General features: G+C 49.2%; 1 protein-coding gene and 1 pseudogene across 1 annotated transcript; one reads left to right on the forward strand and one right to left on the reverse strand.

Moving 5' to 3' along the window:
* The first annotated feature begins 37,409 nt into the window (after positions 1-37,409).
* LOC149347136 (uncharacterized) lies at positions 37,410-46,625 on the forward strand. The gene is made up of 2 exons (XM_089541499.1): positions 37,410-38,328; positions 46,516-46,625. The coding sequence occupies exons 1-2, from the start codon at positions 37,410-37,412 to the stop codon at positions 46,623-46,625; spliced, it is 1,029 nt and encodes a 342-aa protein (XP_089397625.1).
* A 5,873-nt stretch (positions 46,626-52,498) lies between these two features.
* LOC149347137 (uncharacterized) lies at positions 52,499-57,162 on the reverse strand (annotated as a pseudogene).
* Positions 57,163-60,414: the final 3,252 nt, after the last annotated feature.

Genomic DNA, 60,414 nt, shown 5'->3' on the forward strand with positions numbered 1-60,414 from the left:
CCGGACCGTGGTATTGAGAGGGGGCGCACTTTGCTGGCCCACCCGTTTTTTTTTTAACCTCGCATGAACCGAGCATTCTCGTTCAACTCAAGAAAGGGCTTTGTTCACTCGAACTTTGCGTTGCACAGCCGCCCGACACATTTTGCTAGCGAGTTGAGCATTGAGCCACCAGGCCCTTGTGTACACCGTTTCCCCTCCCGTGACCTACGTTAAAGGCATGCGGAGTGTGTTTCGGAAATTTTACAGAACTGGAGCCACTGCAGCTTGCTGCCCTGTGCACATCGTCTCGCTGCCGCCTGCTGCGACGGAGCGGCCTGTATCCTGTTCGCCGCATCCATCCGGGGCAGCCGTGGCGAGACCAGACAGCAGCCACGTCTGGCTGCTGTTGCCCTGGCGACTACTGCGGAATCTTGGCCTGGAGTGGTCAACCGGCCCTCCTCTTCGCGGGCCTGCGGGCACATAGCCCGCGGGCCATGCGAGTCGTCCCAGCGGAGACCTTCACGCCGCCTTCGGAATACCGCGGAAGACTGCGTGCACCCTGTCGGCGTGACCTCCGCTGCACGACCTGCCTCAAGTGCATGAAGACCAGGAGACTCCTCCATAGCATGTAACTTGCAGGCGCGTGGGTCTATTTAAGGTTGGGGGGATGTGGGGACGCCTTCGTCCCCTGCGTTCACTTTCCCGCATTGCACACCCCACTGTTGTTAGCTGGCCCCGAAAAGCACTCCCTTTAGTTTGGTTACTCTAGCTAACAGGGGAGGGCGCTCGCGTCGCAGCGACAGCAGCGCCACGGATGGCGTGTTTGGCCGCTCGCGCGCGGGGGAAGGCTAGGTCTCTTCTTCCTGGGACAGGGAAGCACGCGGTCTTTTCCGCGCGCCGGTCCGCTCTTCGCCGCGGGCGTCTTGTGGTTGGAACTTGCTCCCGCCACCCCGTCCCGTCGGGCCTCGGATTTTCCCTTTGCCCTACCGTGGGCGGACGTTCGCTCGTAGCCGTGCTGGTGAGTCGGACATCCTAGATTCCTCAGTGTATTTTGTTGCTAGCTGGCGTTATTGTTGCTATAGCAATAAATGCCTTGTTTGTGTCAGCCAGTGTGTCGTTCCTTTGTTCCCGCAGAGCAAGGCCCGCCGTGGTCGGCGTGCGCTCAGTAGCGTACGCGACCACGAGGTGGGGTCCGCGCGGTTTTGAACTGGCTCAGCCGCGCTTAAACGGGGAGAACGGATTTATATCTCCCCAGTTTTAAACCCCATAAGTGAGACCAGCACAAAAAACACAACAATCGCGAAAATCAACCCGAAACACAATCACACATTATCCCTTCGCGTGCAACGTGATGCAACCGTCAATTACACTTACAAAAAACCTGCGCACAAACAAAATCACCACAACCTTAACGGTCATGCTGATATCACGCCAAAGACAAATATCGCCTGCTCGCCTTAAGAAAACTGGCCAAAAAGGTTATCTCCCTGTCAAGCAAGGCCACAGATGGTGATGCCACACAGGAATCCGAGTCTTTCTTGATTAGGTAAGCCTCCACCATCTCCCGGCATACCTGATCGCTATATTTGAACAAGACGCTGGTCCTGTTAAAATGAGGGTAGCACTTTTCGCAACCCTTGCAATGCATGGCGAGATTGGAGGAAGCCGCTCCCTTCAACGACCTACGATGCTCCTCCATCCGCTCGTTTACACAACGACCCGTCTGGCCGATGTACTTTTTTCCGCACGAGAGCGGCACTTCGTAGACAACTCCAGTGTTACACTCTGTGAACCTAGTTTCCTTCCTGTGCGCTACAAAACAACCAGTTCCAGCACGACTGCCCTCAGACTCTAGCTTTTTACGCACAGCACTACAAATTCTTCTTGATCTTCTTGATTTCTTGACCATTTTGAAGTCAAACTCTCCCAGGGCGGTTCCGGACGTCGTAAAAATGTTCAAGGATGCTGGTGGTGGCCTGAGATTCACTTTCGAGTTGCCCAGCTCGGATACCCTCCAGTTTCTAGACCTCAGTATCGAGTACCTGGATAATGGTGTGTGTTGGGAATATCACCCTAGAACGAAGAAGCCACTGTTGAACTTTAGCTCGGGGCATTCCAAAATAGTCAAGACTGGTATAGCCACGTCCTGCTTAAAAGCGTCCCTTGCAAATTCCTGTAACCACAAAGTTGAGGCTAGCTTCCTGGCACAGGTGGAGAGGCTGAAGGAAGCCGGGTTTCCGGAGCAGTTGTTGGCTCAGATCTCCGAAAGGATCCTGGCCAAGAAGGGGAGTAGTGGTTCCAGTAACAAGCAGGACGAGGGACGGAGACGTGTGGTGGGAATTCCGTACGTCCATGGAATTTCACACCGGCTCAAGAAAGTGGGGGCGAGGTACGGAGTGGACGTGATTTTCACGGCCAAAAATAAGCTTGCGCGGATTTGTAGTGCTGTGCGCAAAAAGCTAGAGTCTGAGGGCAGTCGTGCTGGAACTGGTTGTTTGGTAGCGCACAGGAAGGAAACTAGGTTCACAGAGTGTAACACTGGAGTTGTCTACGAAGTGCCGCTCTCGTGCGGAAAAAAGTACATCGGCCAGACGGGTCGTTGTGTAAACGAGCGGATGGCGGAGCATCGTAGGTCGTTGAAGGGAGCGGCTTCTTCCAATCTCGCCATGCATTGCAAGGGTTGCGAAAAGTGCTACCCTCATTTGAACAGGACCAGCGTCTTGTTCAAACATAGCGATCAGGTATGCAGGGAGATGGTGGAGGCTTACCTAATCAAGAAAGACTCGGATTCCTGTGTGGCATCACCATCTGTGGCCTTGCTTGACAGGGAGATAACCTTTTTGGCCAGTTTTCTTAAGGCGAGCAGGCGATATGGGTCTTTGGCGTGATATCAGCATGACCGTTAAGGTTGTGGTGATTTTGTTTGTGCGCAGTTTTTTTGTAAGTGTAATTGACGGTTGCATCACGGTGCACGCGAAGGGATAATGTGTGATTGTGTTTCGGGTTGATTTTCGCGATTGTTGTGTTTTTTGTGCTTGTCTTACTGTGGGTAGAAGATACGTATATAGGCCTCTTCATGCGAATAAAAATTCAGTTGATAGTCTGCGCCCGTGTCGTGCCTTCTCGTTCTGTGTCTTCGTTTTTTGCGCAGTTTTCAGTACGAATTAAGAAATTTATTGCAGAAAATGATGTAGCATTCCAGTGACTCGTTCTGCTTGACTCTTCCCTGTTGAAAAACAAAATAATTTATTTCCTGTTGATACAACACCTGTTTTGCAGCATTTTTGGTTATGAACACGTAATAACAAATTTCTTCTTCATTGTGCTGTCGCTTATCCCAGCCACCGAAGTACAAAAACATACCACTGCAGGTCAGAAAAATACAACACTAGTATGGTAAACTCTTCAAAAATTGCAGGCCAAAAAGATTACTGTGGTTGGAATACAAGGTATTTACTAAGGTAATCACAAATTTAGCCAGCACAACGGGACACTTCAGTCAACCAAACGGTCAGGCAGGCTTTTATGAAGGATACTGGACAGTAGACCTAATTCACACTATTAATCAGGTGATAGAGAAATGAGCCGAAGACATAGAAACGCTTAGATAGCTTTCGTGGATCGCGAGAAAGCATTTGACTAAGTAGAAATCTCAGCAGTCATGCGGGCATTAAAGAATAAAATTGTAGGTGAATCTTGCATATAAATGTTTGAAGATATCCATACGGCAGCACAACAACCATAGTCTCCTATGAAGTTAGGAATAAAATTCCACTAAGTAAAGGTGTCAGGCAGGCAGACACCTTCTAGCCAATGCTATTCGCTACCTATTTGCAGGAGGTGTTCAGAGGGATGGATTGGGAGCAGCTGGGGATAAGATTCAATGCAGAATGCCTTAATAAACTGATTCGCTGATACCAAAGCTTTGCTCAGTAACTGTTGGGATGAACTGAAAAGGAAAATCAATTACAGACAGGCAGAGCAGAGCGTCAGGTCTAAAATAAATATGCAGAAAACCAAAGTTTTTTTCATGCCTCGCGACGGAGCAACAGTTCGCAATTGGTTGCGACGCGAGAAGTGGTAATGGAATAGGTCTACTTAGGGAACTTCGTGACCGCAGATTTGGATCGCCATAGTAAAATAACTGGAATAATACGAATAAATGGAGCGCAGTTGGCAGGTTGTCACAGATCATGAAAGACAGTCTACCAATATCCCCCAAGAGAAAAATATGTAACGGTTGCATCTACCGGTGCTAATATACGGGGAATTGAAGGTTAACAGAAAGCTTCATCTTAAATTAAGGCCAACGCAGCCAACTGTGGAAAGGAAAATGAAAAGTCTTACTTTGAGAACCAGGAAGTGGGCAGAGTGGTTTAGGCAATTTTAGTGAAAGTGAAGAAGAAATGTACTTGGTCCGGGCATGTCATGCGAAGGCAACATACCCGTTGGTCGTTCAGGTTAATAGACCAAATATTGATAGAAGTTAAGGGCAGCCGGGGGTGTCAGAATGTTAAGTGGGCGATTAAGATTCAGAAGTCTGCGGCAATAGGGTGGCCGCCAGTGCCATATGACATGGTTAATTGGGGACACATGGGAGAGGCGGACCATGGTCTTCATCAGCTTTCCCACACACGAAGTGAGGGAGATAGGCTAGAGGTTGTCGGTGTTAATGGCTTTACCTGGCTTGGGAATGAAAGTTACTAGATTCGTTTTCCAATCTATGGGGAGTGGTGTGCCTCCAGTCCAGATAGTGTTGAAGTAATCGAGGCGAGTTTCGTAGGCGGGATCTGGGAGGTTGATAATAAGCTTTACCATCACCTTGTCCCGGCCCGCTGCTGTACCTCACTTCATTTTAGCCAGGGCCACTTTTAGGTCATGGAGCTGGAACGGTTGATCCAAATCCGCATTCTCGGAACCTGCCTAAGAGTACGCCTGACCTCGGGAATCTTGGTGTATGCTCAAATTTTTGTCGCGGAGCGCATCAGCCAGTTTGGCCGTGTCTCCAGTGAAGTTATGTGCAGTCCTTTGAAGGTGTATTTGTGTCACAGTACACGATTGTGCCGGATCAATAAGGGCGCGGAAGAGGCGCCACGTACTCCGACTCGACATTTGCTGAGCTGCACGTCACGAGCGCAAAAATCCATGTCGTGCTAGTCATTGCGTAATTGATAGGGCTGTTTCGAGCAGCGGCAGCACCCCCCAACAGAGCCCTATGCAGAGGGGCGTACAGTGTTGAATTCCAATTTTTTAGACCTGAAAGTCCGCTCACTTTCACCAACAACTTGCTCCGAACGACAAGCGAGTTTTTAAGTTTGTATACTGAATTCGGCACATATGACGTTGTCCTAGCGAGAGGATTTCCTGCGGAATCGAATGATATCCTGTGTGTCGTGAGAGCAGAGGCCATGTTATATTTGAACCCTTTTTTTTTCAATGCTCGAGTTTTCACTCTTGACCATATAATGTTATAAACTGCCATGACCATAGTATTCATGTGGCACTTAAAAATTTTGCACCACTTATTGTACAGTATTCATGAAGAATGTACTAAAATACTGTACATCACTCCACGGTTGTGCATCATTATGGAGAATGTACTGAAATACTGCACATTACTCTGTGGTTGTGCATCATTAGACAATCTGAAAAGCTCGCGGTGCTTAAGGCAGGTCCTGCTTAAAGCTTATAAAAGCCCCTGAACAAACGCTCAAAAAAGCGCCTATATTAAAGACCCGAATTTTTTTTAAAAATGTGTGCGAATCAGTTTATTAAAGACCATAAGACCGCTATGTATGCTACGCTACTTTGGTAGCTTCCGCCACTTCTGAATATAGCACCTCATTTAGAAAAAAATTTGAAAAGACTATAATTCGTTGTAGCGTTATTTACAAGATGTGAGGAGAGCCGACCACATGAAGTGATGCAATATTGCATTTGAGCAAATCAAAGGCGCTGTATACTTTCATTCTCAATAAACTCCTGAACCGTGTAGAGGCAGAAGAAAAAAATTCGCCGTGGCTTAGCTTGGTTAAGCCCGGTAATTGAGAAAGCAATATCCATACCTACGCCATGGTTCAGCTGGCAGTGTAGCTGGTGGTGGTGCTTGTGGTTAGACGTGGCGATGCATCTGTTATACAATCCAAACCAATCCAATCTAATACAATCCAATCCAATCCAAAGTAATCTAATCTAATCTAATCTATTCTAATCCAATCCAGTCCAGTACAATCCAGTCGAGTCAGGCCGCCGTTCATGCGCCCCGCCGTCGCACACGGACGGCGCGAGATCGCGAAGCAATGTTAAGCCGCTGGTGGTTGGCATAGCTACTGCTTTGTACCGACGTGAGTCGAGCCTAATCTCTTCAGCGTAACGCCACAATCGCGCTCCTAGCGGAGAGCGCAGGAGTTAGGCGCCGGTGGTGGAACCGCCGCGGCTTGCGACGGCGCGAGTCGGTCGCCCTTCTCTTCGGCGTGATGACACACATGACGTCACACAGATTTCAACTAAAGGTCAATGGTGGCACCGCCGCGCCACGGCAAAGGCTGAAAGTCCAAGTAGTAAAGCTTTCGCTTTAAAAGTTGGAGGACGGTTAAGCTTCGCCTTTAAGAGTGGAACGCAATAATGCGTCTCAGCCTGAGAGGGAGTCCACGAAACGCCATTGCCCGTTCGGCACGACGCCTAGCACGTTAGACAAATCACTCGGAGTCTCTAGGAGACCTAACAAACCCGACACCGCGAAAGCCAGCGTAGCTTCCGCGCCGAGGAAGTAGCGATAGCGCTTGCTGCCGCCCACGCCAATTCGAGAATCATCATTACGGACTCCCGAAAAGCATGTGATCATTACTTGGCAGGGGAGATCTCCCCCTTAGCTGCTTGTATTCTAAGATGGACTGCCACTGATACAAAACCCAAAAGAATCATTTGGGCTCCTGGCCACCAGGGCTTACGAGGTAATGAGGCCGCTGACGCGGCTGCCCGAGCGCTTACTCACCGGGCTCCTGATCCCAGCTCTTCTGGCTCGGAGACTAACCAGCCGCTGCTGCGATTCAGGGAAATTATAACGCATTATAGCGACATCCACCGCCTTTTCCCGGCCCCTGCAAAGGGGCTGAGTAAGACGCAGGAGCGAACTTTAAGGCGCGTGCAGACAGGTACTCTGTCCTGCAATCTTAAAGCATTACGATCCTAAAACGGATGGGCGATGCCCGCACTGTGGGGAGACCTGTGATATCTTCCACATGGTGTGGGCATGTACTCAAAATCCCCACCTCCCCCCTTTCCCTACCCCTTCCAGAGAGGCATGGGAGACTGCCCTCCTCAACTGCTCCTCGCTTGAGTCCCAAAGGGCTCTGGTGAAACGGGCGAGAGACGGGGCATTGTCATGCGGTGTCCCGGACTAGGGACCCCGACCATGTAGCGGGGCCACTCTGGCTCCCAAACTCTATTTCAATAATTAAAAGTTTTCACCACCACCGCGCCGAACGAACGGGCAGCAAGCCCGTTTCTTTCGTGGCGAACGCGCCTTGCATGTGCGCTGCGTTGTTCGCCGCTCAACGCGTGATTCCTGCGTCCCCGCGCGGCCCCACCGTGCCCGAACGAGACGAGCGGGAGGCGCTGCCGTCGCGCGCTATCTGTTGGCGTACTGGCGGAGTACATTCTGAGGAAGAGGTGTTAGTGGGCGTCGTCTGATGACGCTACGGCGCGCCAAGCGAAGAGGAAAGGATTTTGAAGCGAAAAGCTAAGCTTCACTAGGCTCGTCAACATCGCGCTTCGCGTGAGCCACCCCTCGGCGCCGCCGCGGCGCGCGCTACGTCGCAACTTCTCTTCGCCACCGGTTTACCCCTCGCCGCTGCCGCGCGGTCGCCGCCAAGAGGAGAAGAAGGAGAAGGTTCTTTCGCAAGGCGTTGCGAGAACGCGTGAGCGGCGGCGGCGGCCGTAGAAGAGGCGCAGACATTCGCCATGGAAGGAGGAAAAGAGACCCAGAAGTGGTAGTGAGGGAGTTGGCTACTGCGCGCTCGCCTCCTCGCCACCGTTTGCCCTTTCGTTGGAGCCGCGTGTTTACCACCGTTACTACGCTTGCTGAAGGAGGGCTATATAACGCGCTTGCCTACACCGTTATCGTGGTGCTCCCTGTGCACTGTGCGCGAACTGCGACAGCCATGACGTCAAACAAAGCGTAACTGCAGCTTTTCGCTTGTACATCCAGGCTTAACCAGAGCTAAGCCACTGACAATTTTTTTTTCGCTCACGGCCAACGCCGCCGACGACACTGGCTTTTCTCCGACACGGGCCAATTAACGCTGGCGCGTTAAAAGAGGCAGAGGAAATAAGAGAGGAAACACGGCGACACTGCATTTGTAAATCGAGCCTTGATGTATGTCAATGCGCAGGTGGCGGTGAAAGCGCGCGTTTCCCTAATTTTCATGTCAATTGAAAGTAAAACATAGCTATGGGTTGTAAACGTTTTTACGTGCCTGGGGAACACCTGCGTTACTTGACAATTTATTCATCCTGGTGATTTGCACAATGCCCAACCAAACACCAACCCACGTCCAAAGTGTTTCCTCTCTGTATATCTTTGTTAGAGCTGCTTTCATAATCAATGTCCATCTCTTGCTTTCCGCCGTTTAGAGAAACGAATATATGAGTATTAACTCTAACTTTGTTGATCGGGGATGTTTTACCAAATTACTTCGTACAGCACACAGCAAGATGCACATCAAAGTAGGGCCCGATGGTATGGTAGGTATTGCGAGGAGCTTGTCCAATATTCCTGGTGTCGTTCCCACTAGTGACGATAGAGGCAAATGGATCCTCCAAAGGATTTTCCTCCAAGACGCCTCCTTTTTTATTTTATATTGCTCTATATTTGTTATGATAAAAAACACTAGAAAAGAGGTGTGTCCTTATATGAGTCACTTTCTCTGTTTGCTTTCTTCTCTGTCAACGATGTCTACTTTCCGTCTTGTCGTGAGTGTTATAATCACGCAGTGTGTAATTTTGGCAGAGATTCTGGTGCTCACTGAAATGCACCTCTAGTGGTGAAAACTTTTTGCACATGAGACTAATAATGCCAATTGCTGCTTCAGGGGGGGCTGCAGGTGTGAAACTGTAATATTTTGTCTCATCCCTGCGTCCATCACTGTGATAGTGGTGGACATGCCATAATAAATGTAATACATACTTCTAGCTCTTATTCTCTACATATCCAGTCGAACATCTTCCCGATATCACAGCGATGTTGACGTCAAAGCTTTCTCGAATTTCATCTTGAGAGGTATTGGTATACGAGAAAACTTTACTAAGTACCCGGCTGTCACTGTGTCGGAAGCATTATAGTCTTCTTATCCATGTCTTTAGACTACTTCAGCGCAGCTGCATTGTTAAAGCAGGTATGAATCTCCATAGACAACACTTACTGGTTGCTCATGGGTCAGACTATTAATTGATAGCACTTATGTAGCTGCGCCACTCGTTGTAGTTCAGTTACAAGAAAGTGCTTGGCGGTGCTTCAGAGCGTTGGTAGCGGCTCAGTCAAAAAAGTAGTGGTGATGCGCACACACACATACGAAGTGGAAAGCCATTTATTAGCACCCGGGCTCATCGCTTCAGGCCTTCCTGGTCCTGACTCAACCCCGACCCTTCCCCTCCACAGTGCCGACGCATCCACGACTACAGGGTATGCGGATGTTGATCTTCCATTCTTCCTTCCTGAGGACTGCTTGTCTTGTCTCGCACAAGTCGAGTCTCCTTTCTTCCCAACGTTGGCGAGAAATTTCGCGCATTGACCAGAGCCGGAGCGAACGGCATCTGGGAAGGTATTTGCAAATATGCTAAGTGACCTCTACAAAGCAGTGTTAACAGTGGTTAGACCACCCTTGCCATTCCTTCATGTATCAGTAGACCCCTACTCTTCCCTTCCTTAACAACGCAATTCCTCTACAAACGGCCTTGAGCTTCCCTTTCTAAATAAATAGCTCATACATTCATTCACAGCATGTCCCCCACGAGTGAACTCTACGGTTTCTTAAAGGCGACCCTGCAATATGTCTGCCTGGACCGGCTTCACGGCTGAGCAACAGGCATCCGTGCGATCGTACGATGGTCCGTACGGTCATCTGCGAGAGAGGCGACCCTCCATTCATGCGATATACAGCCTTCCAAAGCCCCCGTCTAGTCATTTGCGGCTTATGTCTCATCAACTCGGGAAGGTAGAATTTCTTCGACTGCACCCCAACAATCCGTTTATTGCCCAGCTCTGGCACTTTGCTCCGTGCGTCCCCCTTTGTATGCCCCCTTTGTCTGCTCTCCAGAGCGATTTGTTTGGTTTATAGGGTTGAACGTCCCAAAGACTCAGGCTATGAGATACGCCGCAGTGAAGGGCTCCGGAAATTTCGACCACCCGGGGTTTTTTATTAACGTGCAGTGACATCGCATGGATTATCGTGCCGGAACGCGTGCCCCCCCCCCAAAAAAAAAAAAAAAAAAATTCCAGATCACTTCTAGTCCAGAAACTTCTGTTGCCAGCGGTAAGACTTCCAGTTCTAACTCCGATCGTAACACCCTCCTTGCGAACAGTTTACTGTTCGCCAGTGTCTTCTGTCTCACATGGATGGCAGTATCATTACGTTAGCAGCACACACTGTCCCCGAAAGGCTCGTCGGCACATATGCCTTGTCTAAGCTACTCGACGATAACCCGCGATGCCAAGTACAGACAAAGACGTTGCCATAGATGAGCTCATCCGCGTCCCTGAGCATAAACTGGTTGCAAGATGGTGCAACTCGCGCGCATTCCAGCCTGGCGTACCACTACCGGGGCCCTGCACATCAGTGACCGTATCGAGCACGAAGTTGAATAGCCCAACATCACCACATTACGCCCTCCAAGAAAATACCCATCTAAACCTTTAAATAATGCATTTACCAAATTAGAGTGTGCAGGTGCACTAATGCAAAGAATTCTCAGATGAAGTGAGTTAAACGTGCAGTCGAACGCCAGCGTGCGTCCAAGCGTATCGTAGATAACAAGATGGTCTCACAAGAGTAAGCGGCTCAAAACAAGAACGCCAAAGCCGCTAGAACGCGTGTTGGCCTACAATAAGAAGGCATCGACGCCGAACGTACGCTTGATTTTCAACACGCCACTGAGGCAAAAAAAAAAATTGGTTTCTTGCAAGCAGACGATATCGCAACCCGAGGAACGAGCGAATGTGACCACGTCTGCCTGCTTCAAAACATTGCGGAACTTCTGCACGTTGTTCGAGCGCGGGTCCTCAGTAATCGTTGGGAGGCGGGTCCAGGAGCAATAACGAGGAGACGGGGACTTTAAGGGAAAACATGAAGAATATATATATATATATATATATATATATATATATATATATATATATATATATATATATATATATATAACATTTAACATTTAACATTTAACATTTATATATTAACATTTGTAACATGGACGCTACATACCAAGAGGCATCACATTGGGGAATGTCATGAACAGAGTTGTTGGGTAATCTCTGATGTCATCAAACGGATGAGGGGTGTCCGCTGCAGCCACGGGCATACGGCCGAGGTGCGACCACGCTCGACGAGGTGAAGTGGCTGGCGTAGTGAATTATCGCTTCAAAAAAAAAAAAATTGCTGACGATTACGCTACTTCCTAATGCGCAAATTGAGCGCAGCTCATCAGCTCTTTCAGCTTTTCGATAGATTGAGGCAAATAATTCGCGCAAGGCATTCATGTACAATTACAGAAAACATTTTTTACACATATTCCTTCTTCAAGAAACATTCCACTAACAGTTCTTGATTGTCATGAAGGAAGATTTGCGGTCGGAGAAATATTTGGGTATATGCTCGACTTGCTTCACGAATGCCTGGTTCTCAAAGACTAGGTCTATGCAAGTATTTCGCCAGGTTGTCACAACCGTGGGAGGCGTTACGAGCGAGAGGAACGGGATGTTCTCTCTTATAAGTAGTAAGAAATTCCTTTTTATATCAAAGGACCCCACCGACCGTGCCATTCTGGCAGGTGGCAGTTAATAGTTGATCGCAAGAGTTCACTTACCGCTGTCAGCCCTAACGCATGCAGCCCACATTTCTCTACCACCCCACGTACCTATAAGCGCGATGCAGGCGTCTGCTGACCCAGGCGCCTGGCACTAGCGGAAGCGCTAGCCCGACATTATGACAACAAGCAGGTGTATACTACGTGGGCGCCTCCGGCCCTCACCACGGGAGATGGTACACGGCTGCGGTAGTTCACAACAGCAGCACAGTTTACGGCCTCACATTCAGATCCCGTAGTGCAACACAAGTAGAAGAGGTCGCAATTGCTCTCGCGGCCTCACATTCTGATTCAAAATACATAATCACCGACTCGCGAGGGGCCTGTCGAAACGTCGAACAAGGCTGCACTCCCTTCTTAGACTTTCGGAACTATCAAAATTGGATACGGGATACGGACCCCGCACAACGTTTCCTTATATGGGCCCCTGCTCATCAGGGGTTGGCAGGAAACGAGGAAGCAGACGCAGCCGCCTGCGCGCTCTCTCACCGGGCTGTTTTCTCCCCCCCCACCCGATCAGGAACCCGATCCTAATCCGATCTATACCTTCAAAGATATTACAACCTATTATCAAGACAGTCATCGCTTTTACCCTCGCCTATGTAAAAGCCTGAAGAAGGCGGATGAGCGGCTCCTTCTATGCCTTCTCACCAATACGTTTCTGTGCCCGGCACCACTAAAACATTTTGACCCTTTCTTTAATGGCAGTTGCCCGCACTGTAGTGCGGTGTCTTCGGACACCTATCACATGGTGTGGGCCTGCCCCTCCAACCCGGCCGTTCCCCCATCCCCAACCCAACCCAGGAGGACTGGGAGGCGATCCTGCTCGGCTGCCACGACTTACAGGCCCAACAAACCTTAGTCGGGCGCGCCCGGGCGGCGGCCACCGCCACTGGGGTCCCATACTAGGGACCTCCACCTAGTGTTTGTAAGAATAAGTCCCCTTAAGGGCTGATCCAAACATCCTCGTGTCCCCTTTTAATAAATGTTTTCACCACCACCTGACCCAGGAAGCCAGTTATGCGCACTTCCTTTCCTTAAAATTATCGGAGTGTAAAACGTTGTCAACGTCATCGCCAATAAACACAATGAACGCCGACGGCGCATGGCTTCAGCGCAGTGTTTCTGGCACACGTTGTCGAAGCCTGCAGCCCCCGTCTCTCTCTCTCTTATCACCCCACGTACCTATAAGCGCGATTCAGGCGTCCGCTGACCCAGGGAGCAAGTTATGCGCACTTCCTTTCCTTAAAATGGCCCAGTGTTGACAATGCCAACGTATGCAGCGCACGTCTGTCACTACCGCGACATGGCTTAAAGCACCATTGAGGTGTCCGCTGTTCCTACAGGGCAGCTTGTGCTTTTCCTTTGCTTTGCAAGCTCCCGCTTCATTAGTTTCATTGGTTTCCACTGCTGGTTACAACGGACAATGGCGACGGCCAAGGCAACGGCGACAGCGACGCCGCGAAAAGCAGAAACGGGCGCAAAAGATCTGCGCTCTAAAAGAACAGTCCTGGGTGACCTGCGGGCTCAAAGGAATGATGGCAGTGTGTTTCTTGCCGATGATAAGGTTGGACGGTTCACTTTTCACGGTGACTTGGTAACTGCGTCCACCGACGTGCTGTACGCAGTAAACTTGATCCAATCCAAGTCGTATCGACGACATCCTCCGCACTAGCCCCCTCAGGGACGACGTCATCGGCAAGCGCCTTTGTAGGTGGCTGGCTCACCATATTGAGGCTCCAAAGGCCGAACACAGGCCACCGACGCAAGCTGGCGGCCAGAACACACTTACACGCCCGACCTTCCCATATCCTCCATCCCCAACCACGGCGGAGGCATACTGGGAGACTCTCCTGGCCAGCTCTGCCACTGCTGACTAGCGCCGGATAATTACCGACACCTTGAAGCGGATAGACATCCAAGGGCAGCCTCCTAAGGGTTGCCTCGTGCCACGTAAGGGGGTGGGGCGGGTTTGCCCTCTCTGCTTTACATGACGATAATATTTCCACCTCCACCAGCCACCAGAACACACTCCACCAACGAGCTCCTAGGAGCCGACTCACGTAACCCGCCATGCAACCGTTAATGACATCGCTGCTTGTTTTTGTCCGCACATAAGAGAGAAGTTTATTTGACTCTCGATCAAAAAGGGACACCCGTCTCTGTCCGCCATGAAGAGAAGTTTATTGGACTGAGTATTCATACAAAGGGACCATAGTCCCTCACAAAGACAAAAACAACAAGGCAGCGACTAGTGTCGCTCGGTACAAACAAGCTATGAAACAAGAACACGACGGCGACTGCTGTCGCCGTTCACACAAAATCATTCACAGCACAGAATGTTCAAAGGCTCCATAATGTCCAGGCATCGCGGGGAGAAGCACGCTCACTAAATACGATGAACGCGCACCGACACCGCGCACCACACACTCAATACGGCAGGAGCCGCACCGTCACGCGGCCCCCGCTGGCGGCGATGAAGCGGGTGCTCCACCGCCGCAGGAACTCGTCTTCTGGGAGGGTCACATGATCTAAACACGCGTGTTGAAACAGGCGCGCCCGAACCCTCTGCAGCACGGGGAACATGGCGCGTTGAGGCCGGCCCTGCAAGGAAGCGACGCCTCTCTGGCGCCACAAAACAAAGGCCCCGACACACAGCAAGAGTCGCACAAATGCGTCGCGCGGCCTGGTGTGCGAGTCGAGGCTAACAAAAAACATGCGCGACATCAGCCTCCAAAAAGTGTGCGCTACGACGCACTCAAAAAGCGCGTGTTCGAGGGTCTCTGTCGCACCGCACTGGGGACACCGAGAAGAAGGAGCGATGCCCCACGCGGCGATGCGGACCCCCGTTGGGAGGACTCTCCAGCCTCGCAGCCAGCCGAAGTCGCGGACGTCTGGTGGTATCGAGTGCGACGTCAAGTCTCGCCACCGTACCCGCCTGCTCCGCTCTAGCTGTTCAGGTGTAGCCTCCTGGATGGCAAGGAGCTCGCAAACGCGGGAGGCCTGCGTCTGAGACACGTCGACCTCGGGCAGGGTGGCGGTACAACACATCCCAAAATAATAGCGAAATTACAACGGAGTTATAAACGGCTGTGTGCCTGCATGTTATGGTTTAAAACTACTAAGTATGCACTGGTTAACACAGAACTTCTGCATGGGCATTTTGTGCAATATGTTTCCTCCAACGTGGCTACGTTCTGTTGTGTTTTAGTTTCTGAAATCGGGACATTCTGTTATCTTGAAATAAGAATTGCTTTTATGAAAAAATAAATTTAAATGCAGATCTGTTGATAAAAAATTACGAGGAATTTTAGCGGCTAAAGTGGTGAAAGGCGAAATCCTGAGTGCTGCATTCTGCTACGCGATTGTTCACTTCAAATTCTGTTGGTGCATTAATTACCTGCCAGTTACTGACGCTTATTCTTTGCCTTTAGGAGTGGAACGCGACCGCGTGTGCCCTTTGAACGCATAGCTTTTTGAGGAAAGGAAATTGCGCTGTAATTCTCTGTCATCTCGGTGGACATCTGAACCGCACCGTACAGGAAGGGAGGAAGTGTAGTGAAAGAAGAAAGATGGCTTGGTTTGGTTTATTGGGGTTTAACGTCCCAAAGCGACTGAGGCTATGAGAGACGCCGTAGTGAAGGGCTCCGGAAATTTCGACCACCTCGGGTTCTTTAACGTGCACTGACATCGCACAGCACACGGGCCTCTAGAATTTCGCCTTCAAGAAATTCAGCCGCCGCGGCCGGGATCGAACCCGCGTCTTTCGGGCCAGCAGCCGAGCGCCGTAACCACTGAGCCACCGCGCCGGGTGAAAGAAGAAAGAGAAAGAGGGGCCGTAATTAAGAAAATGAAAATTGTATTTGAGGAAAGCAGTAACTGTCTGAAGTATCTCGGTGGACACCACTCGAAAATTGTATTTCAGGAAAGGAAATTGCGCATTAACTGTTTCACATATTTCGGTGGACACCCGTCAAAATTCGCGCGCAGTGACGTCACGACCATTTCCACCAATCCGAAACGCGGACAAATTTGCTAGCACAAGGTGGCGGGCCCAAGCGGGCCCGACATGGGCAATGAGCGCTGGTGGCTGCCTGCATTAAACCTACATGCGTCACGCGTGGTCTCAGTGCTGCCAAATACACTTGGGCTGTCCGTTTTACGCCTGAGCGGCCCCTCTTCGGCTATGTCTGTTCTTAAACAGACCGGACCGTGCACCTGGGTTCCACCGAAGATACACACAGGCAAAGATGCAGGATTTGACAGCCAACTTGATGTTTCAGCTATCTTGCCAACTCATTGCTCATCAAGCCGTACCAACCATCCCAAAGCAGTCTACCCTCCCCCAGCACAGACTACAGCTCATCTTCGCTCATTCTTCGTGCAAAGTGCTCGAGACTGGAACAGCCTGCCAATCGACTCCGTGCACCACTCCGATCCACTGCACTTGAAGGCTGCCATCCAATCTCTCATTAGTGGAACATGCAGCCCATCCCTCTTGTAATACCCCATTCCTAGGGCATTTGAGGTATTGACAATAAATAAATAAATAAATTTATTATTAACCCGCCGCTGTGGCTCAGTGGTTACGGGGCTCGGCTGCTGACCCGAAAGACGCGGGTTCGATCCCGGCCGCGGCGGCTGAATTTCTTGAAGGCGAAATTCTAGAGGCCTGTGTGCTGTGCGATGTCAGTGCACGTTAAAGAACCCCAGGTGGTCGAAATTTCCGGAGCCCTTCACTACGGCGTCCCTCATAGCCTCAGTCACTTTGGGACGTTAAACCCCACTAAACCAAACTAAATAAATTTATTATGATAAAGTGCGGGTAACTCCGAAAGCGGCTGCGCGTACAGCGCTGTGACGGGGCCACGGTGGTTATGTGTTTGCAAATAGATAGTATTCCCGCCTTCAGCCGGCATGTGTCCTGCGTAGAAAATACAGGGATTAAACTTTGGGCTTCTCAGTGACGAAGCGCTAAGGCATGCAGTTTGGGCTGCCTGAGCAACACCTGCGACGGTCCCGCATGGGCTGGGCATTGGTAGATTTGCCATTCGACTTCTTCCCTGCCGGTACCTTAAATCGAGTATGAGAGAAATAAGCATGGGCTGCATGCAGTTAGTGTGCATGAAGGCGGGTGGTACATGAAGATAAAGTGCAGGGACCTTCAGTAGGGGCACCCCGTGCAGCACTCTGACGGAGCCAAGGAAGGTGTGTGCGGGCCAACATCTAGTATTCGCGCCTGTAGCCTACTTAGGTCCGGCGTAGAGCATACATCGGATGGGCATGGACACATCTGCCATTCTCACATCTTCCCTGCCTGTATCCTGCACATCGGATATCAAAGGCCTAAGCATGGGCTGCGCAGTGGCGAAACATGCAGTGTTTGTAGGAAAGACGCGGGCGTCATTACGGTGAATTGCGGACAACTGCAATACGGGCTTCCCTTGCAGCATCCTGACAAAGCCAAGGTGGCTGTGTGTGGGCAAACTGCTAGTGTATTTCCGCCGGCAGGCTTCGTAAGCCCTGCGTAGGTTGCTCTCGGCTTCACAGTGCAGAAACGTCATTCGCTATTAGCGAGTTGATGGGCGACACACATCGGCCCTCCCACGTACATCGGCCCATATGGCGTACATATGGTACGCCAAGCACATTCTAAACATTAGAAATGCGGAACGCGACAGAATCGAAGCCATAACTAATAAATGCGTAAAGCGAGCACTTGGACTGCCCATATCGACCTCAGCAAAGAAAATGGAATCAATGGGGTCCAGCACAACAGATGGCAGGAACAATGCGAAGCGTTCAGAACCGCGCAACTAGATAGACTGAGCCAAACGAGGACGGGAAGAACAATTCTAGGATGGATAGGCCTCCGACCATACTAAGGCGCCCGCTCGAAAAAACCGACGTCCCTCCCACACGTGAGAAGAAATCTACTTATCACACCTCTACCCAGAAACATGCACCCAACACACAAAAAGAAGACAGGGCCAAGAGAGACGAGAATGTAGCCTATGTGGACGCAACAAGCGGAGAGCATGGGGCGGCACTTTTGGCAGTGGTAGATGGAGAAGGCACATCCAAATTCACGGCCTCGTCGCATACCCGAGACGTAACGACTGCCGAAGAGGTTGCAATAGCACTCGCTTGCGTCGGTACCCGAGCGCACATATTTATTAGCGACAGAAAAACATCCGTGCGAAGCTTTGCATAAGGTAGAATTTCACAGGATGCAAAGCACATCCTGAAAACGAACCCAATAAATAGAAGAATATCCATAATATGGACACCCGCACACGAATCTGTCCCCGGCAACGAGCCTGCGCACGAGCTCGCTCGAGATCTCTACTACCGAGCGGCCGTAGAGCAACCCGAATGCAGATGATTAAAAGATAGCATAACGACATATAACGAGTTTACTGAACTCTATAAATCACAAAGAAGGACATTTCCACCCCCGGATTGGTCTGTCTCCAACAATGAGGCGCGTATCTGGAGGAGGTTACAAGCTGGAAATTACATCTGCTCAGTCTGGGTAACTTGACACAGACCGGGAATGAAAGCGACGGGGAATGTAAGAATTGCGGAAAAAGGGGCCCTCTTGATCACATAATTTTGAATGCGCCGATTCCCCCAGCGCCGGCATAAACATTAACAGTAGAGAAGGCTGCGAAGTTTTGTTGCAGAGTATGGACCCCCCCCCCCCCCCCCATCTAGCAGCAAGTCACCCGCCAGATGGCTGAGGCCGTGAAGCAACAATGTTACTTCACTCGTCCTTAGTCGAGGAGCATTCCTACTCACGTCCCAGGTCTGCTTGCTGGACCGGGGATCGGGGGCTCCTTCTCGGCGGATCAATAAAAGGTTTCTTCATTCATTCATTGGCTTTCCACGAGAACAGTTGACATTCTCACACTTAGCCTGCCCGCATATCCTACATCGGATGTAAAAGGGCTAAACGAACCAAAATAGCAAGCCCAAATAGCAAGACGTTGCATGTTTCAATCTTACGAATAGCTGCTGTTTGAATGTCATAATAAGAAAAAAATTGATTGGGGTTTAGCTAAAGTTAAGCCTCGATATCTCGAAGCGAAAAGCTGCGGTGGTCCATGATAACACGCGCTTGCGGCGAACGTCAAACGATGACGCATAGCGCGCGGCAGCGTGCGCCTGTTCTATGAGCAAGCGCGCCGTATGTACCCCTCCTTTCAAATGCGCACTGCGCACGGCTGCGGCGAAAGGTCAAACGTTGGCGAGAAGGAGAAGCGGCGGCGCACATGCGCAGTAGCCTACGCCGTGCGTGACGTCACCCATGCTCCGACATGGGTGACGCGAAGCGCGAAGCGCGGTGTTGACTAGCATAGTGAAGCTTTTCGCTTCAAAACTCGCTCTATACCTGACATTTCTTCGTGGTTCTTTTGCCTATATCCCATCGCATTTTTTCTGGTGTGCTACGGCCGCCGCGCAGAAAGCTAGCCACATTAATTTTTTTGCTTCTTTGAATTCACTTCACTTACAATAGCACTACAAACGCTTGCGTCGTCTTCATGCGGCCCTGCCGCAGTGGCTCAGTGGTGATGATGCTTGGATGCTGACACAAAAGACGCGGGTTCGATGCCGACCGCGGCGGTCGAATTCTAGGGGTCGAAATCAAATTTCTGTAGGCCATTGTACTACGCGATGTCAGTGCACGTTAAAGAACCCCAGGAGCTCGTATTATCTGGAGCCCTTCACCACGGCGTCCCTCGTAGCCTGAATCGCTTTTAGACGTTAAACCCCCATAAACCATAAAACCACCATCATCATGCGATGACTTGGCACATAGCCTTCAAGGCAGCTTGATGAACATAGCGAGCATCTGGCGATTGCGCCAGAGGCTGCAGAAGCTTTGTTAGTGTGGTCATTCATTCGATCTCTTTGTTTTTTGCGCTCCCCTTTATCCCTTCCCTTACGGCGCGGTTAAGGACTCCGCCGAGATACGAAGCGCAGTTACTGCGTCATTTCCTTTCCTAAAAAACGGATTTTCATTTTGTCGTTCATTGCAGCCGTTTTATCAGCTAGCCGCCGCCTGTAGCGACGCGTTGAAGAAGAAGCAGCAAATTCTTGGCTTTCATAGAGCCATTCTACCCCTCCTTCGACAAGTGCTCGCCCATTGATAACATAACTTGTCCAAATGCAGACAACATGAACCATCGGAAACGACACCTCCCTTCACTCTAAAAGGACCATAGACTAATCAAAAATCCCTTAGAACCTTTCTACCGACGAACGATAACATGCTGACTTAACAGAGAGAGACAGCTGTATATATAATCCAGTTTGGTAATTTAAATAAAAAATGCTGATATTACATTACTTCCTATAGCGAAATTTGAGCGCAGCTCATCAGCTGTTTCAGCTTTTCGATAGATTGAGGCAAAGAATTCGACGGCGGCGAAGGTAAGCTTCTGCTTATACTCCGTTTCATACATAGCAGTCAACGCAGCCAAGGCTACGGCGCCTGTTCGCGCTCCTCGTCCGCATCGTAATGTTGTGCGTCAAAAGTAAAAATCGCAATGAACTCAAAATTAAAGCAAATGTTGGTTGATATTGCAGTATAATGATAACGGTGTTTTATTTTGCAAAAAGATTGCTTTTTCTTTTATGTTCTACAAAACAGAGTGCCTTAGTTTTGTGTTTGTTTTTTCCGGTCCCTCCTGTATCAGGTTTTCGAAGCTAGGCCGGCCGCGCAGGCCGGCCGGTCATGTCGTCTGCTTGAGTGGTTCACCTGAAGCATTTCCTTCCTCCGAGACCTGGTGCGCTGTTCTCTTTTCTGTAAAAATCACCGACCGTACAACCGCTGTAGGCCACTCATATGATACGCGTAGCAAATGTTATATATACCATTCCATAACCTACAGCACCAGTTTCTACACTCTTGTGAGTTGTGGCAGTAGTGAAAAACAACGATAGTAGAGTACGATCGAGCAAATGGACAACTTTAGTTACAAATATTATAAATATTAGAGCGGATCTCAACAATTAAATGCCAGCCACAACGTTCACTCACGCTGCGCTTACATCTAATTGGTGTGTAAGAAGCCCGAATTTTCGCTCGTTTATATTGTTACCGCGAGAGGACGATGAGGAGCTACTGTGTGGAGAACGAACAGCGAGCTTCGTCAACCTCTTTGTGCGCCCTATTCAGGAACCACGGAACCTCGTCGTCGGCTTCTCACAATAACAATGTCAACTGCAGCGGCAAGTGCGCTAATATACGACACCATGTGTTGCGTTCGATGTCCTGCGCAGCGGCATCTCTGCTCACGGCCCAAATACACAGCTTTCAACAATCCCCATCTCACCGCACTAGCTCACACCCATAACACACCGAATCCGACATTAACACAAAACATTACTACGAACGGAAGCCCTTCAAAGAATTTTCCTTGTGACAACAGCTCAAAAGTGGAGACTTCACGAATCAGACGCCGCTCACTTTAAAGCCGCTGAGTACGCCGATCAATGCCGGGTTGCCGCGAGCCGATGCTGCTCGGAATTATCGACGCCGCACTGAATTCTATCACCACACAATTAATGATTCATTGTGTGCCGCATGCAAAGGAGTCACTGAACGCCTGAGAACAGCACTTCGCAATCACGTTCGTCGCCAATACACTACACTGCTTTTTCCCTTCGAAACAAGTAAGCAGCGCAAGTAAATAGCGCAGTGTTTTTCAAAGTAGGCATTAGAGTTTGACAGTTTTGACTTTCTACCTAATGATAAATATAAGAAAAATAAAAAGAAATAAAAAAACAGCCAAGCCGGGAGTTGAACCTAGGCCCTTTGTAAAATGAACACACAGACGCGCGCTTCGTACCACTCAGCCACGACGCGAGGCGAACTGATACATTCTGCTTGTTTTTTGCAGCGGACTACTTTCGTACCTTTGGCAGCGTTGACAGCTATGTATGAAACGGAGTATAGGCGGCACGCACCTCTGGATTCTGGCGGCGACGGCTCTGGGACTCTGCTCCGGCATCTAGTTTAGCAGCAGCGGCAGACGAAGGACTTCCACCGGTTGCCTCGCTCATGGCTAAGAAAGAACTGGCAGAGAATAAATGATTTATATAGGCAGGCGGTTCGTAGTGGCGAACGACGGCGGCTATGCGTTTCGGCTCGGGCGGTGCTCATGTCGAGATCCGCTGCCACCGAACCGGCGCTCTGATGGCCGCCGCGCAGGGGTGGCTTTGGAGAAGGAGCGGAGAGCAATTATGTTATTGGCAGATGGCGAGATATGGCGTCAGGAGCACACGGCAACCAGAGCAGCGCGCTGCCCTGGCTGTGGAGCAGGTTACAACGGGAAACGGTGACGGCGACGCCACGAAACGTAGGAGTCGGCGCCAAAGAGCTGCGCTCTAAAATCGACTGGCGAATGCAGTTGTTCAACAAGCTAAGTGGTATTACCTATGCTGCGTCAGGCTGCAGGGCGGGGAGCTTGAAGCTTCCTCATCAAAATTCTCACAAACACTACTGTGCCCAGCGGTGCTTAAGCACTTCAACACATCTTTTGAGGGCATGTGCCAGTTCAGTGGGGAGGTGGCTCACTCCTTCAACTTGGAGCTGAGATGTGAAGAAACGTTTGTAGGCCTTGTCGTTTGGAGATGCAGAAACAATCATCTAGATATAAGAGGAGGAACTTTGGGGGCACATAACCTATCCTACGAGTGAATTGGAATAGCATTAGAGACCCACATTTTTGCTAGTTTAGTGTTTTTCTGACCTTTTTTATGCGCGTCAGGTTTGCTGCTGAGATAGAGAGAGAGAGCATGCGCTCCGTTAGTCACCGAGGATGAGTACGAACGAAGGTTGCCACCCGTGTGCTTTTGTCGCTGGGGGGGGCTATAGATTTTGAGGCTCTTGAACGGGGATTGTGAGCGGGTGTTCGGTATGACCTGCAGGAAAGTATGCGGAACGTCGAGGTAATTTAGGTCTATTTGATTGGCTGTTAAATTTGGTGGTCTACGATGGCGGTGTTTGCCCGCTGGTCCGGTGCCGTTTCTTGGTTATAGGCGGCGTAGCTGGTGAGTTCAGTGTCCATGTATGTTTCCTGAAGTCGGAAGATGTGAGGGTTTGCTGAAAGGCTCGCCGCTTCGCGTGGAAGACCCTGCAGTTTCTTCGCCAAACCATGAAGGTGGAGCTAGCCATCGCGTTCCCCTTAGGGTTCGGGGCGCTGTCAGAGCGCTACGGGTGATTTAAGAATGCTGCCTTGACGTGAGTGTGCAGTCGCACTGTGACGTGGCGACAATAATGGATGATGAGCAGCTAGGGGGGTTAGAAGGGGTTGTCGATTTTAGGGGAGTGGCGGATTTCGGGAGACTCGTGAGGGTATCGAGCCTGGCAGTAAGGGTTTGGATGTTAGCTGCCGTTGTGGGGCAGCTTTCTGCGAAACGGTCAATGAAGGGTGTGAGTCGGAGGAGGGCGTCTTCCAATTTGGACATTCGCGCAACAGATGCCTCGAATTTCCCATCGATGTCTGCTAGTTAGGAGGAGGGAGGCGCGTTACGCTTTGTGCGTTTATGTTGATCACTGTTCATGCTGGGATCATTAATGGGGTTGGATGTAGAAGCGTGAGCCACCTGCTGCGGTTGCAATTCGGGGTTTGCCTGTGCTGACTCTAGGCTATTCATTTTGGCCGTTTCTTTGGCTAGTTGGAGTTGGAGTTCCTTGACCATGTCTGCCAGCTCCCTTACCTGTGGATGGGGTGGAGTGTAGGAGTTGTGTAGGAGTCTTCCAACAAACTTGTTTGGTTGCTTTTGTCTCCGGCTTGGCTTGGGAGCTGATCCGAGTGCGTTGTGAAGCGGGCTTGGAACGGCTGCGAGTGCGGCAGGAGGGGCTCTAGCTGCCGAGCGGAGGAAGGAGTTGTCCCGGAATACCTTGTGGTCGCTACGGTTGCGGTTTCGGGACCGGGACTGGTGTCCCGGGCTTGTCAAGTTAAAGTCGGGATTGGTGTCGGTGACCGATGGCGCACCCTTGGGCCGGGTGGAGGATGTGAAACAGTATTTGCAGCTTCTCCTGCCGGTAAGGTGGCCGCATTTGCAGAAGATAAACGAAGCTTGGCACGCGCGCGATTGGCCAGCGGGGAGAAGCTCGTGTGCCGTGCCACAGCGTCCGCAATTTGGTTGTCGTGGGTGTGGGCACACACGCCCGGTGGCCTAGCTTCTGGCAGTTGAAGCATTTCTCCGGGCAGCTTTTGTAGAGGGAGACCTCAAAAGTGAAGGCGAGATACCTCTTGTAGCGGGGTAGCTAATGACCACAAAAAGTGTGTGCAGCCCACGGAGCGTGCGGCAGCTACGGGAGGTCAGGGTTGCGAGCTCGAAGCTGGGCGAGAATCCCGGTGTCGGTCCCGTGTCTGTAGGCTCTGCAGATGATTCCTCTCATAGAGGTATCAGAGGCTGGGGCGTACGTGGCTACCAGGATGGCGTTGGACTGTAGGGTGAAAGTTTCTATATTTGCATACAGGAGGGCCCGGTATTTATTTGGGGTCCTTATCGTGTCCATATTGTTACTTAAGTGGATGCGGGCTCGATCGGTGGTGATCGCGAGGCCGCCATCGATCTTGGCGGTGTTGTAGATGGTCATCACCAATTTGGCTGGACCTACTGCATTGAGGTCGACGGTACCCTGTAGTCGGAAGACATTCTTGTAGTCCTCCGTGGGCAGGCGAGAAAGTGGTCATGTGTTAGTGGGCGGAGGTGGAAGGCCACGGGGACGTCGGTCTGAAGGGACAGCGGTGGCTGCGGGCACTTGAGGGGTGGCCAAGGGAGAGGCTGGTGCTGGGGGGCATCGATAGCACCGTTGTATCTCGATCTCTAGCGCTTTATAAGTGCCATCGGCCAGCTCCGCTGTGGTGCATCCGTGCCGGTCGCCAAAGCAGGTAGAGCCATGACTACGGACAACTTCAGACCCATCTTACTCATATCGTGTGTGGGAAAGCTCATGGAGACGATGGTACGGGATCGCCTGTCTCTGTACATTGAGCGTAAGGGCCTCTTTGCAGAAACTATGTTCGTGTTCCGCCCGCACATGTCTGCACAAGATGTCATACTCCGACTACACAGGGACATATTACGATCAACAGCCATGCGACAAAACGAAAAGGCCATTCTCACCCTCGATCTTAAGGGGGCATTTGACAATGTTAACTATGGCATCATATTGTTTTCCTTGAACACCACTAATTGCGGGGCGAAGGTCTTCGCCTATGTGAGAGACTCTCTCTGCGTGTCAGGCACTCCTCGGGATCGAGGACGAGGAATACGGCCCGTACGCTATTTCTAAACGAGGCACACAAGAGTGGGTGGTGTTATCACCGCTCCTTTTCAACATTGCTTTGATGCACCTCCCCGGCCAACTTGCTCACGTGGAGAGCATAAAATACAGGCTCTACGCAGACGATATTACAATCTGGACCACCGAGGGGAGCCTTGAGGAGATGGAGGACCGCCTTCAGTAGGCCGCCTCCATAGGCGATGCATATGCTGCCGACTGTGGTCTCCAAAGTGCTCCCGTCAAATGAGAGCTTCTACATGTCAAATCACAGAGACAACACGTCTCTTCTCATATCCCTGTCGGGGGGTCCCATCAAAGAAGTGGCAGAGCTCCGGATTCGGGGTCTGTTCATGAATAACAGGTTTAGGCCGGATTCTTCTATAGCGAAAATCAAGCGCATAGGCGAACAGGTAGGGCGCATGATGCACCGCGTTTCAAACAAGCGAGGTGTTCTGCGCACAGGGACGCGCTACGATTCGCCCATGCTTCATGACCAGCCGGATCCTCTACGCCGTGCCGTACCTACGCACCACCAAACAAAAAGAAGAGCGCATTGACGCCATCTTCAGGAATTTATTTATTTATTTATTTCATAAATACTGCTGACTGCCCTTTGGCAGTCAAGGCAGGAGTGCACAAAGAAAAAAAATTACAAAGTGGTAACAGCAAAATAACAGCAACAAAGGGCGATTACAGTACGAGGACAAAATTGAATAAGACCAACAGGGAAGCAAAAAAAAGTACAGGCAAATCATCCGACGTCAGACAGACTAAGTGAACAGAATAAAAACAAGGAAACCGAAATACACTGTGTACTAGACACGCTACGGCGATACATGAGCCGAAACAGCAGACAAGAAACATTCTGGAGATACCAGGTTGGTGATATCGCTTGGCAGTCGGTTCCATTCGGAATGCAACAAAATGAGCACTGGACCTTCTTGTGGCTACCTCCAACGCCTGACTAAAGGTATGGGGGGTGGTAAACTTCTATCAGGAGTTGCGGGAGGCCTACATCGTGAACCAATATACGCGGCTTTCGCAGACGGCCCCTGGGCACCGCCTGCTAAACCGCTTACTCCACCAAACACAAGCATACCAGAAGGGACGGAGAACATCCTGGTGCTGTGGCTTCATACGGTCTGGGTCACTCCGCTCCCGCATAACATGGACACTACTTCACATCAAGTCAGACGACAAGCACGGGTTCGCATGCTTGAGAGGCAATATGGATCTAATCAGGGCGACTACTACGTGGACATTACAGGGCTGTCACCCACGGGATTGTACGCGGCTGCCGTAGACCATCGGAGAATGAATGTCGATGGGATATCGTTTCGGACCCCAAATTCAACCCGAGCGGAGAAATTTTCAATAGCTCCCGCTGCCGCCGATCCAAAATCAAGAACGGGTATCACAGACTCTCGCCGGGCCTGTGAACGCTATCTTGCATGGAAAATATCACGTCTTGCCTCCCAATTTCTAAGAAGGGCTCCCGCGGGTCCAACTCGCACAAACGTAATCTGGGTTTCTGACCACCAGGGTCTACGAGGCAATGAGGCCGCTGATGCGGCCGCCCGAGCGCTCACACACCGGGTTCCTCATCCTAGCTCTCCTGGCTCAGAAGCTCATAAACCGCATGTGCAGTTCCGTGAAATCTTAATTCATTACTGCAGCAGCCACCGCCTCTACACTGCACCTGCCAAGGGGCGGAGTAAGGGGGTGGAGCTAACTATGGGACTCCTGCAGATAGGAACTCTTCTCGGTCCTGCCGTCACCAAACACTTTGATCGGAACATAGATGGGCGCTGCCCGCACCGTGGAGAGATCTGCGATATCTTTTACATGGTGTGAGCATGTACTCAGAATCGTCGCCTTTCCCCTTCCCCCCCACCCGAGAGGCATGCGATACTGCCCCCCCGACTAAGGATACAGACCATGTAGCGGGGTCCTCTCACCCGTAAACTCTCTTTCGGTATTACAGAAGTTATTCTCCACCCCTGTGCCGGTGTCTGTGTGCTGTATCCTCAGTTGCCGGGAAGCGCGGATGCGGCGCGGCGAAGCGGGCATCGCCGCAGCAGCCGGGAGCGGGAGAAGCTCTAGGCGTGCTGAGCCTTTAGGCTTAGTTCCAGCGGTCGGGCGTGTTCGCAAAGTGGCCGTAAAGTATAGGAGACTCGCCTCAAGAGGTTGAAAATCACGCAGATGAAAGGAAATGAGGCAATCACTGCCTCGCATATATAAGTGGGCCCCGAACCACTCCGTAAGGGAAGGGATAAAGGAGGGAGTGAAAGAACGGAAGAAAGAGGTGTCGAAGTGGAGGTCTCCGGTATAATTTAAACTGCCTGGTTATCTTTAACGTGCACTGGCATCGCACAGCACGCGGTCTTCAAACCGGAATAATGTCAGTATGCAGTTCTGGCAAGAAATAGGCGAGGTAAGAAAGGAGACAGAAAAAGATCCGCTGGAGGTTAGCATCAAAAGCATGTGCACCCGCTTATACTGGTGCATAGATAAGAAACGCTGAGAAGGTGTCTATGATCCTATTATTACTTGGTCTCATGAATTCTTTTTTCACAAAGTGCATGCAGTGTTTTTTGTCCACTGAATACTGTCGGTCGCTTTATCTTTGAAGTGAGTTGTGGAGAAATATAAAGCTGCAGTCGCTGAAGGAACAATACGACAGTGATCAACGTACTGTCTGTGATCACACGTTTCAGGTGAGCAATGACAGGGCGTTCGTAGAGATATGAAATAGTCTACTCGGGAAGCTTCGTTGTTTCCTCACCGTGGTTCCCATCACAACTTCTGGCTGAGCATCTTCTGCATTACGTGACATCACCTTACGAACTTCTGTTCTCTTTCCAAAGTTTTAGTGCGAATGCTCTATCAATGCATGCCTCCCAAGGTCAATTTTGATGCTCGTTTGACCTTAAGGTCTCGGCACGCGCAGTCAAACCACGGGACGCGACCAGCAGAGGCGCACATTTGCGCTTCTCACCGGCTCCGACGTTGTGATACCACGTGATTAACGGAGGGCAGACTGGGAGAGGCGCAACTGCGCGCGCCAGCCGGCTTTGCCGTTGTGATACCACGTCAATAGGTGAAGGTGTAACAATTACTACGCCGGCGGTTTCTCCTTCAGTTTCGCCATGGACGAAGCACGCGCCGGACCGAGTGTGTCAGCACTTCCTAGTTGGCGTCAAGCCGCGTCCAATCATCCATTCGATTAGCTTGCCGAGGAGATGCAGGGAGTATTCACCGACGTCAAAGGCGACAGACACTGTGGGGCCGGACGCCATATTGTACTGCTGAGTGCGCGCGTGGCTTAGAAGATCTTGGCAGTGCACCGCCGAAATTCTTTTTTTTTATTCAGTTTTGTGCAGTATTCGGCTGCAAATTCGGTCGCAGACGAAGCAGGAGAAGCTAAGGAGTAATGCACCACAACCTAGGTTTTTAAGATACCCAAGTTGCGCTTGAATGAGAAAGGGGACGGAGACAATGGGTGGACCGGATAAACAGGAAACACCCTGACGACGCGTTGGGCAAGTAAATGTGAAAAGGCATTCCTGAGGACGAAAACGAAAATTTGGTTGATGTTCTTGGCAGGCTTGGTGACGCACATGGCGAATCTATAACGCAAGAAGATGTTGAAATCTGCCACCGGGTGCCTGTGCGAAACACTGCCGCTGACCAGAAAGACGGCGACGACGATACTGTCGAAGAAAGGCCGCAGCAAAACACGAATAGAAACAGCAACATTGTAGTAGCATTCAACAACCGCGCTAAGCGCGATGCCATTCTTCAGAAAGCACGGAGAATTCGGTTCGGTGCAGATGAACTAGGTTTCTCAGAGAAACAGTCTGTCTTTGTTAATGAGCATCTGTGCCCAAAAATGAAAAAGTTGCTTGGGATGACAATTGGTAGGAAACGGGAGGTGGGCTGGCGTTACGCATGGGTAAAGAACGGCAGGGTTTACGCACGGAAAACGGAAACGTCCCGAGTTATCCGAATTGATTGTGAGTCCGACCTGGATAAGATGCGCAGCGCAACCCCCTCTCCCAATGCAACCGCCTCTCCCTGAGTGCCTACGGCCTGCTCTTTTGTACTTGTCTGATTATTTTTGATGGCTGCTCCTAACGATGTTACCTGTCCTTCTGGCAACAGCTATATCAGTGTTCTGCATTGCAACGCCCAAAGTGCGCGAAAGAAAAACGACGAACTGGTTATGTTTCTTGCCGAATTCCGTTTCAATTTTCAAGTTATTATGGTTACCGAAACGTGGTATTCTTCTACAGCTGATGTTTTGAATCTCCCGCGATACGAGAGTTTTTTTCTGAATAGGTCCCACCGACGTGGTGGCGGTGTACTACAGCTGGTATCAAAACAGTTTGCATGTGCTGTACAGCCAGACTTTTCTGAAATTAATGCTGATTACGAGGTTATAACGACTCAAAGTGAAAATAAGTTGTTTGCTGTCATTTACCGACCACCTAATGGGAACATAAACCGCTTTTTTAAGTTTTTAGAATCGCTCTTGAATTTCACAATTACAAATAAGCTGCAAATCATTATAGGTGGTGACTGTAACATTAATCTGTTGGGTAACACTGCTGCTTCGCGTGAATTTCAAATTTTGCTTACTTCTTTATCTTGTGGCAATGTTATAAAAGAGCCAACACGAATCACCGATCATTCAGAGAGCCTTTTAGATGTATTTGTGACTAATAATATGAGTGACTGTGTTAAGTCGGGCCGAATAATTACGGGACTAAGTGATCACTTTCCTATATACATGATCTACAAATGTAATACATTTCTTAAGAGAAAGATTAGCCACTCCGATTCGTACACTGTCAGAGATATAAGTTCCAGGACCCTAGAGGTGTTTAGGAATGAAATAAGCATCTTAAACTGGAGTCCGGTTTTTGCGTGCAAAACTGCTCAGCAAGCATATGAAATATTTCTCTCATTATTTAAGTCATGCTATCACACATGTTTTAGGCTGAAAACTGTAAACAAATCTAAAAAGTTACGCAAGCCTTGGATGACAGATGAGTGCTTTAAAATGATTAAGAGAAAGGAACAACTATACGCAAAGTTCGTGAAGACAAGGAGCTTAGATGACCTCTCAGCTTTCAAAAAATACAGAAATTCTGTCACAACCACTTTGCGTAAAACAAAAGATGCGTATTTTGAAAACTTATTAAACAATTCAACTAGTCAGACTGATGTTCTATGGCGCGAACTTAACAAACTATTGAATACTGGCACACGTAACAATCAAGTACTTCAACTAACAGTAAATGCTAAAACACTAGAAGGGAAGGACCTAGCGGACGAGTTTAACAAATACTTTACAAATCTTTCCTCGGGAACACTTATACAAGACAGCGCTGAAATTAAAAAAATATTTAGGTGCACCCAATCCTAAATCTGCCTTTTTTGAACCGACTACTGATGAAGAAATTTACTCTACCTTTATGTCCTTAAAGAATAGTAAAGCCCGGGACATTGATGATCTTGAAATTAAACCCGTTAAATACGTCTTAGACCTGCTGACTCCAGCTCTTTGTCACATTTACAATACGTGTTTACATACTGGTACCTTTCCAGATATTATGCAGTGTGCAAGAGTAGGAGTGATATATAAATCAGGCGATCAAAATAACTTCTCAAATTATCGACCGATCTCAGTGTTACCCGTTTTTTCCAAAGGTCTAGAAAAAATAATATGCAAGCGAATCACCAGTTTCTGTGATAAGCACAAGCTTTTATCTCCACAGCAATTCGGGTTCCGTCGAGGTATGTCCACTGAATTAGCTTTGTTGACGCAGAAGGAATTAATACTTAGAGGGTTTGAAAATAACAAAATGACCCTAGGTATTCTGATCGATTTCTCGAAAGCATTCGACAGAATTGACCACAAAATTTTGTCTACAAAGAGCATTATGGATTTCGAGGAGTTTCTGGTAACCTTCTCAAGTCATATTTAAACCACCGTAAACAATGCGTCGTGATTAACAAAGCTCACTCTTCCCTATTAAATGTCACTTCGGTGTGCCGCAAGGCAGTATACTCGGACCGGTTTTATTTAATATTTACATAAATGATATAGTAAACACCAGCACACTTGCATCTTACATCATTTATGCAGACGACACAAGCATTTTTTTCCAGTCAGCCAGTATTGAAGAACTCACTGATTTCGCAAATGTTACACTTAAAAAATTCTCTCAATGGACTGAAATAAATAGTTTACAAATTAACGCTGCTAAAACAAGAGCCATATTATTTACTCCTGTACAGAAGGTTATCAGTCGGGATATCGACATAAAACTCGGTTCCGAACAAATAAAAGTCGTTAAAGAAATAAAAACATTAGGTGTGACGTTCAATCAACATCTAAACTGGAATGCCCACGTGGAACGCGTGGCGGGAAACCTGGCAAGAGCTTGTGGCGTACTGTGTAAGTTTAGAACGATGCTTCCGACTAAAATTAAGTTAATCCTTTATAATTCAATTTTCGCTCCCCATATTAACTACTGCAGTCTTGTATGGACGGACACAACTCAACCAACCTTACCAAATTGATGCTATTACAAAAGAAAGCAATTCGTCATGTAGCAAATGCCTCATATGACGCCCATACAAGAGAACTTTTTGCTTCGTTTAATGTACTCCCCATACACCACATACTTAAACTTAACCTCGTTATGAAGTACAAACACAGTATTCAAACTAACAACGAAGCTTTCCTCAACTTATGTAATTTACATCGACCTTTAGAAGTGCCCTACATATTCAGAAACAGAGAACACTGGTCTATACCTTCTTCCCGCACTAATCAGGGTCGGCACATGCTGCAGTACCACATGCCTACATATTTGAATTTCCTACAAAATAAAAATATAGATATACATAACCTTAGCAAATACAAGTGGCAGAAATACCTTATTCTTGAAGACATATGAGTTTAATTATGTTTTTCCGACACAAACTTCTTTTGTACTGCGGATGTATTGTGTCTTTCTATCATCGTTTATTTTCCTGCTTCTATTATGTGAACTTGTGTACACCCGATTATATTTGACCCTTTGGAGCTGGTGACGCGATTTTTTTTTTGTTTGTTTTCCTGCTAGATATGTTTCTTTCATTTTCTGTGCGTTGAATTGTAATCTTATTATGTATAAATAGTCTGCGACGAGTTAACACAGATACATGTTCATTTCTCACATCAAAACTATTTCAGATATAGCACCTGTCTTACTGCACATTCCATTGCATACTTTCTTTCTCGCTGGTTGTAAGTCCTACATATATATATATATATATATATATATATATATATATATATATATATATATATATATATATGTGTGTGTGTGTGTGTGTGTGTGTGTGTGTGTGTGTGTGTGTGTGTGTGTGTGTGTGTATGTGTGTATGTATATATATATGTAATAACGTGACAGTCTGTTGGCCTTGTCAGTTAGGGGTGGGAGCCTCGTCAAGCTACTGAGTTTGTGGCTTTTTGCTCCTACCCTAGCATTTCTTTTCTGTTTCAGGACAAAAATGCTAAATAAAGTTGATTGAAGTGTGCTCAAGGCATTTTACTTGAGATGAGGATGACACTTCATGCACATATAGCGTTTAAGTATGCTTTTTTGTAGCGATTTTGTGTTGCCTTGTTCGACAGTCACGCCTAAGCTTCACACCAATGTTTCAGTGCCAGTGCCACGTTGCATTTACGTATGCTCACCACGCCCATTTTTACTCTGGTAGCGCAGTTTCATCCAAGAGGCGATGAACTTTTTGACGAGCGTAACCCGGACTGGGTGCCAAGCGAACACTTGAGGTACGGTGAGAAGAATTCAGACAGGGCCGCGCGTCACCAGAGGTGCCATGAACGCCTTAAACGACGTTGAGCCTTTACGGAAATCTTTGGAAATGTGAAATTCAGCCTCGGTTCTCTGTTTCTGATCGGATTACACACACACGCACACACAGAATTAACAGGAGAGACCTAGCGCATGGCGCTTCGCATTTTGAATCGCCTACTTACCCCACCATGCAAGTGCAATGAGCACTTTCGACAGATCCGTCGTCCTTCACGACGCACCATGTTTGGTACTGCTTGGATAGTGCTTGGCTGGCTGGCACAGTCGCCGCAATCAGAACGATCCCGTCGCCGCGCTTTCCTGCTTTGAAGGACTTCAGCTGCTTCACCTTGCCGCTGATGAACATGTTGTACGCGTCTCCAATCTTGTAAGATTTAAACTGTTCCCTTGTATAAAAGCATACTCCCTCGACCAGGTACAAGTAAACATCCCCTGCTGTCACAGGGGGCAGATTCCTTGGGCCTGACGTGAAGACGAATCGCAGAACGTCGTCGTCAAGCGGATCGGGCAGCTCCTTGCCTCGAAGCGAGAGCTTCGCCCGGTATCGGCCTTGCGCCTCGGCTGCTGGACATTTTTTTGTTTTGTTAATGCGAACGTAACAAACGCAAACACGCCGGTATCGCACTGCGTGAAACAGTGAAACGCTGCGAGAAGCATAGCCGGAAGTTCTTCGCCGGAAGTTGCGCGGGAGCAGCCAATGAGCGCCAGGCGCGCTTGTTTACAAACAGCGAAAAGATCTATACCTAGCACGGCTTGGTCGGCGGCGAGCGGCCGCCGGCGGCCAAGCGGCCGCCGCCGGGGGCCGTTCGCAGGTTTTTCGCGAGAAAATCGCTCCATGTGGGTCGGGCTTTGGGCGCCCGTTTCTGCGTTTCGCGGCGTAGTCGTCGCCGCTGTCCCTTGTAACCAGGAGAGGGTAAGAGCGCAACCTCCTCCATTCCTTAGCAACAAACAAAAAGAACAGCGCCGCACGCGCGACTCTCGCTGGCGCGCGTCGTAAAACAGGGGAGAAGGAACCCCTTTATAACGACTAGCCTTGTGTGTGTGGCTGCCCCCTCTCCCACAGCTCGCCGATGCGGCGCGGGCGGGATTGCCGTCGATTATTCTAGACTGCCCGAGTCGTTTCTACGCGATGTTGACGGAGAGGGCTTAGCCTTGCGTGCGCTAAGAGATGGCCTCCACCTCTTCACTCGCACCACCGCGGCGGCGCCGCGACAGAAAGTTAAAGATGCTCCTCAAATCCACTCCCGGCGTTTAACCAATGAGGTCGTACCGCCCAGCACGAGAAGGAGACTGTACAGCCGACACTGTGCGTATGTGCACGCCTGCCTTGGCGCAAAGAACAGACAGACGTGAAGCCAGCCTATATAAATAGGGCGTTGACCGCCCGAGCCGCTGCTTAAGCTTCAGCGAACAAATTGTGTTTTGTTTGTTTGCCTCTCTCTCTTGTGGTAGTGCACTTTAAGTGCAATAATTCTTTTGTATTGCGATCTCTTTCGAATGTAACTTTACTCTTATTGGAGTGTTTCTTGAAGAAGGAATATGTATGAAAAACAAAAAGCTGTGTCAGGTTGTACATACATGTCTTGCTCGCACTCTTTTCCTCAATCTATCGAAAAGCTGAAACAGCTGATAAGCTGCGTTCAAATTTCGCATTAGAAATAACGTAATCATCGACAATTGTTTTTGTGTCAGTGATTCAATATCAATATACGAGGCACCTTGGCTGTTCAAGTCAAGGAGACGCGATGCAATACATTGTGCTGTCTCTGAAACACACAAATCACTGTACTTTGGGTCAATGGCAGCAACAGCAGAGCGACCACCGCTAGAAATTATGGTGTCAAAGAGTGTAGCTAGCTCTTGTTTTGTTGGAGCAGGTGCCTTCTTTCTTGGCTGTAGCTGAGGGCTTGGTGTTTCTAGAGTCAGCTGACGGCCCTCATTTCAGATGATGCAAAGTTCATAATGCAAATTGGTTCTGGTGAGACCGGTCGTTCATTTGGTGATAGCCATTTGTTGCTGCCATCAGTGCAGGATCTTGACCTCTCCTCTGTGGGCCAATTTCCAGGGAGAAATGAAAAGCTGCGACCTGTGAATAAGCTTCGCCAAGGCCTGCCATAGAGGTGCAATCTGATCAAATAACATTTCCCTCATATTTCTTCAGCAGCCAGGCTGCTAGTGGCACTGCAGCTAAAGTCTGAGATTGATCAACCTCTCCAAAAGTAATTGCTATATCGTTTTCAATGTTCTATATGTAAGGTTCCAATGTTTTATATGTAAGGTTCCTTCACCCAGCCACTAGGAAGGAAGTTCTAAGCGTCAAGGGACTTTGTGTTCTTGATTTCCTTCCCGATAATCAATCTTGACCTCAGTACGAGGAATTCATACATGTCGGCGATATCAACATCATGTAATCCACGTGTTTCCTTAGAGCAATATGCTGGATTTAACTGAAATTGACCATAGCCCCATCTTGTTACCTTGGCTTCATAGCGATGAAGGTCGTCGCCATGCAAAAATGGTGTATAGGGCTTTTTGTCCCCTCGTGTTTCAGCTGACGACATTGCTATCTTGCTAATAAAAACCAATCAATTCATGTCACACAAAAATAACACCACCACTGAAAATATGTTCTGCCGGCGCTTCAGCAGCTTGTGGCTGGCGTGATGGGGTGAGACTTTCGATGCGGTGCTGCAGAGAGGAAGCACGCGTCAGGAACAGTCGTCACTAGCGGCACTGAAATCGTACGGCCGCACAAGCTCGTCGAGCACGCATAGCAGGTGTTTACCTCTACACAATGGAGTGGCCACGCAGGTACCGATGTCGTCCGCACTAAGCCAAGCAATCGGCCATAGCAGTAAACACACCGCGTGACGGTGCCTTCCAAATTCACAAACTGAAGACCGCAGATGAACCTGTGTGGCAATTTTGCGATTCGCCCACAAAGCCACGATGAACTCGACAAGGGCACTGAGAGAGAGTTCTTCTAGGGACAGCACAGTACGGATGACAGAGATGCACACAACGTGCACTGAGTAACTTATCAAGCCGACGTGCTCAGTCCCTGCGGACGAACACACTGCAGCGAAAGCGCAGTTATGTTCCGGACCCCGCGTGATAGTGCTTCACAAACATGCAATCTGAAGACCGGTGATGAATGGGGGAGGTTGTTTTGTAACATACCCACACAATCAAGATAAATCTGACGGGCACGGAAGATAAAGAGCTCACTTTTTAGTTCAGGAGAGCAAGCTGCCGGGCTAGTTGGTGATGCATTTTTCGAAAGAAGTTGGCGCAAAATATGAACAAGGCACAGAGAGAAAGGACATATACGACATTCACAAGGGTAGCGGATCGGGCTATTGACATTTTTCGAAGCGCTAAAACCACAAGGACGCAGAGGGAACAGACAGGGACTGAGTAGGAAGTAGCGCTCGTCCCTGTCTGTTCCCTCTGCATTCTTGTTGTTTTAGCGCTTCGAAGAATGTCAAGACATTAACGAGCACTTTTTAGGCACAAGACAGTAAGGACGGCAGAGATCCGCAGGTCTTTCGCTGAATGACGCATCAAGCTCATGCGCGCCTGCGAACGAATGCAGAACAGAAAAAGTGCACAAGTATGGTTCGAGTCCCGATGTGCCACTCGAGCTTATGCCGGAACCACACAAGTCGTGTACTCTAAACGGCTGGGTTGTGTTCTGCGCACGAACACAACCACGAACAGCCAGGGCTGGGTGAAATTTTTGGATATTTATAAGCTTTTTCCACCACGCAAGGAGAAATTGCGCAAGAATTAATTTCCTGGCAAGCACCTTCATTAAGACGACGTTACATTGGACTATTGCAGAAAAGGACCTCGCACCTTACACGAATATCAATAAGTGCTGTGAATCCAGCGAAGAACACTGAGCATATTGTTACGGTGCATAGTTGCTAGGAGAAGACGACGTTGTTTTGGGACGTTCGGCAGTGAACTACGACGAGGACGTGGCAGTTTGTGCTGGAATGATTTAGCTCGGTGTGCCTTCTGACTGTGGCCTGTACCGTCTGCCGCTGGGCTATCCCCCCCATAATATTTGGTGGAGGTGCTGGGTATCACACCGGGACCCTGCCCTGGACCTCCGCAGCGGTCGTCAGCTTCGAGCTATCACTATGCCGTCCAACCCACCTCCGGCCGCAGCATCACCACCAGCGCCGACCGTTGTCGTGGCGCAGCCTCGCGACCCAGGCACCTTTTGTGGCACCGATGACGTCGATGTCGAGGATTGGCTCGCCATGTATGAGCGAGTCAGCAAGCACAACCGCTGGGACGCCACGCTCATGCTTGCTAACGTTATTTTCTACCTGGCGGGCACGGCGCGCGTCTGGTTTGAGACGCATGAGGAAGACCTCACCTCTTGGGACAACTGCAAAGAAAAGCTCAGAGACTTATTTGGGAAACCAATTGGACGCAAGCTGGGTGCTAAAAAAGACCTTGCTTCTCGAGCACAGTCATCTACGGAGTCATACCTCTCCTACATCCAGGACGTCCTCGCTCTGTGCCGAAACGTAGACAGCGCCATGCCAGAGACCGACAAGGTGGGCCACATCCTGAAGGGGATTGCTGATGATGCATTCAACCTTCTTCTTTGTAAAGATTTTGCAACGGTTGACTCCGTCCTCCAGGTATGCCGGCAATTCGAGCAGGCAAAACATCGCCGTATTGCTTCTCGTTTTGATCGCCTTCCGAACACCGCGGCGACATCCTCCTGCGAAGACCTGCCAACACTACGACAACCGTCCCATCCTGCCAATTTAACTAGAATCGTCCGCAGAGAACTGGAAGCTATGACTCCCGTCACCTTCGCCCCTCAAGCGGCCGACTCTACGATTGCGCTGATCCAGGCCGTCGTTCGCCAGGAGTTTGCGAACGTGGGCCTCAATTCTGGCCTGCCGTCTGCGTCGCCCTGTTTGCCAAACACCGCTCCACTGGTTGCTGCTGCTTCACCGACTCCGACCGTACTACCACGTTACTGCTACCGGAATCCTGCGAATTGGCGCACCCCGGACGACCGCCCAATCTGCTTCACCTGTTCGCGTGTCGGACACATTTCCCGTCACTACCGAAGCCGTTGGTTTTCACCACCTCACCACCGTTCCACTTTCGATCGTCGTGCAGACTACGGACCTAGTTCCAATTATGATCGCCGTGCCGGCTTCGAACCACGCCAGACGTCTTCTCGTGCTGAGTCTCCGCACGCTTTCGACACTTCGGCCCCGCGAAGGTCCAGCCGCTCGCCTTCCCCTCAGATCCGCCGCTCTCGTTCGCCGCAATTTCGACGCCCGTCCACTCCACCCTTACCTGGCTCTCTTTCGGAAAACTAACCAATGCAGCTCCCGGAGGTGATGCTGCATTGATGACCCGGCCCGAAAATCCTCTCCTGGCCCTCGATCCTCGCCGCAACCTTCTCGATATCTGCGTGGACGGTGCACCAGTTACCGCTCTTATTGACACTGGCGCCCAAATTTCTGTTCTGAGCTCCTCGTTTCGCCGTCGTCTGAAGAAGGTTGTGACACCTGCCGTTTCCTCAGCCTTTCGCGTCGCCGACGGAAGTGCTGCTGCCGTTGTTGGACTGTGCACTGCGCGTGTTTCCATTGCTGGCCGTACAACTCCTGTCGCGTTCACTGTCCTCGACCATTGCCCCCACGATGTGATCCTCGGCATCGACTTTTTAACGACGCACGCGGCTCTAATGGATTGCGCCACTGGCCTTCTTCGTTTGGACTTGCCGCTCTGCTCCGAAAGCGCCGATACCAAGCCGCCTCGCTTACGTGCCGCTGAATTTACTCGCTTGCCGCGTGACGCTGCAGTCTATGTCCCTATGTCCCCGTTTCCCGCCGTTCCTGATGGTGTCTACGTCACGTACCCAATCAAAGACGTTGTCCTCCAGCGTAACGTCATCCTTCCACACACAGTCCTGACCGTCACCGGCAACCGCACCTACCTTCCGATTCTGAACTTCAGTCTCTCCCCCAAGTTTTACCCTGTGGCATCGCACTCGCTGAACTGGTTCAATTGGCCGAATGTACAATTTCTGCTCTAACAGCTGAGCCTAACGCAGATGCATGCCCTTTCCCGCTCGGCCGCTTCACGCCCGGACCCTACTTTTGCGATGATCGCGGCGGATTTGCCACCTGACCACGCCAACGCCCTCTGCGCCCTTTTAGCTTCCTATAGTGATGTCTTCGATTTCGGGAATCGTCCTCTTGGCCAAACTTCTGTCGTGACCCATCGCATCAATACGGGCGATGCCAGCCCTATACACAGAAGGCCCTATCGTGTCTCTCTTCCTGAGCGCCATGTCATCCAAAGCGAGGTGGACAAGATGCTGGCGAACAACATTATCGAGCCTTCTAGCAGCCCTTGGGCATCCCCTGTAGTGTTGGTCAAAAAGAAAGATGGCAGCTGGCGCTTCCGTGTCGACTATCGTCATCTTAATCAAGTAACGAAGAAAGACGTCTATCCCCTTCCGAGAATTGATGACGCCCCCGTAATAATATCAATGATCGCCGAAATGTTCGCATAATCACTTAGAACTCCATCCTGTGTTCTCCTGTCTGTCGCCTGTTGCATCATTTGCTAAGTGCCACCTTATTCCAAGAACTACGAGTGGCCAACGGATACTCCCCGGTCACTTGCACCCAGAAGTGAGGACCTGCGCCCTTTCTGACTGGTTCTAGCGACTAAAGTCAACAAACCTTTGTAGTTCAGGCACATTGGGCCGGCTTTTTTATTTTGATTCCATGAGATCTCAAGGCCCCACATTTTCTGTTTTTCTCTTCCCCTGTAGCATCCATTAACCAATGCATTTCTCGATGAAGCTCTCAAGCTAGTGTTAGGCCGGCCCGTTTTCGAAGGTTACAGTAAAGTCGCTTAACAAAAGTTTTAGCAGTAATGCAAGAATCTAGCCGTGCTCGTAATATAGAAGTTTTCCTAATACACTTGCAACTGTTAATTTTCGCTCTTTAAACGTTGACGATTCAGTGTCATTGGCAATTTAAAAATATACGGAAATTTAACTCAACCAGTTCGCATGACTGACGCTGCATATTTTTGTGGTTGGTCTAAATACCAAAACCTGTATTAAGCGTCTAGAGTACTTCAAAAACCAGGCACAGTTCCAGTCGCCATGTAGGCAAAGCTGGTGGCACCATGCCTTGAACGTGCGTACGTGCCTTACCTAGGTTACACAGGTTTACACATATGGTTTTAGATAGGACCGTTTGCCTGCATTCGCGTACCTCACGTCAAAGTTGACATACATTTAATTTCATACCCCCCCCCCTCCCCCGGCATAAAAAGTACCTTAGCAAATTGCAATTCTAACTGCTGTTCAATCTTAGCGGCGTTCAGACTAGTACGAAAGCTTGCAGCACGCACTGGCTTTTAGGTGGAACTGATCTTTCCCGGAACCGCCAACATAAAAAAAAATCAAACTGCAGCGCATATGTGTGCATCAAATGCTAGCAAGAGTTGGGTTCATTTACTTTTCATGCACACGTGGCGAGGATAGAGCTGAAATGAAAAGCTGCTTCTACGCAGCTGGGAAGTTTCTGGTGCCCAACAAACAAAATAAATTGTTTGAGGGGAGGGGTGCGAGGAGGAGGAGGAAAAACTTTATTGAACAGAAGGGAAGTTCGAGCTTATGGGTGGAACCCTTGTTCGAAGGCTTCACTGGCTTCAGCTACCCTTCGGACCTGTTGGATGCGGGCCCGTTGGTGCTGCATGTTTTCTCTAGCCAGCAGCGCCTCTCTGAAAGAAAGCAGAAAAATGTTTACAGAGTCAGCACGATCACAATCTACGAAATCTACAGAATGTCATAGGATAAGTTGCATGAATACCTTTACAATGAATCTGATAAAATGAACACAAGGAAAATAGTCGCGGTAATAAATAACTGTGCAAAACAATATCCAGGTCTGAACAGGGGAAAGGCTACTTATCTCTGGTAAGTAATTAAAGCAGAAAATGCTTTTGAGAAAGATAATAAACGCTGATTTCATTTTTCTCGTGCTAAGTAACCATAACATTAAGAACTATCACGCTTGCTTACCATAGATGGAGTGCTATGAAGAGTGCATTTATCGTAGCCTGGGCGTTGTGGTTTCTGGTTTAAACGTAAGATTGGTATAGGAAGCCAGAAATTCTGAAACGTAACACGTAGAAAACTCAAGACAATAAAGAAAACGATAGTCACAGAGACGATGAAAACATACAATTTTATATGTAAGAAAAAGCTCTAACGTGTGTTGTGTGTAATCAGCTGCAGAAAAAAGCCGAATTGCTTTGTTTTTCAGCACTTCACATTTGTTGAAATTACTTCTTGGTGTTTCTACCCTTTCCAGATGGATGTAATTCAAGTGTCATTATAGGATTGCATAGTGCAGGTAGTATTAGATGGGAGAAAAATTTATATCGACATCTTGATAGAGAACCACATCCCATATGAGCTTTTTTATATGCCTTACGCGCTTATTCCCTCCATACATATGTCATAAAAAGAAGAAAAGGAAGGAAAATTTTGTTTGAACAATTTTGATCTCATTATTAGAGGACGAGTGGAGTCCTAGTAATAAATCAGCGATTAACTGGCCGAAAGAAAGTCGTGTTACATATTTCCTTGTCTGCTGTGAAGCCTTTTGATTTATACGTTTATTAGTAATGTAAGAACAGTATTACCTACATACGTCATTCGCTGAAGGGCCACTAATATTAGACCAGCATCCCAACTGAAACTTTCAATAAGGCGAGTCACATAATTCTATATATATTCATGTGGACTAAATGGAGTCAGAATGGAGTCCACAGAGTCGGTGTGGACATTATGGTGAGCTTGTATGGAAACTTACAGAATTCGTATGAGGTCATAAAAATTTTATGGAAGTTACATGATTTCTTATGGAAACCTCGTGGACTACATACAAAAAATGTATGGATGCCCATATATTTTTCCGCATCATAAGGGCTAGATATTCTTGCAATTCCATACAAGCCAGTGGTATGGAACGTTTCAGTAGGGATTGCTGGCGCACCATTGGTATTTAAACCGTATGCTATGTTGATTATATTGTTACCGTAAATCTTCAAAAGCAATGGTCGAAGAAGAATGTCCTGCGGAATGCCAGAGTGAAACAAGATTCCTTCGTCAAAATGTGCCTGGGAAATTTCCACTATGTACGAACAAATCGGTGAGCACGGCTAGCACCATACCTTTCTAATTTATGTAGTAGCATATCATAGCATTAAAAGTTCAAGTCCTTCACCGAAGTCGCCGAAAATTCCTAGTGCTAGCCTTTTTTCTAGGTTTGCTTATTATTTCTTTTTCATACTTAAAATCAGACAATGTGGCAGGTTTAATAAAAACCAATTCCCTTGACCATTCCTTTTTCCAAAGCTTTCCAACAGATGGGAAGGACGAAAATCAAACAATAGTTATTTAGGCTGTTTTTATCACTTTGCTTGGTAAATTTTTTATCACTTTTTATCACAAAGTTTTTATCACTTTGCTTGGTTTTGAGTTTCATATATTTTGTTTAGAATGGGGCCATTTCATCTTCTAAAATTGATGAGGTTTAATTCCAAGACCGTCAAATTTCAACCGACAAGTTTCATTAAGATTCAGTAGAAACGAAACAATTTTGATTAGGATGTGTCGGACGGCTGCCCCTGACTCGCGGGTTCTATATGTCAATTTTTTTCTAGACGGTTTGCAGCTTATAACGAAGCTGTCCAATTTTTCAGACAGACAGGCCTTCGATGTAGGTATTATGTATGCCATTGTTTTTAGATTAATTGTTAGGCTCTTCTAATAGCGGTTTGCGTTGCGAGGAAAATAAAACGAGTGCAACATAGTAGCCTCTAGCCTCCCAATGTGGCCATGCGCACTGCAATGTTCTTGAATACGCTATACCAATGGGGCCGAAAAAACACCCTGCACATATGTACCGTCGGGCAGCCTTGCCTTGAGAAATGATGCAATGCCTTTTCAAAGGGTCACTTTTTAAGGGTAAGGAAAGGATGCAGTTTAAGTACCAGAACAAAACTCACATCTCCGTATAAATAACTGCAATGATAATATCAGCATCACAATAAAACAAAATTAAGATCTCACAAAACATATGCGAAGCTTTCTGAGCAAAACTGGCAGCCATTTCTCATCCGACTAGAAATCCGAAAACTATCGAATGGTTTACGGTCAATAGTACAGCCATTTTTGATCTCGATAGGTTTCAAGGAGAGCAGTAAAAGTGAACACGTATCATTTTGTTGTCTGTACTACTTGAAGCCAAATGGCCGGTATATTAGGAAATAAAGCACAGAGTTGGGAAACTCGGACAATCGAAAGCGCAATCATTTTAGTTTGCCAAAGAACGCACGGACACAGGAAGAGAGGAGAGAATAAGCTCGTGTGTTTCTGGGCTACTGCCTTCTGTGCATCTTTTTTTCTCTGGTTAGGGTGCTTCCAACGAACGGCAGGCACGAGAAATGCAGCAACAGGAGAGGCTAAAGGAGATTTCAAGCGAAAGGCCGCCGAAAGACGAATGAAAAAGGCTGAGCGCGTGCCAGGATTCTAGCCTAGAGGAGAGAAGACGCGACGTGACGGAAGAATACCAAGCTATGACCACTTTACGTCGGTGCCTGCTGGCAGTTTGTGATGTTCATAGATACGCTAAAGGGAAAGCCGGTACAGCATGAAGCAATGAATACAGCAGGAGAGCTCACACACACGTGTGTGTGTGTGTGTGCTTGTCAGCACTTCGCGCACCTCTAGCGTGCGTTCCCAGGCACCCTTAGAGCGCGTGGGCGTAGCGGTTTTGGACACAAAGGAGATGCCCTCCACTCAGCGTGGCAAGCTCATCAGAGACCAGCTTCCAAGTGACAAGAGGTTTGGTCGTTTGGTGCCCAGCTTTCCCCGGTCGCAAGCCAGATAATCGGTCGGAGCCAAACGTTCACAATGAAAACAAACTTTATACAGCAAAGATACGATACACCGGATTTCACAATCACTCGTACAAGCACAAACAAAGCGATTAACAAAACAAAGCAACCCGTGCAAAGATGCACTCGAGAGAGATTACAATACAAATGAATTATTGCGCATAAAGTGCAGTAACACAACAGAGAGGCCAACAAAGGAAACACAGATTGTTCACTGGGCACTGCGCCAATCCGACGACCAGAGGTTTACGACGGTGCCGTGCCGCACACTGGCGCGCGCTGGTTCGTTGGACCGTGGCTGGGCGAGGCTTGTTGCCCCGGGAGTCAAGCGGGCTCGCTTAGCTGAAGCTTAAACGGCAGCTCGGGCTGACCGCGCGCCCCTTACAAAAATATTTGATGAGTTTCTGATAAAAAGTCAATGATTTCAGACATCACACTCATCAAGTGTATTTGAAGACTTCAGAGTTGAGTTTCTGACGCAATGGTGATGAAAATTGACCACCGATTTTCTGATTATGACGTGATGTGTGTTTTTCTGTTGAGATTCCCATGAACAAAAGAGGTGCCCTCGATTCAGCATGAGAAGCTCAACAGAGACCAGCTACCAAGTGACAAGAGGATTGGTGTCGTTTGGTGCCCAGCTTTCGCCATCGCAAGCCAAACAATGGGTCGGAGCCAAAGGGTCACAAAGAAAACATACTTTATACAGCAAAAAGATGCTACAGAGGGCTTCACAATCATTCGCACAAGTAAATAGAAAGTGATTAACAAAACAAACTACTCGTGCAAAGTTACACTCGAGAGAGTTCACAATAAAAATGAATAATTGCGCGAAAATCGCACTAACAGAAGAGAGAGGCAAACAAACGAAAGACAATTTCTTCACCGGCACTGCGACAGTCCGACGACTAGATGTTCACGACTGTGCCGTGCCGCAGATTGGCGCGCGCTTCCGCCTGTTTGTACCGTGGCTGGGCGAGTTTTGTTGTCCTGAGAGTCGAGCGGGCGCGCTTCACTGAAGCTTAAGCGGCTGCTCGGTGTCACCGGCAGCGGTCAACGCCCTTCATATCTAGGCTAGGGCCGCGTCTGTTTGCTCTTCGCGCCAAGGCAGGCGCGCACATACACGCAGTATCAGCTGTGCAATATCCTTCTTCTCGCGCCGGGCGCACGTCCCCATTGGTCAGGCACTTAAACTGGCTTCTAGATTCTTTGAGATCTCCGTCGGAATCGAGGAGAAACGTCTCCGACATTCCAGAAAAATCGACGACCAGCGCTGGCACAATCCCCTTGGCGTCGCGCCGGTGAGCGATAGTAGAGAGGGCAGCAACACATACAAAGGCTAGGCACTCTCCGGGGTTTCTTTCTCCCCCATTTTTAACGACTCGCGCTGGCAAGATCGCGTCGCCACTACGCCGTTTTTTTTTTTTTTTTCAAAAATGCGCCGAATTTTGTGACAGCGCTCCCCTGCTGTCTCCGTTATTTGAGGCTATGTCACTCATCTCTTTAGCATGTCTGATCAACTTCCCGAATCCCACACGCTTCTTAATCATGTTCACAGATAATCAGTTTGATTTCCAGTTTGCTGCGTCATTCTGTGTGAGTGTGTGATGTAAGGATTAATTAGATGGGCATAGGGTAGGATTTTGTCCTGCAGTCGTAGTTAGGCTGATAATGAGGGTGGTACGTGGAGGTGGCTGTAATTTGAGTAAGATCTTCGGGAAGTGCCTGATACCGCTAAGAGTCTCCTCCCCGCCTTTCGAAATAAGACACTTTCGACGCATTCGCACACGGCGCAGTCTGCCGCCGGTAGTCTATGGGAGTGCGCTACGGAGCGAGTCGGTCAGCGATGGTCAGTAAACAAAACTGCATACTTACAAATACGAGCGATAATGGTATAAGCAAGTGCAGACTCGTGGCTTATTTTTATTTGAAACAAGGCGCATCTTTTATAACTTCAAATCCTCAAGAATTATGCACAGTCCAAAAACCTGCCTTCTTTTTGATACGTTGACTGACGGGGCACTTGCACAATCGTTCTCTTATAAAAATCACCTAGGCAAGCACACGTGCGATTTGGTCACGGCTTATTCTGCAGGCAGGATTTTGCGTAAAGCACACAGCCATACAGCGGGTGGTCTGCTAAATGATCATTCAAACATTGCCTGCCCCACCTATGTACACCTTTTAATGTTTATGCGTGCATCGCATACAATGTCCGATAGCCATCTGAAGGAAGGAGGGCATGACACCTCACGCAGTTTTTCATACTTTTCCTTTCAGACGTGATCCGAGTGCACAATGAGGCCAACTTGCACGCGGTGGACAACCCTACCCGCACGCTGAAGCGATTCGCCACATTCCTCAAATTCCGAGAAACTCTACGATTGTAGGGTACCATTACTGCCCTGATTTCTTTAGAAAGGCCACCTTCTTGGCACAGCCTACCTTTCACTTCCCGAAGAAGCTTCGCTGCCACAGCTACAAGAATCGAAATAGGAAATCCACCTTTCGTCATCATGTTGACCTGATTATTGAGGTTTCCGTGTAGTAGGTGTGCACAAGACGTTGCCAAGGCACCCTAGTAGCAGCACGTTCCGACGGCCCGTTTCGCAGTCCTGCGATGCGCAGACCCAAATGGGAACAAGACTTTTTTTTTTGCACGTGGCCGGCACATCCAGCATACGTGATATCCTGTTAAAGTCAAGGTAAAATATGAAAGCTGTAGCTCGTCACAGTCTGGTAATTCGTGATTAAAGGTAAGGCATGCAATAAGCTTGCCTAACTTTGCCGGCGAGAACAAAAGTATTGAGAAGCCGTGACCAGGCCGCACGTGAGCTTGGAGAAGCGATTCTCATAACAAAGAACGGGAATGATTCTGTAAGTAATCATCAAAAATCTTCTATGAAAAAAGGAAAGATTTTTGAACTGCATATTCCTCGATATGTTGATTAAAGGTATATAAATCAGGTGAGAGTCTGCGCTTCATCTTGCACCCTCCTTGTCCCTCTTTGCATGTCTGCAGTAACCTTTGTTGATACTGCCGGCTCTATGCTCTATCCGCATGTAATTGCGTCAAATACCGTTGCTACACTAGACGTCCACCTCCTCACTAGATAGACTACATTAATGTCGTCTCGCAGAGTTCTGGTCGCACAGAGGATATGATAGCGCAAGTTTGTCGGCAATTGCAGGCCAGCGGCAGTTTTCTCAGGATGGGAATTGTCTGAACCTCACAGCGTTGCATTGGCGTCAACGCAATTTGGTGAATTCTTATTTGAATGTATTCTTGCATCATCAAACATTTACAGAACTCATTGGTAATCCCCAATGAGAACTGAATATGATAACAGCGGTAGAGTCACTTTATCTCCTGCTGGTGATGGCCTCTGGTAGCTTCCTTCTTATCGGGTTGACACGACGTACACGTCCTAGCCGGTTTGATGTCCGGGGATCTCAGAAGCCATCTATAAGCGCTGCGGCATATGCCACAATGCCCGTAGTTCCGGCGGCCACGGCATGCCGGGGCCACTACGAGAGGTGAAGCGTATTTTCGGTTTCTCGTATTTATCTGCGGCCCTAATATGTCATCCCCTTTAACTAGACGTTCCCTGCTTTGTAAAGTACGGTGCGGTGTGAAGTGTGAAGCCCTTACACGAGGCAACGTTTTATCGCCCTAAACCCGAGCTCCATCGCGGTCTAGGGAGAGAAAGAAGACGTTGTTCGAAGCGGTCGCGTTCCTTGATGTTATCCGCACAAAAGTCTCAGTCGGCATCTGGCCGAGGTACTGCTCAGGCTTTTGCCGGCAGTAATAACTACCATATCTTTCTGCCCTGACTCCCAAACGGTAAGCTGGTGACCGACTCAGTTTTCCTGCTTGCGGACCTGGCCGGGCGTCCATACAGGGCACAAAATTTCACAGAATCCCTGCGGAACGTCGAGCACCTGGAAGGCATTAGCTCTATCGGAAAATTCCAGATGTCACACGTCTGGATGGTTATTTGCAAATAAGAGCAATCGAAACAAAGCTCGGTGCATGCGGCGACCTCTTGGTGAAGAGCCGCCGCTGTGTTGTTGTTGACCCGGAACCGAAGGAGGTGAAGCTGTAGCTTTTGTGCCTTCCCGAGCGCTTGGAAGATTGCTTCATGCGTGAGGCGCTCCAGGCGTACGCGAAGGTGAAATCTACCTCGGAGAACAATTGGAAAGTTTCAGACATGGAGCAGATGAGAACTGTCAGCCGTGATGTCGTCCTGTCTCTTGCTGAAGGAGTCGGGGTTAGTGACGTTCCACATCAGCTGACTGTGTGCGGCATACGGAGCGTTGCTCTAATTTCGGGCAGACCACCTCTGTGTCTTCGTTGCAACCGCGTTGGACACATTCGTCGGCACTGTGGTACGCCACGGTGTGGCGACGGCCGGAGTGTCGGCCACAGAACAGAGGAGTGCGTCGTGACGTATGCCGACAAGCTGCGGCATCGCGTGCGACTCAATGACGACGCTCTACAGGAACACATCGTGGACGCTACGGAAGTTCTTGACGTGATAGGGGACTTGCCAGTCTCCGTTGTGGCTGACCGTGCGAGTGTCAATGCACCAGTTGTTCCCCAAAGTGCTGGCGCGGAGTATAAAGAACCTGCGGATGACCATGCAGCGCCGCCTCGGTGTGAGGCGCCGAGTTCTGCTGCTGGTGGGGAACTAGTCGCCGTCCTTGAAGCCCCTACGGATACCACGGCGGACACTTCGCCTCTTCCTGTCATTGCTGGCCAGCAGCTTCTGGATCAGCGCCTTCTTCCAGCGGATGATGAACCTGCTTCCACAGACGAGCCACTTCAGAAGCGCCGTGCGTCCTGCGCTTCCGAAACGAGTGACGATGAGGACCCAGTGCGCAGCACGCATCGCCGTCGGCATCGAGCGTCGAGGCACAAGGGGAAGTGCCGACATTCGCGGTCCAGGAGGCCTGGCGGTGGTTTTAAAGCGGCTTCGCTGTCTACCGACAGGCACATGGAACTGTAGGCATAATTTTTTAGTCATCATCGTTGCTTCCACAGAGTAAGTATTCGGAGCACTGAATGTACAGGCGCGGACAAAATTAAACGGAGCACGCAACTGTCTTTTTGACGCATCACCTAATTGAAATTTCCAGCAGTGGTATGCGCATGCTGGTAGCGGAGGTTGGTGGGCTTTCTTGTAGACAAACAACGCTTCTTCATTACCAATGGAGAAGGCGTGATTCCACTTCGAACGCAATAGCGTGCTCCGTTTACTTATGGCCGCGGCTGTACATGGCTTGGGTCTTGCCAAAAGCAGGTGTAACTCCGCCGACTCTTCTGCAGCAGGCAGCTTGATGTTATCGCCGTAGAGGAGACAAAAATTGAAAGCGAGCAGGATCCAGAGGTGGCCCTGCAGACCTTTTTATCATAATATAATGTGCTCGTGACACATTCTGTGGGCATGTCGGCGTGTTGCTGTTTGTTCCTGCACAAGACATTTCCTTGTTCGGGCTTGACCTATAATGTAGATAATGAGGGAAGGTTGATTTGCTTAGATTTTCTGCTCTTTGGAAAGCCATGGCGACTAATTTGCTGCACCGCAGTGCATCAGTCTTTTTGAAAGCATGGCCAGCTTACTGGAGTGTGACCAGCATGTCGCGCTAATGGGTGACATTAATTGTGTGTGCGACCCAGTTGATCGTGCTGTTCCTGATACACCCAGGGACAGGAGCGGTGAAGTTTTGTCACTTGCTACAGAAGATGCAGAACTCATTGATACCGGAGCTTCATGTCCTGGTTCCCGCTTATTCACACGCATTCAGGGCCATTCTTAAGCTCGCCTAGGTTGAATTTATGCACCTTTCGCACTTGTCTCCCGAGGATTGCTGTGTGACACTCTACCAGTTTCATTCTTTGATCGCTGTATGGTGGTTGACTACTTCGGTTGAGTGTCTTCGGTTTTCTCTTCTTTTATTATTATTATTTATTCCGCGGACTGCACCTTGTGCTTTGGCTGTCGGCCTGCGATTAACGTTTACTGTGATGAGCCTTTCGTTTCCTGTTCTTTTTAGTTTTTGTTACTGCTCCATTTTTCGCTTAATTTTTTTTTTCTTTTTGCAACATTTACTTCTTTTTCATTTATCTTGAATTGGCTAATCCTGGCAAGGCTTTGCTGGCCCAGGCATCCTCTCTCTCTTTTGTGTTTTTAATCTTTTTTTGAGAGGACCAATAAAAGAGTAAAAGGGTGGCTGCTCACCTCGGAGGCAGTGATTGTCCAAAATTTAGGCCTAAATGGACGCTTTGGAAGCTGAACTCATCAGGAATTAATGATGAAGAATTTGTCATTCGTGACCGCTCGCAACTGGAATCCCGTTTCTCGAGCAGGATGCCGTTCTTCGCCGCTTGGGAAATGTTTAAGGAGGGCGTGCGTGCAACAGCTATAGAAAATGGTTCCTTGAGGTCGTTTTCCAGGATATATCAGGAGCAGGCACTCAGGAAAAATCTGTACAACCTGCATGGATTAGAATGCCAAGCACCTGGTTTATGTACGGATGAATTTGCTGGTCTCAAAAGTGAGTTACAAAGATTTGATGCAGAACGTACAGGGGTGAGCGTGCTGGATCTAGTAACACGCGTCATTTGCAATGTGAACACCCGACACGACATGCTTTGCTTGATGAGCGCCGTCATGCGACTGCAATGTTAATTTTGTGGATGATGTCCAATGACAAACAAGTGACCAGTACAAATGACGTGATGGCCGCATTTGTGGATTATTACACAGACTTGTTTAGTGCTTCTCCTGATGCGCATAATTCGGAAATTTTGGCGCATTTCAGCACCTTAGTGAGCCCTTTATCAGGAGACGATTCTTCTGTTATTAGCAGCTCTTTCATGCAGTAGGAGGTCGGACATGCAATTCATGAGTTACCTGTCTCAAAAACGCTTTGCCCTGATGGAATTTCAGGTCAATTTTACAAGGCTTTTAATTCTATTCTCCCTCCTGCTCTGCTGTTGTTATTCACGGTGGGATTCGATATAGGAGCCCTTCCTCAGTCTTTTACAAAACTCCGCGCAGTGCTAATTCCGAAAACTACTGATGAAGGAAAACTGCACTCCGTAGAAGGTTATTGGCTCATTACATTGGCAAATGTGGATTACAAAATTTTTGCTAAAGTCTTATCAAATCGCCTGCAATTCGCAATGTTGATACTCATTGGATCTCACCACACGTGTGATTCGAGAGGCCGCCGCATTGATATTAATGTTCACACTTCGCGTTGAATACAGGAATATTCCTCCAGCTGTCATGAGCAGCTTGGTGGGCTTCAGATCAACGCTGCGAAACCATTTGACCGTGTTCGCCATTCATTTCTGTTTTCACTTCTAGAGCGAGCAAACGTGGGGTCTACTGTACAAAAGGGGGTGCAACTTTACTACAGCAACTGTTCAATACAATTAATTATTAATGGCCAGTTCTCGAACCCCGCGCCAATCAGCTCTTCCGTGAAGCAAGGCTGTCCGATGTCTCCTCTGCTTTTTCTCCTTACCTGAAACAGCTTTGTTTGAGTGTTTTGCTTAACAGTAACATCCATGGGTTCCCTGTTTTGGGTAATGAAGTCAAATTGGTACCATATGCTGAAGATCTTGAATTTTTCTGCATTGTCAAGCCCAGCATTGATGATGTGTGGTCGATGGTAGATAGGTTTTGCATCGCTTCTGGTGCTCAAAGTAATCGCTCCAGAAGTTCTGGCCTATGGTTTGCTACAAGGGGCACAACTCCGCCCCTGTATGCTGGAATAGAATGGTCTTGCCTGCCTCCTAAATATCTTGGATTTCCACTTCATGCTTTCAAATCAGGTGCTCATTACTGGAGAGGTCGAGTTCCGGCCGCTGATCGTTATGCTCAGACTTTTGTCCCCCATCGGCTTTCAATTTTTGGTCGAGCCCGGGCTATCAACACCTTTCTAGTAGCAACAATTTATTGCGCCCTCCAGGTCCTTCACGGCCCCAGACCTTTCCATCGTATATTTGCGACGTTTATTTAGTCTTCTCAATTTGAGCCCATGCGGCGTGATAACCTTTTGAGGCCTGATCTGCTGCAGAGGACGCTGCAGAAAAAATTTCTCCTAAATTCCTACACTGTGCGCTACCTTGTTGTTTTGCAACCTGACTCGAAGCTCTATGATATGAGTCTTCTCATTGGACTTCATAGCTTTTGAAAAATGCTCATGCAAGACCGCAACGTTTAACCTGTTGTTTCGCTCAGAATTCACTTTAGCCGAATGTTGCTGCAGGTAACAGACGTTTAAAAACATTTGAAGTTTTACCGGATTGGTTTCCTCTCCTGATGCGCTGTATATCCTTGCTGGCCTTTTAGTTCTGTTATGTCTCTATCAACTTTGTGCCACGTAGCGCCCAGGTGCTGTGTCAATAGTTTTTTTTTTTGCGTGTATACACAGACCCACATGTGTAGTGACATAGTGGTGACTGCAGTCCGGCTGACAGGAAAAGAGCGAGCATGGCTTCCAAAAGAAACTCTTTAATTGGACTGAATTGAGCACGAAAACAACTGAATCACTCGGCGGTAGCGTAGATAACAAGCGTGCTCGGCGGTCATTGAACAGAATGCACGCCGCAATCGGCCGTGCTCTTTTTAAAGCTGATACCGAACTTTCGAGATAAAGCTTGGAAAGTTACTAGAACAGTCTGGAACAACGTAGAGTAGGCTCCGCCTGGATGCGATCAATCGAGATAAATCTAGGCGCGCCTTGCATCCCAAACAAAGCGATAACGCGGCGTGCCAGCAACTTTGAAGAATGAACAAGCACTACAAACATTCGCGACAATATACAGGGTGTTTCACCTAAGACTTTCTGCAATTTTTAAAAATAAGCTATTTGAATTAGATGCCCGCTTTTTCTGGCATTGCATTGTCAGTGGTGTAGTACATCATAATGCAGCTAAGACGTGCTAACTAGCAGGCTTGTTAAGCAATATTTAATAGTTAACTTTTAAACTATTACCCTTGGGCTCCTTAATTATTGAAAGGCATGTAGCCCACCGCAAGTAATGTCCATATCCGTTTTTAGAATTTCGAGAACGCGATTATCCTCGGCGCTGTGGCCCAATAAATTTTGGCTATTTCGACGAGTTAGGTACACTGGAGAGGTTGCTTTGCCTGCAAGCTTCTCAAACCGCATGTATTTTGGCGCGATGTAGGCGAAATTTGTTGGGCCACAGCGCCGAAGATAATCGCGTTCTCGAAATTCTAAAGAACGGATATGGACATTACTTACGGTGGGCTACATGCCTCTGAATAATTAAGGAGCCCAATGGTAATAGTTTAAAAGTTAACTATTAAATATTGGTTAACAAGCCTGCTAGTTAGCACGTCTTAGCTGCATTATGATGTACTACACCACTGACAATGCTATGCCAGAAAAAGCGCGCATCTAATTGAAATAGCTTATTTTTAAAAATTGCAGAAAGTCTTAGGTGAAACACCCTGTATATACTATATATATACTATACCAGGTGTCCCCGCCAAATATAACCAAGCTTTTAAAAAACACGGGGCGTCCTAGCCGTCTGAAACCAATTGAGGGTTGTTTAGAGTCGCGTGACCTAGTCTGCAGTATTTTCTCGTTCCTCAAGGTTGACTAATAAGTTAAGCTTAATTAACTAACTTTTTAATTATTGACTTGAGGAACAAAGTGTAAATGGAAAAGTTGTAGATCGCTTTGAGAAACAGCTTACTGGGACATTTGCCGCAAAGTAACATTTACGTAAAGTAGTTTTTTTACCGGCCTTTAACCCCAACCCTCACAATAAAAGCTTCCACATCACAACTGTGCCACCTCAACGTCCCAAGACGCGCCTTAAAGAATAAAATCCGTTTTTTTCTGAAGTCCTCTCCTTGATGAGACTTTGGGTGCACATTGGGGCAGAGAAGTAAGCGAGCAGCTGGTCACGTGACAACTTTCCTTTAAGGCCTATAAATGAAGCTGAGTAAATCGTAACTTGACAAAAAACAGCACTACTAGCGGTTTTTCCAGGCGATCTAATACTTTTTCATTGACGCTTACTTCCTGAAGTCAATAATTAAAAAGTTAGTTAATGAAACTTAACTACATGATTAACTTTGAAGAGCGAAAAAAATACTCAAGACTAGGCCACGCGACTGTGAACAAACCTCAGTTGGTTTCACTGGACTAGGACACTTCGCCGTTTTTAAAAGTTTGGTTACATTTAGCTGAGACACCCAGTATATATATATATGTGTGTATATATATATATATATATATATATAAGACTGACACAGAGACGCGCTGAGCTGAGCGTCCGCTCGATTGCCTAGCCTTTCTTCTTCTTCTTCACCTCTTTATAATGGCACATACCCACGTGGGGGGATTGGCCAAGGTGTAGTGGTATACATAAGAAAATTTTCATAGGATTAAACGTGAATTTTAATCCCACTTCCTCGTCTTCCTCCGCCTGCTTCTTTCATCACGACTTCGTCTTTGCTGTCTCGGCATCACACTCGGCCACGACTGCGGACGCCCTGTTGATTGTAGGCTGCGTCGCACCCAGACCTCGTTGTACACGCGGCCACTCGTCTCGCCCCGCTGCAGCAGCCGCTCCTGCATGGTCTCGTCCTTCACTTCGACGTAGATCAGGTTGGTGCACTTGCACACCTCAGCCTCGAAGCGGTCACCCTGCTCGGTGTTCCTGGGGTAACCGTCAATCAGCAACCCTTTGGCTGTCGCCACGCTCTTCCTCATTGCTCCTTTCAGCAGCTGCAAGACCGTGACCAGTGGGACGAGCTCACCCTTCGTCATGATCTCGTTCATCTCCTTGCCCAGGTCGCTGCCGGACTGCACCTCCGCCCGCTGCAGGTCACCAGAAGAGATGTGCGTAAAGCCGTAGTTGGCCGCTATCTACTCGCATTGGGTACCCTTGCCGCAGCCGGGGCCGCCGAAGACAAACACGACGGGAAGCTTGAGTTTTAGAGGCCCGTCCATTGGCGTCGAAGTAGGGGGAGGAGCAGGGGAGCAGGCCTGGCTGGAGGCGGAACTTCCTCAGCCTTCTCATCTGGTTCTTTTCTCCTCCACTTTCTTTTCTCCTTCTTTCTCTTCTTTCTCTTCTTCCTTCTCTTCCTTCTTTTCCTCTCGGCCTTTCTGATCAGGAACAGGCCGTCCATATCATCGTCGGCATCCCTGACATAGGCGCCGCGAAGTCGTCCGCTGGTGGATCGGCGTGGAGGGCCGCGGCAGACCAGGACAGTACCCGGACAGTTGCAGGCTCTCGACCGTGTCCCTGCGAGGTCGTCATGCAAGGTGGTGTGTTCGAGGCTGCGTCGACGCATCAAGGGCGACGCCGGTGGTGGACTATCTTCTCGATTCTCATCAAGCTGCCTGCCCTGATGCAGCCTCTCTCTAACGGGAGGGGACGTGGGAGCATCCAATTCTCGTTCGATTTGGAACATTCGGAGGCGCGATACTGATGGCCCGCTGCCGACCCTGGAACCCGGAGAAGGCGGCAGCCGCGAACGGCCTACTGGTAGCCTGCGTCCGGAGCGAGACCCGGAAGTTGCTGGCTGCCGAGCAGGTGGCACTGGAGGGGTCCGCTTTCCGCTGAGGGCCTCGTAACCCTCGTCGATGCGGTCCTCTTCGCGGAAGTCCACGCTGGAAACAGGCTGGCGCCGGATTTTGTTGTCTGGGAAAATTGGCTCATGAAACTGACGTCCCGGCAGCAGGGGACGCGGTTGTCCTGGAGTGGCCGTCATCCATTCAGGCGGCAACCCAGGCGACCGCACTCCAGGCGGCGTGCTACCCAGGCTATTACTGTTCGGACTTGAGCATCCGATGACGCTGCTGATAGCCACTGAGCCCGGAGCCGCCGTCACCGAGTTGGCGAAGCACGGGTGCCGTGGCGAAGGTGGCGTCATGAACCCAGCACTGCCTGCAGGAGGCGGCTGCGCCGAGGGCCGACCGATGCGGTGTCCATCATGCATCGATGCCGGAATGTTGGGATGCCTCATCGGTCCATGAGACGGTTCCCGAGACATCAGCGGGGACGGTGGCACTGCTGAGACGGAGCCCGCGCTCCCGATGGAATTGGGAGGAGCGCTGGTTGCATTTTGGCCGGGAACTGCCGACACCTCGGCGAGCGAGGCGGTCATCTGAGAGCGGTGCACCACGGAGGACGCGTATCCGCTCGTCGGCTGCGGTGACTGCGGTGGCGGACTGACGATTGTGTTGGAGCCGACCCGCAGGAGCCAGGATGCTTCCACCGCGGCAATGGGCGCCTCAGAGCCCAACGCCTGCTGCGGACACGTGCGGCCCCTGCAGGCCTGCAGAATGCGTACCTTATCTTGATTATAAAAGGCGATGTCTTCGTCTGGAGCCTGGCGCCGCGCTCTCATCGTCGTGAGTTTGGCGTCGTGCGCAGTGGCCAGGCGTGTAAACGCGGCAAAGAAGTGCAGAGGTGCAGGCCGGCCAAGTGGTGTAGCGGGGGCCTTCGTACTGGTGCCAGGCGCGGGCGGCAACGCGGAGATGGTCTTCAGCGACGGCGAGCGTGGTGGCTGGAGACCAGGCGAAACGCCGGGCAACAGCGTCGACCACTTGAATCCACGCTTCAGCGTCGTCAGAAAATCCACGGTACTCCGGAATTTGTATCGGGGTTACTGGGTATCCAGAGGACAGTGATGCGCGGCCAAGCGCTGCAGTCAAAGAAGCAGATAACTCCCGGATGATGGAGATGGCTTCGGGAAGAAGGGCCAAGGCCGAATCCGCCGAGGAGGCATGGACGCCGTTCTCGGGCGGAAGAGGGGTTCCAGGCGCCGAGGGAGCAGGCCGTGGGACTGCCCGGCTGCTTCGAAGGAGGAGCGACGGGTCGTGGAGGTCCGGGCCGGGCTCGACGTTGGTCGACTGCACCATTGTAAAGACTGACACAGAGACGCGCTGAGCTGAGCGTCCGCTCGATTGCCTAGCCTTTCTTTTAATCCCACTTCCTCGTCTTCCTCCGCCTGCTTCTTTCATCACGACTTCGTCTTTGCTGTCTCGGCATCACAATATATATATATATATATATATATATATATATATTCGTTCTGTACATAATCATGTAGAATAAATACCATGAATGAAAAGGAAACCCTTCGTGGTCGAGGGGTAGCGCGCCTGGCTCTAAAACCAAGAGGCTGAGGTCCGAGTACCGACTCAGGCATTTTTTTTAACACAATGGGGATTTCTCTTTCACATGATAGTTGTTGCCTCCGAACCAAGAGCCCACCTCCTTAGGTATTTTTGAAGACGACACAGTGAGAACTCAGGTATGCGGTCTCCGCTGCTACAACTAATACTGGTACCGTGGGGATCCCGCTGAAGAAGCGCGAACCTAAACAGAAACACAGGCAGCTACGAATTGCACGCCCTTCATATTTCTTTTATTGATCACCAAAGGGGCTAGTGGTTCGTTTCATTATTCGTAAGAAGCATGAAAAAAGCAGGTGTCATTTCACGGAAAAAAACAATAAAAGACTAGATGTGACAAAAAATCCAAACCTTAGTGGTGGCAGCTGTCCTTGCGGTCCCATCAGAGAAGTGGCGGAGCTCCGGATCCTGGGTCTGTTCATCAATAACAAACTTAGGCCGGACTCTACTATAGCGAAACTCAAGAGCATAGGTGAACAGGTAGGGCGCATGATCCGCCGTGTTTCCAACAAGCGGGGTGGTCTGCGGGGCAGGGACGCGCTACGGCTCGCCTATGCCTTCGTGACCAGCCGGATCCTCTACGCCGTGCCGTACCTACGCACCACCAAACAACAAGACGAGCGCATTGACGCCATCATCAGGAAGGCAACAAAGCGAGCACTGGACCTTCCGGTGGCTACCTCCAACGCCAAACTGAAGGCGTTGGGAGTGGTAAACTCCTATCAGGAGTTGCGGGAGGCCCACCTCGTGAACCAATATACGCGGCTATCGCAGACGGTGCCTGGGCGCCGCCTGCTAAACCGCTTACACATCCAACACACATGCATACCAGAGGGGACGGAGAACATCCCGGTGCTGTGGCGCCACATGCTCTTGGTCGCTCCGCTCCCGCGTAACATGGACATGGCTTCACATGAAGGCAGACGACAAGCGCGGGTTCGCACGCTTGAGAGGCAATATGGGTATAAAGAGGGCGTCTATTACGTGGACATCACAGGGCCGTCGCCCGCGGGATTCTTCACGGCTGCCGTAGTCCACCGGGGAATGAATGTCGATGGGCTATCTTTTCGGGCGCCAAATTCAACACGAGCGGAGGAAGTCGCAATAGCTCTCGCTGCCGCCGATCCAAAATCGAAAACGGTTATTACAGACTCTCGCCGGGCCTGTGAACATTATCTTGCAGGCGAAATATCACCTCTGGCTTCGCAAATTCTAAGACGCGCTCTCGCCGATCCAACTCGCACAAAAGTGATCTGGGCTCCTGGCCACCAGGGTCTACGAGGCAATGAGGCCGCTGATGCGGCCGCCCGAGCGCTCACACACCGGGCTCCTCATCCTAGCTCTCATGGCTCAGAAGCTCATAAACCGCTTCTGCGGTTCCGCGAAATCCTAATTTATTATTGCGACAGCCACCGTCTCTACCCGGCACCTGCCAAGGGGCTGAGTAAGGCGGAGGAGCGAACTCTGCGGCGCCTGCAGACAGGAACCCTTCTCTGTCCTGCAATAGCAAAACACTTCGATCCGAACACGGATGGGCGCTGCCCGCACTGTGGAGAGATCTGCGATATCTTTCACATGGTGTGGGGATGTACTCAGAATCCTCACCTTCCCCCCTCCCCCACCCCCACCCGAGAGGCATGGGAGACTGCCCTCCTCAACTGCTCCACACTGGAGTCCCAAAGGGCTCTGGTCAAGCGGGCGCGAGACGGGGCCTCGTCATGCGGTGTCCCGGACGAAGGATACCGACCATGCAGCAGGGTTATTTATTTGTTTTTTTTTAACCCTCAAGCTCTCTTTGATTAAAGTTTTTCACCACCACCACCACCACTGTCCTTCTTAGAAGGGGAACGACCCCTAATGTTTCTGCAGATGACTGTCGACTCAGCAACATAGCAGAAGATGTCATGCAGGAGGCAGGGATTGGAGGCCTGCTGTAATGAATATGCTACGCCAGAATCTCCCACTCACAGCCATTAAGGTTCAGATGACCTGGTTTTCATCACGCTTGAGGCTGTCATGCTCTGTCTAATGCTATTTGGACTTTATCCTCAAGATGGATGTCCCAGCAATCAAGGTCATAATACTCGTATGATTAACCCCTTAACCGTTTTGGACGAGCTGTGCTCGTCCTTGCCAAGCCGTCCCCAAACCGTTTTGGACGACTGTAGCTCGTCCTCTCTGAATAGGTTCTTCTCTTCCTCGTTTCGGACGAGCAGTGCTCGTGTGTGGCTTAGATGACATTTTGCTCGACAGATGGCAGCACTGACCTGTTAATTTCGTTTTCTTCTACCGCATAAACGTTTTTTTTTTCGTATGGCAACCTGGGTTTTAAAAATGGCACCCGGCGGAGGCGACGCGTGTTTTGCTGGCCCGTCTTCTCGGAAAAGACGCTCTTCTTCGTCGTAATCTTCTCCAGACGATGGTGACTGAGACACCGAAGTGTACATTGTTTCAGGGAGCGAGGACGACAGTGCTGGTGTTGTGCTTATCAGTTCTTCCGATGAAGAAGTGGACAGCTCAGAAGCGAACTTTGCGAGCGCGTGTCAGTGCATGAAGGTCAACGTCGGTGACATCCCTACATGACCCCCTCGGTTTCCTTTTCTTGCAGTTCCCAGTAAGATGTTCACTATAAGCTTGCCTGATGACTTGCTTGAATATATTTATCGCTCATTACCAGCAGGAAGTTGGTTTTCCGTAATGTCAGAAATAATAAACTTGAATATGCTAATTTGACTTTGTGTTTGCTTCAGATATTTTTTAAAGATCGAATTCGTGCTTTTTATTGCAATAATATTCGAAATCAAGAATAAAAAAAATAAGCAGTTTTGTTAAGAAATTCGTTGACATAACAAAACGGTGAAGGGGTTAAAGTGATAACGGGTGCCGTCTACGTATATAAACGTTTTAACCATGTGATGAAAATTGGACCATTCCAAATTAGCTTTTGAAGATTTCTCGATGGCATTGAGTCCTCTA

The sequence above is a fragment of the Amblyomma mixtum genome, chromosome 4 (assembly GCF_055824585.1).
Source record: "Amblyomma mixtum isolate Tamu chromosome 4, ASM5582458v1, whole genome shotgun sequence".
Taxonomy (NCBI): Eukaryota; Metazoa; Arthropoda; class Arachnida; order Ixodida; family Ixodidae; genus Amblyomma; species Amblyomma mixtum.

Coding starts and splice junctions, on each gene's coding strand:
- LOC149347136 (XM_089541499.1), top strand. CDS start 37,410: ATGCCGTCCAACCCACCTCCGGCCGCAGCATCACCACCAGCGCCGACC. Junction 38,329..46,515: donor CCGCCCAATCTGCTTCACCT/GTTCGCGTGTCG, acceptor TTTTCCTTTCAG/ACGTGATCCGAGTGCACAAT.